This window comes from Rhinopithecus bieti, unplaced genomic scaffold, assembly GCF_001698545.2.
Source record: "Rhinopithecus bieti isolate Rb0 unplaced genomic scaffold, ASM169854v2 scaffold_2723, whole genome shotgun sequence".
Classification (NCBI taxonomy): domain Eukaryota; kingdom Metazoa; phylum Chordata; class Mammalia; order Primates; family Cercopithecidae; genus Rhinopithecus; species Rhinopithecus bieti.
In genome coordinates, this window is record NW_016804119.1 from 1,555,458 (window position 1) to 1,627,546 (window position 72,089).

Consider the following 72,089-nt stretch of genomic DNA (forward strand, 5'->3'; position numbering starts at 1 on the left):
TTTGAGGGGTGTGGGAGCAGGAGGAGACGAGGATGGTGGTGAGGATGTGTGTGTGATAGTAACAGTTTTTCCTTTTCCAACATCAAAAACCATAGGCCTTCTAGGACAGCTTCTACTTTGATTGCACTTGGCTGTGTGAAAGAGCAGCACAAAATGAAGATAGCTCCTCTCACTGTGCTATTAAAGACTCCCATCTGAGAAAGAAAATGGGTGAAGGAGGCTATAAGAGATGGCCTTTCTATCAAAAAATCAACTTCAGAAGCCTAAAAGATCTTCTTCCTTCATCCTGTTCTCATTTCGCTTGCTAATAGATGCCTCATGAGAAAAGAATTATTGTGAAGCTGAGAAAGCAGGATTTAAATTTTCTAAGAAGAGATGGACTTTACGTTACAGGCAAGGGACATTTTTTTCTCTTCTTACAATAATTCCAAAGTGCTTTTTGACCTTGGAAGAAGAAAATCAGTATTAAGATAGAATTGGTTAGGTCATCGCCTAAGGAGGCAGAAAAGGCCACCAGGAAATAAATTAAAATTAAAATAGATTCTTTTATTGGGTCACATCTCATCCTCTCATTTATGAGCAAGGCTTCCACTCAAGCAATTGATACTGCAGGGGATAATTTTGCTCCTCTTGTTTAGACTCAAGAAAAAGTTACAAACAAAAGTAGGGGGGAAGCTGCATAGGAAGCTTAAAGGACACTTTCAACAGAATTCCAAGGAGAAGAGCGCAGAAACCGTGGTTGTGTGCAGCCACTCATGAGGTGGACAACAGTTTTGAAATTATTGGTTTCTGCTCAATTAAGGAAACATACTTACATTCTAGACCAGACAGACATAGCAAGTCACGTGTTCTGACCTTGAACAAATAAATGTCATTTCTTTCCAGAATTTACCTTAAAATTCAGTAAGTAATCTGGGATTATCAGAACATCTACTTTAGAAACTGTTAAACATTTTAGGATTACTTTTTCTTCTCTAGACTGGACAAATACAGGATATTTCCCTTGACAGGATATACCCTTCATTCTTGGAAAGGTCAGCCAATTCTCTTTTCTAGTAGGTAGTTTCCTACTTTGCATAAATGCACATGCCAGTGGTAACTGAAAATGTCCCTTTACCTTTTATTCTATAGATCTGATCCTCTGATTTACATGGGTAATGCAAACAAATGGTGTTCAAGAGGTCACTCAGAAAATTAACACATTCTTCATATTTAGAGAGATAGGCAAATATTTTTAAACCTCTGGATAAGATTCTGACTTAAACCTTACAAACTGAAGAAAGAAACTTTAAAAGTATCAGCCCTAAAATTCAGCCCTAAAACTGAGACTCAAAATGCATATAGTACATTGTCAGATGTCAAGAAGCCCTTTGAATTATAGTATCAGTTTCCAAACTATTATAACGCAAATCTCACAATATAATTTCAAGTAATAAATACCTCTTCTTTTTTCTTTTTTTTGAAACTGAGTCTCGCTGTGCAGTGGTGTGATCTCAGTTCACTGCAACCTCCACCTCCTGGGTTCAAGCAATTCTCGTGCCTCAGCCTCCCTAGTAGCTGAGATTACAGGCGCCTGCCACCATGCCTGGCTAATTTTTGTATTTTTAGTAAAGACGGGGTTTCGCCATGTTGGCCAGGCTGGTCTTGAACTCCTGACCTCTGGTGATCTGTCTGCCTTGGCCTCCTCAAGTGCTAGGATTACAGGCATGAGCCACTACATCCGGTCTGTTCTTTCTTATAGCTGTTAACAATGAAAAGATCATTATTTTTGGCCAAACTAAAATGAGCAACAGGAGAGTCTGGTCATAAAATTGTATATGTATACACACACATACAGACACACTTATTTAAAATCGACAGACATTAATTGAGCATATAGTAGATACTGATCATTCTGTTAAGTCCAAGGGATATAAAGATAATTTTTTTTTTTTTTTTTTTAAACAGTATGTGGCTCTGTAGTCTAGAGTACAGTGGTACACTCTGTGCTAACTGTAGCCTTGACTTCCTTGGCTTAAGCAATCCTCCCACCTCAGTCTCTCAAGTAGCTGGAACTATAGGTGTGTGCCAGCATGCATGGCTACTTAAATTTTTTTTTTTTTTTGTAGATACCTGGTCTCCTTATGTTTTCCAGGCTGTTCTTGAACTCCTGGGCTCAGCAATCCTCCCTCCTCAGCCTCCCAAAGTGCTGGGACTACAGGCATGAGCCACCACATCCGGCCAAAAAAATTAAAGAGTATCTAGTAGGAAAAAGCTACATAAACAGCAACTACTCTACAATACATGTTTATACTGTCACCTTAATAATGTACTGTGGGGGCAGTGGAGCTTCAGCAATTAACAAGGTGGAACTGGAGAAGGCTTTGCATGGCAGCTACTACTTCTGTTGGCCTTTGATGGAACAGTAAGACTTTCTAGGTGCAGAAGACGATGAAGGACATTCCAGGACAAACAAGATACTATAGACACAAAGGCACCGAGGTATATGCCCATGCACGGAGTCTCCTGGGAACAGATCATCGAGGATGGCAAACACTGCCTGCATGGGAGAAGTCATGAAAAGAGCAGAGGAAAGGTTAAGACCAGAATGTAAAAGGCCTTAAATGCCATACTTAGAATTTAGACTCCTCAGGTGACAGAAAACTTTACAGGAGGTTGAATAAGAAGATTCCACCTTGTTCCTAAGGAGGGAGAATCAGAAGATTCTAGAGAAGGCCACAGTGGAATTCTAGAGAAGGCCACAGTTTTTCATTTTCCTTACTTTTCTTTTTTATTGTGCAGGGAGCAGGAATTACTGAATGTAAGGCTGGTGTTTTCTAATATACCTCATCTCAGAGATTAGAATTAAGCCAAGACAGATTTTTATCACAATCTTAGCACACAATGAGTCTTGGTACCACTAGACAAGACTGGGCTCTCTTCCCTAAAAGATTCACCATGGTCCCTCTTACTGTTGGTGTTCTTTTGTATTCACACTGCAAAGCAAAAGGAGTGCCAAGCCACACCTTGAGTTCTCTGCTTTGCAGATTTACTGCCTGACAAGCCTTAAAGTTAGAAAAGTATTTCAAGCTGAATCTTTCACTAACAACTTCATATGGTTTGTTGTTTCCTGTGTTGCTTGTTGAGAATGTCTGGCCACTGAGAAATGAAATCGGAGGTGGATATTTCTGACAGCGAGCCTCCCTGCCACGTGCTTTGTCATTCTTTATGTTAAATACATCACCACATCTAAGCCCTTGCAAGCCAAGAAGTTAAGGTTATGGTGTGGACGACAAAAAACTGATTTTTCTCCTAATTGCCTACATTTATTAGAAGTTTTTGAATTTATACAGGCATGGGTAGCAGAGAGTATAGTTCTTTTTTTTGTTTCTTTTTGTTTTTGAGACAGGGTCTCAGTCTGTCACCCAGGGTGGAGTGCAGTGGTGTGACCACAGCTCGTAGCAGCTTTAAACTGGGCTCAAGCAATCTTTCCACCTCAGCCTCCTGAGTAGCTGGGACTATAGGCATGCACCCCCATACCCAGGTAATTTTCTTTTTCTTTTTTGGCACAGATGGGGTTTTGCCATGTGCCCAGGCTGGTTTTGAACTCTGTGGCTCAAGTACTCTACCTGCCTCAGCCTCCCAAAGTGCTGGGTTTACAGGCGTGAGCCACTGCACCCAGTCCAAAGAGTATGATTCTATTTTTCTCTTAATTTAATTCCTCTTCATGACAGTCTCTTGTGGCAGGAAAGTGGTTAGTTTACAGATAGAAGAAATCTAGGACCAAAGAGATAAAATAATTGGAAATCATTGTTTTTGATAGAGTCAGGGGCAGAGTTCGCGACAGCATTCCTTGGCTGTTGCTCTCAGGGGGAAGCCTGACAGCCTTGTTTCTGCTGCAGACTTAACTCCTCACTCCACATAGATCAGTTCGATTCCTGAGCCAGAATGACAAGCTGAACTACCAATAATGCCTTGCACAATGTTTCAAGCGACATAATCAGCCAGAGAGGGACTTGTGTCAGTTAGACTTTGTCTCCTTAAAAATCAAGAGCAAGAGTGGTAAGAGAGAAGTTTTTAACAAGGAGGAAAACCCTAGACAGTTGTCTCTAAGATTCTTCACCACAGCTTCAAGGACAACCAGGAAAAGAGCTGCTATTTGAGGCAACTTCATTATAAAATCATTTTTAATAAGCAATCTTAACAAAGAGAGGGAATACTCTTGTGGAGAAACCCTCCAGGGACCCAGAGGCTGCCCAGTTAAGTTATTAGGAAGTTTCACACAAGGGACCAAACAGCTATTTCATTGGCCTCGGGGGACAGAGTTTAGTTTTCACCTGTTCTCTAGAGGCACTGGTGTTATCCCGTCTACTAACAGCAGAGACTGGTAACAATCAATTATCCCGACGCCCCAACTTGGTGAGGGAAAGTGAATTTTCAGTTTTGTCGACACAAAAAGACATGGTGTAAGAGAAAGACAGATAAATTCACTCAATATGGTTCATTATACTGGAGACTAAGAACACGCAGCCAATGACAATGCCTCATCTGGACCTTGGTATTCTTTAAATAAAACGACAGAAACGTATTCTAAGGAAATTAAGAGATATCCACAATGAGAAAAGGATGCTTAGTTGTCTTCTTACCATAATTGTCCAGCTACATGAGGGAAATAATTCTTTGTGCTGATGAAAAAGTAATAATCACTGCAGTTGACTTTGCTTACCTAAGGAGTGAGCAAGGTTTGGAATTTGGGGTTTAAATTTTTATAAAGCTATTTGTAGCTGAGTTTAAAAGGGTTGGAAAGACAGAGGCTCCCAGGGTAGCAGAGTAGCCTGCAGCCAATTAGCAGCTCCAATGAAAGAAAGCAAGGAGAACCATTAGCCACAAAATTCAAAGTGCTTATGTATTTTTCAAGTTTCACTGCGCATTCCCTGCCTCTGATTTTAATGAAATGACAAGAACGGGTCTTACAATTAGACCTTAACACCGTGGAGTTAGAGAAAAAGTGAACATCCTTTTTCTTTAATAATCAGAAGAGACTTCTTCTTTCGGACCAGATCTCTCCTCATCAATAAGCAATTTTTTTTTTTTTTTAAATGTAGTTGGTCACAGAAGCACCCACAGAAGTAGTTCTATCTAAGGATAAAAATGTCACCTGGGTTCAGAGAAGGGACTGAAGCAGGGAACATCTGATTCACATAACCCTAACTAAATGACTATGGCAGAAAAACATTGTTTATAGGTCACTGCTTTTTTTCACACACATTCTGTGGTTCCACATTGGTTATGAGAGAAAGCCAAAACGTGCTCTCTGTTCTTAATGGTCTCCCTTTTCCTTGCTAATACTCTACTCCAGTCAGACAGATCTCCACAATCATCCCTGATCACACCTAATTCTTGCTACCCTTCCAGAGCAAGCTCAGCTCACCACACATGTTCCCAACTCATACAGCATTTAAACACATATTCGATTAGATTGATGCAAAAGTAATTGCGCTTTTTGCCATTGAAATGGTAAAATTTCACAGCCCTGCATTTTCCTGCAATTCTTTCGTTACTGAAAGTTCCTCAGATGTGTGTGTCCTTTCTCCTAGATATAGAATAAACTATTAGACAGGGAGGAATACAAGTTAGATTACCTATACTGCAATGTGCCTTACACAATGTTAGGCATAGAGCAGGGGTTAAAAAATATTAAGCTAAGAAGATCTGCCTGGCTCCCTGCCCTATCCTTCTGTAGGTATGGACTGCAGTCTGCTTTCTAGTCTCTGTTCCTCAGACCCCAATATTGCAGGTGTCTGCACTGCCCACCATATAATCTCCTTCCCCTTTCCTCTAAGAAGAAAATGTTAACTAAAAGATTTATGGATTAAGGCCTTTCCACTGAATCCAAACCTTAATCTAGTATATCCTACCAATTTTATTTTATTTTATTTTTTTTTGCTCCTCAATATGCCTTCTTTGTTTTTATTTTTTTCAGATGGAGTCCCACTACATTGCCCAGGCTGGAGTACAGTGATGTGATCTCAGCTCACTGCAACTTTGGCATCCCAGGTTCAAGCGATTCTGCTGCCTCAGCCTTCCTAGTAGGTGGATTACAGGTGCACATTAACACACCCAGCTTATTTTTGTATTTTTAGTTAAGATGGGGTTTCACCATGTTGGCCAGGCTAGTCTCAAACTCTTGACCTTCAGTGATCTGCCTGTCTCAGCTTCCCAAAATGCTGGGATAACAGGCGTGAGCCACCATGCCTGGCCACTCCTCAATATGACTTCTAATCAGTATCCTTGGCTATTAACTATTTAAGACATTAGGAGTTGGAGTTGATGCCTAGGTGATATACAAAATCAAGTAGGGAAAGAGCTCTCACTCCTACATAGGAAAACATGTTTTCCCAGAAGTGGAAGTGGATTGGGTGGAGAACAATCCATTGCGAGGGATTTTGGCAATCAAAGGAAAACATTTAATTGCATAGCTTGGAAATAAAAATCTTTATCATTATAATGTATAGATGTGGACGTCAATTATAATCCAAAGGGCCATGTGACTACAAATACACTAACTGCCTGGCCACAGAATTGATAAAGAAATCAGTGTAAAACATTTAGTGTAATTGATGAAAGTTAATGTAGAGTGATCACTTTCTTCTCGTCTTAAACACATTGGCATCTCTGTTTCTTCTACATTGTTATTCCTTTGCATACAGATCACAATAAAGAGAGAAGCTGACATAAGTGTAAATCCAGTCCTAAGTTCAGATATGCTTAAACATCCTCAAAATCTAGATGTTAATTTTCTTACATATCCCTTTGATATAGATACATATCTGTTTCCTGAACATTCTGTTAGCTTCCAGGGTTTTTTTGGGTTTGGATAGGTTTCAAAGAAATCACTGTGTCCTGAATCATAGTACTGCTTTGTGGAAACGAAAGTTATAAATGAATTACTAAGTTGGTCTAACAAAAAAGTATAAATTTATTATAAATGTCATTAATGTCCGTTAAAAGCTTTGTTTCAGAGGAACACGGGTTTGTGCTGTAAGAAATATATATTATTACTAGTGTGGGGGTGGGGTACATAGCTATCCTAGAAGCAGAAGTAACCACTTTGAACAATTGTTTTATTATGGAATCAGTTGTGTTGTATGACATTAAGTAGACAGCAGTTCTTTGATGAACTAAGTTAAATTGTTAAAAAGATGAGTAATGGTCATTTAAAGTAAGAAGGTTGGTCAGGCACAGTGGCTCATGCCTGTAATCCCAGCACTTCCGGAGGCTGAGGCAGGAAGATCTCTTGAGCTGAAGAGTTCAGAGACCAGCCTGGGTAACATGGCAATACTCTCTCTCTCTCTCTCTCTCTTTCTTTTTTTTTTGACAGACTCTCACTCCATCGCCCAGGCTGGAGTGCAGTGGCATGATCTTGGCTCACTGCACCCTCTGCCTTCCGGGTTCAAGTGATTCTCATGCCTCAGCCTCCCAAGTAGCTGAGATTACAGGCGTGTGCCACCACACTTGACTAATTTTTGTATTTTTAGTAGAGATGGGGTTTCACCATGTTGGTCAGGCTGGTCTCAAATTCCTGACCTCAGGTGATCTGCCTGCCTCGGCCTCCCAAAGTGCTGGGATTACAGGGGTGAGTGACCATGCCAAGCCAGCAAGACCCTGTCTCTACAAAAAACTACAAATAAAAAACAAATTAGCTGAGCAAGGTGGTGCATGCCTGTGGTCCCAGCTACTTGGGGAGCTGAGGCAGGAGGATCACCTGAGACCGAGAGGTTGAAGCTGCAGTGAGCCATGCGCACGCCACTACACTCCAGCTTGGGCAACAGAGCGAGTCCCTTTCTAAAAAAAATAATAAAGTAAGAAGGCGGTATAGTTTCCAGTAGACTACTTTGTTTAAACACTTTTTTTTCACATAGTGGGAATAACATTCCCCTTTCTTATAATCAGTTTGTTCTTCAAGCTTAGAAGCCTATGGAGGTAGCATAGTTGTAAGGTCAAAGGAAATCTGGGTCAATTGTAAGAAAGACTGTGTTGCACATGGCTTTCTTCCTATACTTTAGAGTGGAAGAACCACTCTGAAAAATGAAGTTCTTCATTTTATTTTATTTTATTTTATATTTGGAGACGGAGTCTCGCTCTGTCACCCAGGCTGGAGTGCTGTGGCCGGATCTCAGCTCACTGCAAGCTCTGCCTCCCAGGTTCACGCCATTCTGCCTCAGCCTCCCGAGTAGCTGGGACTACAGGCGCCCGCCACCTCGCCCGGCTAGTTTTTTATAGTTTTTAGTAGAGACGGGGTTTCACCGTGTTAGCCAGGATGGTCTCGATCTCCTGACCTCGTGATCCGCCCGTCTCAGCCTCCCAAAGTGCTGGGATTACAGGCTTGAGCCACCGTGCCTGGCGTTCTTCATTTTAAAAGCATTTAAACTGGGGATTGCCTTTACATCCTGGCTCCACCACATACTAGCTAGTTGTAGGATCCTGGGCCTTGGTTTTCATGTGTAAAGTGGGGATAGTAGCAACACCTACCTCACAGAGTTGCAGTAAAGATAAATGAACACTTAGAAAGTGCTTAGAGAAGTGCCTAGCACTGAGTGCCCCACAAGTATTAATGTGAATACTGGAGATAACAGTGTGGCTCTTACATGTGCACAAGGAGGCAATCTACTCTGTTTTGACTCCAGGCTCTGCCCAGCTGGGTGAGTTAACAAGGTTTTTCACTTCTCTAAGCTAAGTTACTTGTCTCTCATGTACATTTTCTTATTTAAAATGAGGGTGCAAGCAGTACAAAGCTCATGAAGTTGATGAGCAGATTAAAAGAGACAATGCACATAAAGCATTAAACACAATGCTTGGAATATTCAAATTGCTTGGTAGGTGGGGTTCCTGCTATTCCTACTGCTGCTACTACAAGTAATGGTACTACTGCTATTAATCCCACCATTATTATTGTCAATATTAAACTACGCATAATGCAAACTTATGTCATAGACATCTAGCGCTTCTTTAAAGTTCAATCCAATCATGTGTAACTAAGCATTTATCAAGTATGTAATAAGCCTATCAAGTCCACACCAATCCCTGATAGGCTAGGCATTTTTGTTTTCCCCCTGGTAGTGACTATGGGTTTTAAACAGCCAATCACCATCTCAACACACCCTTTGGAACCTATGTTATGAAGTGGAACACAAATACTTTTTGTCCAAATTCAATTCACAAACCTCAAATCTACTAACCGGGCAAACTCGAATCAACTGGATGTTGGGATGGAAACGCTCAGCTAAGTATTCAGTTTTTCTATGGAGTTCACAGGTCCTCACCATGAACTATGGGCTTTAAGACTATGCAAATCTTCTACTTTGGAGGAACTGACTGGCAGGGCCAAGTGCAGTCCATTTATTTTTAATATGATGAGACAGAGAAATCCTGTTAAGCTTAGGAGGGCTTGGCTCTAGCTGAACAGGCTGACTCTAAACAAGGCAAATGCTTCCAGACAGTACAGAAGGATTTTTACTTTCTCAGACTGACTGATCTTGAAGAAACTAGATGTTATTCTGTGAGAATGGGTGGAAACGAGCAGTGGGGATAGGTTTTAGCACCCAGGGTTAAATCTTTGCCTTTCGCTTTATTGCTATTTTATGCATGGATCACAATATGAGAATCCTGGATGTTTTCTCTAATTTTCTTTTCCTCTCCCATACTTCCAGCTTAGTCTGTTTTCCAGTTATGAGCTGCCTTGTGGAACTGGTGCACCTGGCATTTGTGTTTTCAGATTGTTTTATGTGATTAGGTTCTTCTGTCCCACCCTATCCCCCATCCTGTCTCCCTCCAGTCTTTACTTACAACTGGTCTGTAAACGCCTGGAAGGTAAAAAGCCTGTCGGCGCAGAGTAGGTCCTCAATGAATAGCTGTCCCTTAATTAGCCCTTTAAGAGGCCAGCACCTGTATTTTAGTCATGACCCACTGCCGGCAAGGCTTCTGTCTGAGATAGCTGGTAGGCTTGGTAAGCTAAGCAATGAATCTTCCAGTTACTTTGTGAGTACTACGTTATCCCTTTTCCTGACTGTTTGCCAATGGGCAGACAGGATCTGGATGAAGGCCTACTAAAAGAACTTCAGCGTGGCTTCTTCTCACATCTGTCCTAATGGAACACCCTGCCAGCAATTGAAATTATAACTGCCGTGAGTCACACTGTGAGTCACATGGGTTGCCACGGAAACCTACTAACTCTATCACCAAAGCACCTTCCATTAGCTTTGCCAAGAACGGTCCCTGAGTTTTCCTGGACTGTGAAAACAATGTGGGTGAGCCCCAAGTTTGGGGTTGCTAAGAGTCTACAATAAAAAAGGATGGCCTCAAGGAAAGGAAAAAAAATGAAAAAATAAGGTTATTCTAGTTTTTGGATCTCCTGAGTAAATGGCAACCATTGTGACAACTTGTTGGGTTCATTTTGTGATATTAACAAATGCCTATGGAGAGGAGGTTGGGGCCTCAAAACTAATTTTCTCTAAGTCAAATTCAAAGCCAAGTCTCTGGGGTGAAAAGTGAATACATTAACCTATCCCATTTTAAATGATTGCAATAAACACTTTTTAAAATGGATGCAAAAGATTAGTTTTCAAAGAAATATTTTGATTTGTGCTAAAATATTTTACTATTGAGAACTAAATCTTTTTATACGTAACACAGTGCTTTAATTTTACATTCTAGGTATTAGCCTCAGTGCTTTAATTTTACATTCTAGGTATTAGCCTCAGTGCTTTAATTTTACATTCTAGGTATTTGCTGCAATCAAACATTTGAAAATGTACTAGATTATCTTTTAATGGCTATTCATGTCCAATGAAAATATTTTAGAAGGTTCAGAAGCATATCTTGTTTGGGTTTTTATTGGGGAAAATTAACAACTCAAGTTGGGAGTAAACTGACACATTTTTCCTGACTGCTTTCACTGAGTAACCTGTACTTTTCGGAAGCTTGTATCTGTCCCTCAGTGTGGGAGAAAGCAGGCAGGGCAGGCTAGGACAGGAGGTACAAGGACTATAAACAAGGATGAGAACAGAAGGAAGTAGCAATGGTCTGATGTCGCTGGAAACGGTTCAGGGGCCTACCAGATATCTTTTGGGTCTGTGTTGTGGTGTCTGTCTGATATATGTCCTCTAAGGTTAGGACTCCACGATGCTACACTTCTCAGTAGCTGGAAAGAGCTAGGATGATTTGTTGCATCTTTTCACCTCCATATTTATCCTCTTGTAACATTGTAGTGAATGCAGAACTATCCAAGAAGAATTAGATTAAGAATTCAGGAGTGAATGACTCCTTGTCCTTGGCAAATAATAAAAACCAAGACAGCAGCTGATTCCAAGAAAATGATACTTATCTGCATGGTGGCTATTTCAGCAGGAAAGAGACCAGAACAAACTTGTGAAACACCAAAGCAAAGCAATCTTGAAGGGGTCCAACCAAATACATGTGCTATATAATCACCATGAAAATTAAATTGAAATTCCACACCACAGTGTGAAATTGATCTAATATTAAAAACTCTCTTTTATGTTCGCACACCAAAAACCAACAGCAACATTTCCTATCAACAGCTGAAGAACATCACAAATATAAGAATTCCCGGAACAATCTGGCCATGAGAAGCACTAGAAGTCCCACAGCTTTGTCTTCTTCCACTGGCCCACTAAAGAGAAAACAAACACTTAAGGTACCCTTTTCAGGAACTTAGGAGAAACTGAGTTCTCCAAAGACTATGTCCATGGACTCCTCTGAAGCTTAACAATCAAATTTCCTTTCATGGGAATTTCTGGCTCAAGTCACCCAAAACATTTTTTTTTTTTTTTTTAAAGAAACAATACCTGTGCTTTCCAGATAACAAGGTGGACTAAAATATTATCTGGTGTCACAACTATTCAGGTTCATTTTGCAGTTTGTGCACCTCTGTCTCGTGTACCTGTGAGCTGACACTCTGGTCTGATAATATATTCTGCAGCTGTACATATTAATTTGTAAGTTGAACAATCTCTCCGTGAGGGCAGTTAGGAAACCAAGATTGAAACTGCTAATGTCGGGTGACTTCAGCTGTCGATGGTTATGTAGTCAAGTCTTGACTAAGGTTTCCAGAACCCTGGCTAAAAATGGAAGTTTTGAGACAGTACAAAAATGAATTCATACACTTCACTGATAGTGAAACTTCTTGAAGAACAGATGTCAAGATGATTTAAGAGGAGCTGGAATTAACATCTTAAAAAAAAAATGTATAGGCAAGTTAGGACAGTTCAGTTTTCAAGAAAAATTCAACAAATGCTAAAGAAGAAGTCATTTGGGTGACTGTTATTAGAGAGAAAACTGATTGATTGTCTTTCTCCTCACAAGCTGTGGGCCCTGTGGAGATGCTAAGATCAGAAATATGATGGGCTATCTGCTGAGCTGGATGACAAAAACAATCTCCATGTTTAAGTGGCACAGAGGACTCCCACTAACATGTAACTTGGACGATTCAATTTCTCCTTGGCATGTGTAAAGTTTTGTGTCAACTGTGTATTCAGGTGCTATTCCTTCCAATTTCTCTTTGGGCCATTTTTATTCTGGGCCCTCTCCCCCAAATAATGAAAGTAAACATCAACCAAAACAGTATGATTTCTGATCCAAATCTTTCTGTCAATTACATAAAAGAAGCTTTAAGTCTATCTACGTTGACTTTAAGCTTAATGCGTAAGAATTTTCTTGCTGATTTTCATAGTTAGAAAGGCACTCAAAGTCCACCCTCTGTGGCTATATCTTGATTTTGTATTAAAGCCAGTATAGCTGATGAAATTCTTTAAGCCTTTGTGGAAAGACCCACCTGGTTCAAGTGTCTGTTATTAGAACACCAATTTTTCCTCCCTAGCCACCACTCTCATGCTGTCACCTAAGTCCTTCCATGAATTTAAACTCAACCACAGGTTATTGTTTCTGCAATAGGCCAAGAAAATTATTCTCAGGGATGACAGTTCCTCAAATGTCTCTCTTTATATGGACTGTCTGTATACTAGGTAACCTCTAGGTCTCTGTCTATGTTATCTTATTAGTTGAGATGTACTCTTTATGTCCAGTGGAGCTGAAGTAGTGGTTTTGTCCACTTATCTAAGAGCCAAGTCATAATGCAAATAGTCAGTAGCTTTCTGTACATTGCCAGGTGGCCAGGAGTCCATACCCCAAACCACCATAAACAGTAGGCACAATCATCAGCCCCTGTTGGGGAGAGGCCCAGGACTGAGCTAGCAGAAAGACTGAATTACTTACCACCTCTAGAGTGGGTCCCTCCGGGCCAGGGACGAGCTCATGGGCAAGGCTGTGCAAGGAAGCGCTCTGTACCATGCCTGCCCTGCGGATATACAGAGGACTTCAGTCTCCTGCACTGTCAATCTCTCAGTCATCATGAGCTCAATTATGCACCGACAACAGCAAGAACAAGAACAACAACAACGACAAAACAACCCCCAAAAAGCTAAGGGTCACAGACTACCCTGATGGAGGGACAGCCAACTGGAACTGTGCATTGAGAGATGGAGGTGCCATCCGGATCATGTGTCTAGTACGGGCCTGACCTTTTCATTATTCCTCAAGCAAACATTCCATTGAAGGCCATGAGAGAGCCACGTGGAGAGACTGCAGAACAGGGCCCTCAGAGTCAGGCAACTTCTCATCCAATTTGACGTTTTTTGGTTTTTTCTTTTTTTTTTTTTTTCATTTTTGTTTTCTACAAATACAGATAGACAGACAGACAAACCCAAGAGCAGATTTCAAGAATCAACTGAGGCACAAGATAAACTACTTTGAAGTAATACAGATGTTTTTCCCCAAATGTTTCACATGAAATAAAAAAATTTAAAGTGTAATTAGGAAAAATTGGGGGATACATCCTTGTTGTCCCTGTATTGTGCCATAAATATCTCCACTGCTTGCCTTAGAAGAATGCCCAAACATATCTCATAGGTAGCACGTATCCGTGGTCTAAAATAGTCATCAAATTCTAATGACACCATTAATTCAAGCCTAAATAATATGCTGGTCAAGTACAGTGAAAGTTGACTGCCTGCATCAATGATGTCTTGTTTCATCCTGAGGTTCAAGGCACAGTCAAACATCATTGCTCAGATTGCAAATCACAACACCTTACATTGACGTGAGTTTGTAACTTATGGTGTAGTTCAAATGAAGGCAACTGATGAAAGCAGTTGAACCTGAGAAGTGGGATGAATACAGAGCATAAATCCAGCACACGTTTCCACATCAAACTACCGATGCCATTTATCAGGGCCCTCGCAGGCCATGCCCGTGGTCGAGCAACAGCGCCTCTATTCCCAGTCAGCATCTCTGCTCCACAGACATGAGTACGAAACGGCCTAATTTGTGAACTAGTGGTGAGGAAAAGCAGACCAAAGTTTAAAAGAAATCAAGGTGATGTTTCCTAGAAACATACCAGCTCTTCTAAGAAGGATCTAGAATAAGGGTGATCAGTAAGTAATTGATCCTCCTGGCTAGATTTCATGATTTTTCTAAAGCTTCATGGCTTGAAACACTGGCATTCATCAGAATATGTCTCTAGCCTCTCTCTTCAACACACACTCAGTACAAACAGGTGGAGATGTGCCACTTCCGACCACCACAGATTGAAAAAAAGTGACCTCTGTTGACCAGGGATCACAGCTGAAACATTAGTTTATACTTGAAGGGTCACAGCAGCCAGACATATGTGAATTCCAACTCTTCTGAAAACTTTGGACAGAAAAAAAAATGCATTACTTACATGTATGTGTCTTCTTCGTTACTGAGATACCTGGAAGAGAAGAAACAATAACACTGGTTACAAAGTGCCCTTGTGTGCTGCTTTGAATGTCCATCATTCCCAGAGTGCTCAGGAAGGCATTTAGTTCAGATGGTGATGTAGAGGCAAGACCAGTTTTAACACTGCATGGGAGTGTCACTACACCAATCCCAAAGCCATGCAACCATGAATGATGAGGCAGCGGCCATCACTTCTTGGTTTAAGAGGTTCTGTGGTAAAAGCGGGGAGCATGGACAGTAACTAAACAGTGTTAAACAGGGCGTGAGGAGACTCTTATTTTTTATTTTAAGTAGGGGAGACGATCATGTTTACAGGCAGAGTGGGAAAGATTTAAGGCACAAGAGAACAATGCCAGCCTACTCAGACGAGGGTAAGATGAGCAACAGAGCAATTAATTTGCTATGGCCATTGGTTCTGTGTTTACTCTTTAATGAAAACGACCCTTCCTGCTCCCATGGAGCACAACTTTTAATGGTGAGGGGGAAATACATCCACCAAATGTACCTATGTGTCTGTACTCATTAAGGTCAGAAAGGGAATCACTGCTACTTCTCTATAAATGGCCCCCAAATGTTTCATACAGTTGAAACACAACTGAATGAAATGTATGAACACAAACTACGAAACCACGAGCGATTCATGAGTCAGCACCCTTGATATTTCAGGATGATTTATAGGTAGCAGGTGACAAATAGAACTAAGCAACATTTGGCACAGAAGTCCCGATAAAGATAGCATGAATGTATGCTTTGATGCAAACAACACTATCTCCATTTCAGAATTACTACATTTTGAATCCTTTATGCTGCATTCTTCTTGGGAGACGTTCTTGAGACTAAGTAGGCTCAAAGTCATAAAACTGTTGACATTCAGCCTGTGACTAAGAATCGTGGTAAACCTTGAAATTTTTTTTTCTTTCAAGTTATTAAGGGAACTATTTAACCCTCCTTTGGAAAGTAAAGATTGTCGAAAAATTTGGCAGCCACATCAGACCTATTACTTAGCTAGGGAACATGTCGTACGGGGAAGAAATCTGTTATGAAAATCCACGGCAGACATTTTTTAAAAAGTTGGTTCCAAAGTTGTGAGCCAAGACCAAAATCACACACTTGCTCCCCCCAACACTTTCCAAAGGACTTATTTAGGGAAGCTGAAATTACATAGCCCAACTCAGATTCTTCTCCCCAACCCCGCAACTTTTATTGAGGAAAACTATTGTTTTGTTTGTTTTTGTTTTTGTTTTTTTTAAAATCATGTTTGAGTTGGCTTCACGAAGTGAAGTTAGAACCTTCTAAAGAAATCCTTGAAGACTGTCTCACATGAAAACTACAAAAGCGTTCTAGAAGTTTTTGAAATAACCTTTATCGTGGGATGGGAACTTCCCCCAGCAGCAGCAGGGAGTAAAGTTTAAAATCTGAATACAATTTGCAACTCCAGCTCATGACACCAGCACCAATAAACTGATACATTAGTGCACTTTCAGCATTATGAGAGCTATATGTGTATTTTCCTTAGGAAATAGTGCTTTCTGTAAAATCACTTTGAAGAGAAAGTGCTTAGGCTGTCTCTCCTGATTATTCAAAACCTCCACACAATTGGATTTAACACAGCCCCAAACAGACCTATCTATATTCGCTGAGTGTGGAACTATTTTCTCTTTACATCCAAAGGCCTGATGAAAATACCACTGCTTTGACTTTTCTACTTAAATTTATTATACAGCGTGATGCAGTGTTCTCATCAAATATTTTCATGACGATTACATTGATAATAGATTTTGAACATCTTCCCAAGAAAGCTACTTGATCTCGGAGGTCGCAGCAGCTGGCATGGAGCTAAAACTTTTCATTATCTGTCTCCAGGAGGAAGCATGACTCTGGCAACAACACAATCTCTCAGTCCCTCAGTTTCGTTTAACTGTCAATTAATAATCAATATAAATAATTGGGAGCTACACTTATATTGGAGCTGCCAGATTGAGTAGATAAAATACAGGCTACCCAGTACAATTTGAATTCTGATGCTAACTTGTTGTTTATCTTACATTCAAATTTAACTGTGCGTTCTGTATTTTATCTGGCAGCCTTAACCTACACAAGAAGAATGTAAATTGTATTTATTATAGCCAATGAAGATATACCAATCAATTAATAAACACATTTTTATGGAGAAAAGCTTAGAAGACACACTCCTGACACAAGAGCAATATTTTTAAAAAATGCATTACAACTCCTTAATTATGGAGATATGACTGTGCATGATATTTAATTTTTTTAACTTAGGCATTCTGAAGACAGAAGTCTATTTCCCTAGAGAAAGTGAACAAACAAAAACAATACAAAGACACACAAGGCAAATTTAATGAAAAAAATCAGAAAATGTATTGGAATTCTCTTTGTTCCTCTGAAACCTAACTTCTTCATGGAAGCTCTAGTACTTCATAGTAAATGATTACATAGAAGTACCAAAAAAAGCAGAAAACATCCTTTTCATTTCACAGATGGGGAAACTGAGGCTCAGGAAAGTTTAATTGGCATAATAAAACATTTCTCTGTGGAAAGTTATATTAAACTGGAAGTACACTCATGGCAAATCTCTACAATCTGTAGATGTATCCTCAAAAGAGTAAATACTCAAATTTTACTCCTTGGAACATACCACTCAGCAGTCAGCTCTGTAAATAATTTAAACCTATGGGAGCGCCCTCAGCCGTATTTAAACCAGGAAGACTCATCCTGAGTTTGGGTGAAAGATGCACTCAGATGCTGATGCAAACACATAGAAACCACAGTCTCTACTACTAGAAGAGCATACTGAATTGAATCTAGAATGTTCTGGAATATTCTAGAACATAATATTCTGCCAGGAATCCAGCTGTCTGAATTACCCATACTTGCCTGCCTTAGGCCTTCATTCGCAGCAGGCATGTGTGCCTGGGTTTGCTACCAGCAGCCATTTTCTCACCCTTAAATAGGGATGGGTCTCCCCTTTTCTTTTTCTCATTTTCCTAGAGGTTACAAGATTCCTGTTTTTCTCACCAGGAAGAGTTCATCCTCAGTGAGCTCACAGCAGTCATACATTGCCAATGCTTATCCTCAAGTGGAAGGAGAAAGGCCTTCAGAAAAAAAATCGTATGCAAACCTAATGCTACCACCAGCAGTAGCTCTGAATCAAGATTTTTGGGAGAATTAGGCTTACTAAAGATAAACTACAATAAGTCTCAGGGAGGCAAATAATTCTAATTCTACTGAGGAATCAAAGAATAAAGGCAGCTCTTAAGGTAACTAGATGTGGAGTCAAACTGACCTGAGCTTGCATTTATAGCCCACTTTCCTGCTTCTAGGCTGATAGAACTTGAGCAAGTTACTTAACTTTAATAGTCCTGAATTTCTTGGTTTTAAAAATTTGATATAATCATGATGACACTTAAAAGACTGTTGTGAAAATTAAAGGAAATAAGGAGGTATGAAGAGCTTTACAAACTGGGCAGTGTGATACAAATGACTTTGGTAAGGGGTAAGTAACTCACATAGTATTAGTTTAACCAAACTGAATTACAGTGTGCTACTGAAAGCTATGCCGTTGCTACTCATGATGTGCCTCAGTTTCATACTGACTCATGGCCGAGCACTCTGGTTCTCAGGTCAAGTACTCTGACTAGAAAATATCCTCATATTTGATGGAAGACAGCATGAGACAGAGAACCAAATTCCTTAAAGTAAGTGTACTCTATTCTAGATCCCAAGCTCTGTTCTCTTTACTCTCTAAAGTCAAGGGAAAGAGCCTGATATGGTGGTGGGTACCCGTAATCCCAGCTACTCGAGTGACTGAGGCAGGAGGATAGCCCAGGAATTCAAGTCCAGCCTGGGAAACATAGTGACACCCCGTCTTAAATGGAAAAAAATAGACAAAAGGAAGCTACCTACTCACTAGCAAGTGGCTGCATGATCCAAATGGGCCGCTGATCAGCACAGGCAAGGACTTTGGTCCCCACTACTGAAGGGCATCGAACCAAGTCCAGCTGTTGTGCAGGTTTTGATTCACTTCCAAATGACTGGGAAGAACACCAAGATCCTTCCCCAGAGATTCACAAACAGACCACGAGCAGGGTAATGCTCTCTACAGAGATAGGGACTTGATAGAGTTGTGGTGAATGATGGGGTGCAACCAAGTTTCTAAACCTAAAATACACATACACCCTGAGCCCAAAGTGAACACAGTGGATGACTTGGGCAAATCATTTAACTTCTTGGCTCTTAGTTTTCTCATATGCAGAATGAGGTAGTCAGTGACTTTTTTTTTCTTCAGGGCAGGTTCTCAGTGTGTTGCCTAAACTGGAGTGCAGTGGCATCATCATAGCTCACTGCAACCTTGACCTCCCAGGCTCAAGCCATCCTCTCATCTCAGCCTCCCTAGTAGCTGGAACTACAGGCATGTGGCACCATGCCCAGAGAATGTTTACTATTTTTTAGAGATGGAGGTCTTGCCATGTTGTCCAGGCTGATCTTGAACACCTGGCCTCAAGCAATCCTCCCGCATCAGCCTCTCAAAGTGCTGGATTAAAGGCGTGAGCCACTCTGCCCAGCCAACGTGATTTCTTAATTTGCCTTCCAGTTCATCAACCAATGGCTCCTTGCCCTGCTTCTAAGCTATCAAACCAAACCACATCTTTCCAAGCAACAGGCTGTTAGATCTATTTCTCACTGTAAGAAATCCAGTGTAGCTCATAATAAAAGGGGTTCACTGTAAGAAATCCAGTGTAGCTCATAATAAAAGGTAACCCCCTGAAACTTTTTTTCTTCTTGCCTTTAACAATCAAAGAAGAAAAAAGGCAGTGCCCACAAAAGGTTATATAAGTAAAAGATGCACTTTTCTTGGGCGATCTTTAAAATTATCTGGGCTAGAGAAAATGGCACCTTTTGATAAAGCTGTAAGACTCCTTCTCTTTTACCCAGATACACACACACACACACACACACACACACACACACACACACACGGCAGGTGTATTTCCAGACTTGCAGGTACTGCTTGAGCATAATTTCTAACTTAACAATATGACAGAAGTTTTAAATTGCCAATTAAACCCCTAAAACTAAGAGGGCTAAAAGGCTCCATAAATATTCGGTCCAAAGAAAAGTCGGGCTTCTAATACAGCAACAATGCTTGACTATCTTTAACTGGCCATGCTTCGAAGTAAAGCAAAGGAAATGTCATGAAAATATCACAGATTTAGCACTGCCATGGTTATCAGTAGGGAAGTTTCATTTAGTCATCCCAGAACAGAGCACTTCAGGAATGTAAGCTGGTATTTCCCATCAGTGCCAAATCTTGGACCAATTAACTTTCTTGACGGACCTCTAATTGTCTCTTGGTTTGTAGGCAATTCTCTGGGTAGCCAGTTAATTTTACTTTTTTTCTTTTTTTTTAAGTGAGAGTTGGCATTTTTCCTCTTCCCAAATTTGGCAATTACCAAACTAGCATTTCCAGAGGCCTTGCATCCTGGACAAGGCTGTAGACTTAACAAAGATGCCACTCTGCCACTTCACCAGTATTCAGCCTGTGTGCCTTCTTTTGTCCTCTTTTGCAACGAGAAAACAACTTTTGAGATAGAGAGATTATAAACATGAAAAAATTCTGTGTTAGTATTAAAGAACAGGCTGGTTGTGCCGGCTTACATCTGTAATCCCAGCACTTTGGGAGGCCAAGGTGGGTGGATCATGAGGTCAGGCGTTTGAGACCAGCCTGGCCAACATAGTGAAATCCATAGTCGCTACTAAAAATACAAAAAATTAGCCAGGTGTGGTGATGGGTGCCTGTAATCCCAGCTACTTGGGAGGCTGAGGCAGGAGAATCGCTTGAACCTGGGAGGCAGAGGTTGCAGTGAGCTGAGATCATGCCACTGCACTCCAGCCTGGGTGACAGTGCGAGGCTCTGTCTCAAACCAACAAACAAACCACTCAAAACCATGCCATGTAGATTTCCTTTTATTTTAAAAATATGTCAATATTTTTACATTGCAAGTGACTGTGGCAGGGAGGAAGAGATGTATTGAGTGATAATGAACAAAGTCTTGAATTGGCCCAACTCATGTCTCTACACCAGTCTTGCACATTGACTCCTCCTTTAATTCCTAGAAAAGGAGGACTCCAAACCTTTGAAGGCTTTCACAAGATTTATTCTCCCTCCCTGCAAGATGTCTGAGTTAAAGAAGACACCTATTATTTAAGCTATGAGAGCTTGGGCAAATAGCTTAACTTCTCTGAGCCTTTCTTTTCTTATTCCATAAAATGGGAATAAAATTCTTAAGACTAGGTTTATAGTAAAATGTAAGATAATTCACGTGGGGCACAGGACATAGTACTTCTTTCCCACTAAAGTATGTTTCTTATTGCATACACCTTGCAAATACACTTTATGTTAGATAAACAGAGAGACAACCCTTGATTTGACACAGGCAATACCCATTAAGGCACTGTTATTAACCGGGATAATCCCGGAAGGCAGCATTGGAGAGCTCAGGAAAGAATTTTCCGAATAAAACCCAAACACTTAACCCACTCCCTGCCACATTCTCAACAAGCACGCTGCAAAGGCTGTGCTCTCCTGGATCCACTGCGCTCTCCTGGATCCACTGTGCTCTCCTTCTTTTTTTTTTGAGATGGAGTCTTGCTCTGTCACCCAGGCAGGAGCACAGTGGCGCGATCTCGGCTCACTGCAAGTTCTACCTCCTGGGTTCACGCCACTCTCCTGCCTCAGCCTCCCAAGTAGCTGGGACTACAGGCACTCGCCACCATGCCCGGCTAATTTTTTTGCATTTTTTAGTACAGATGGGGTTTCACCATGTTAGCCAGCATAGTCTCGATCTCTTGACCTCGTGATCCGCCCGCCTCAGCCTCCCAAAGTGCTGGGATTACAGGCGTGAGCCACCACGCCGGGCCGTCTCCTTCTTTTTGACTTCCTCATTGTAAGGAGCTAGCAATTAAAACGGCAAATTTATATGCAGTGTATGAACACTAGCTAAGAAACGAGGCCTAGAATTTAGACTTCTGTTTTTGAATAGCTAATAATTGTTTTCTAAAGAAAAAATATCACTTTATGCTGGCCCTATGTCCCCCTCCTCCTCAATCCTGAGTTGTCCCAGGAGACTGCTCCATTCTACACATAGTCAAAAAGAAAATCTATGCACGAGGCGGATCCGGAACACAGCCCAAGTAGGGCCTCGCCAAACAAAATGATGTTACAAAACAATGTCCTTGTCTAGGACAAAAGAACTATTAATGATAATCAGTACATATTACTGAAAGTGCTCCAAGTAATCTTTGGACTTTGTTTCAAAAATTCTTAATGGACACTAATGCTTAGAGTTCACTCAAAAGAGAAATAAATTATGTGCCAGGGTTGCAGGGACCAAGGACAACACGTGGAAGGCATCAAAGCATTAGCAATGTTACGACAATCAAAGATTTTGTAATTGCATAAAAAGCCTTTAAAAATCATTTAGATATACTAATTATGAACATTAATAATACTGTAATGGGAGGTTTCTTTTATGTTCGATTTGAGCCTAGGTTGAGCTGTTTTGGCAATAATATTTCAGCTCTTTCACCAAACCAAGGTGCTTTTGACGCCATGAAAAAAATTCCATTTTAGTTTGAAAAATGGTTATGGGAATGGATAAGAGGAATTTTCCAGTTTTTTGAATTCGAAAAAAAAAAAATCTGTGATTGCTCTCCATCTCTAGGTCATATTTTCTGACATTAGTGCCCAGAAATATCTTTTAATTTTGGACAGGCAGACCAGAAGTATGCCCTCTTTCAAGTCCTGCCTTTATCTTTAACAAAACAGTTCCAAGGACAAAGCCTCATTCCGGGTTCCCCAGCAAAGGGAACATAAAGAGACCATCAGTCTATCTGAGAAAGAAATCTTCAGACAAAACTTATTTGGGAAACATCCGTCTTCTCAGAGATTACTATTCAATGCACTATGAAAAGTCCGTAAGTAAGGAGGGTAATTTCTCTTGTTATTCACTGGCCTCAGTGTATGATTAGTACTCATGTATAGTAAGAATCATAAGAAGCCTTATTTTTCCACATTGATTTCCTTTTATTGAGTGTCTGTATGGAAAATGATGCTATCCATGAGATATTACCTGGTTGATTTAAATTTGATCTTGGAGCTCTGAGGGCAGAGGTGTGAACTGATATCAACACTTTGAGTTTAGCCTTCTAGAATTGAGCAGTTTTATCTTATAAGTGAATAATTCAGCTCGGGTAAACATCAGCAGCTTTCACAATGCTTTTCCAGAAATGCTTTACTTTATGTGCCTCTGCAATCTGTTAAATCTGTTTATTTTTGCCACTCATATGGGCAGGTACGGACGTGAACTGTCTGTGGGTGACTTGCCTGGATGTGGCTATAGCTGCAGTCCCCAAAGTCGAAGCTACCAGAACAGGTCAGATAAGGATGGCCCAAAGATTATGGAGTTGCTGGCCCCAAAGCAAGTCAGACATTATGGGAAGTTTGCATGTATCATGCCCTTGGATAGACAACCTAAATCATATCTCATCGACCATAGATCCTGGTCAGCATACCAAGTCAAGGCAAGTAAAGACTGAAGAAATATCACCTGGTCTGCAGCTCCCCCCAAAACAAAGTCTGCTAGTGATGGCAGAAACATAGATAGACCAAGGGTATCACTACATTATGATGAAGGAAGGAACAACCCCATGCATTCACTCATGTCTTGAATCACCTAGAGAAGAGAGGGAAACTGCCAAAGTGGAGACAATGGAAATGCGGTTCTAAATTTGGAGGAAATGAGACTCACTCTCAGATCAGATGAACAGTAAAAGGACTAGGATCCAATGGAGTATTAAACAAATATTTAAAAGTAGAGAGGTGGGCCGGGCGCCATGGCTCAAGCCTGTAATCCCAGCACTTTGGGAGGCCGAGACAGGTGGATCACGAGGTCAGGAGATCGAGACCATCCTGGCTAACACGGTGAAACCCTGTCTCTACTAAAAAATACAAAAAACTAGCCAGGCGAGGTGGCGGGCGCCTGTAGTCCCAGCTACTCGGGAGGCTGAGGCAGGAGAATGGCGTAAACCCAGGAGGCAGAGCTTGCAGTGAGCTGAGATCCGGCCACTGTACTCCAGCCTGGGTGACAGAGTGAGACTCCGTCTAAAAAAAAAAAAAAAAAAAAAAAGTAGAGAGGTGGTGACCAGTTATTCCCTAATATATAGATTACCATGGGTCCATAAAGAATTTCTTAGAGTAACAATATTATTAACATTTTGAAGAAGATGTATGAGAAACGGATTAAATTATAAATTAGGAAATCATAGATCATTACTATTTGTAGCCTCTCTACTCCCTTCTGATTACAGAATTTTAGAGAGTTTGTCTGGATTGGTGATTGCTGGATAAAACCTCAAGAAAAGGAAGTAGCCATCAAGATACTTCTCTTGGGAGACCAAGGCAGGCAGATCATTTGAGGTCAGGAGTTTGAGACCAGCCTGGCCAACATGGTGAAACCCCATCTCTGCCAAAAAATACCAAAAAAATTAGCCGGGCATGGTGGCGCATGCCTGAAGTCCCAGCTGCTCATGAGACTGAGGCACAAGAATCACTTGAACCTAGGAAGTAGAGGTTGCAGTGAACAGAGATTGTGCCACTGTACTCCAGCCTGTGAGACAGAATGAGACTCCGTCTCCAAAACAACAACAACATACTTACCTTGCATTCACAGATTTTATGAAGAAAAATTTGGTATTGTTAGATTAGCTGTATAAGCTATGTTCTCATATGGGATTTGAGAGTCAGGAAATCTGGATTCTATTCCTAGCTCTGCCACTTCCCAGCTATATAATTTGGGGCAAGATAATCTCTCCAAGCCTCAGTTTCCTCATCACTAAAAGGAGAGGAAAAAGATTTCTTCTTTCATTCTAAAATTCCACCACTAGAAATATAGCTGTAGGAATTAATCATGAATATACACAAGATTCATCATAACATTATTTATATCAGCAAAACATTCAAGGGAACACCCAAATGTTAGCAGTAGAGGATGGCAAATAAAGCATGATATGTTTACCGAATGGAATACTCTACCATCATTAAAATAAAGAAAAATAAATCACAGACAATGATGTTCCAGCTGCATTACGAGAAAAAAAAAAAAACTCAAAGTCCCAGAGCATAGTATACCATTTTGTCAAAATGAAAACAAAATGTATAGAAAAAAGACAAAAAATACATACACCAAATTAATGAGAATGGTTTTCTTTGGGTGGAGGAATTATGACTGATTTTCCTTTGTCTATGTTTTCTAAAATTTCTATAATACATCTGTACAAATAAAATTTTAATAATAAGAAAGAAAAATTAATATTAAATATTCCACAAGGTTACTGTGAAGATAAAATGAAATAAAGAATGGCAATGTTGACCAAATACTGGTTTTTAATATTGCAAACATCTCTCTGTGACTGTTAGGAGACCCAGTTGCCTATAGCAAGTACTAATTGCATTATCTTTTCTAGAGAACCCTTTGTGTAGTCTGAAGTGAAAGTGCGATAGCATAGCTGGCTACTTTCAGGAGGGCCCTATGGTGATGGATAATCTGATAATACTTGCCAAAAGGGTAATCGTAACCAGTATGCTGATAAAGGTCTGAAAAATAAGCCTTGCTTAGTGCGTGTATTTTATGTAGTGCTCTAGAATGTAGTGAGAGACCTAGGGGCTGACATGGAACAACTTTTGACTCCTAGGAAAACCACCATCCTTTAGCTACCAGATAGGTGTTTGCTTACTCCAATGACTGTAGGGCATATGACTACAGTGTCAACACATACTAGCAACCAAAGGCCTGGGGAGACCACTGCAGTACAGGTGCTACCTCACAGACTGATCACAAATCCCTCAAGACAGGAGCCAGCCCTTTCATCAGGACACCTTGAGAAATCTCCAGGACTCAGTGCCCTGTAACGTAAAGAGGAGGATCCCTGGAGTCAGAAAGAACCAGGTTGCAAGCCCAGCTTCACCTACCAACTAGTCATTTCACTTGAGGCAAGCTACTTAGCTGGAGCCTCAGTTTCAGTATCTGTAGGATGGAAGTAAGGATACCTTTTTCATAAGGCTGCTGTGATTATCAAAACGTATAGGCAGTGCAAAGCTGAAAGTGGTCAGCTGTCAGTGAATTCCATTATCTAAGCAATGTTATCTGATGGCAATGCATCTTACAGGAATGCATTGGACTGTTCTATAGAGAAGGGAAGGAAAAAAGGCCCATATGTCCTTGGTTTGCAACACGAAGGTGGCCTTGAACTTCAGAATAAACTATGGGTTCTTTTTGAGATTGATATACTTTGTTATATTTTGATTGATTTCAACTAGCACAGTTCTTCTCTTATAAATTATTCTTTTCCATTTTCTTTTATTACATTTTAATTTTAAAAGGTTGTAATGGGTTGAATTGCATCCCCCAAAAAGACACATTCAAGTCCTAACTCCTGATACCTGCGAATGTGACCTTACTTGGAAATCATATCTTTATAGATATAATTAAGATGAAGTAATACTGGTCCAGGGGCCAGTCATCTGAATACTTGAACTAAGTATTTAGATTTAGTCTAAATTTAATGACTACTACCTCTATAAGAGGAAGGAGAGGGAGATCTGCATTCAGGGACACGGACAACACATACAGAACAAGGCCACATGCAGATGGAGGAGGGATCGGAGTGATGTAGCTATAAGGGCAGGAATGCCAAGGATTTCCAGCAACTACCAGAAGCTAGGAGAGAGAGGCTTCAGGAACTTCTTCCCTAGAGCCTTCAGAGGGAGCAAGGCTCTGCTGCCACCTTGATTTTGGGACTTCTAGCATCCAGGACTGTGAGAGAACACATCTGTGTTGTTTTAAGCCACCCAGGTTGTGGCACTTTGTTACCATGGTCCCATGAAATTAATACAAAGGTCCAGGAAATGTTATAAGTGTAAGGTGCCTGGCGGTAATACTCTGGGATCTTCCAAAAACAGACTGCAGCTGTTTTCTTGCTACCCCACCAAATCCATTCTCCCATTCCTCCAGGGCGGTCAAGCTTTAGATGGACATGTAGCCATCCATTTAGAGGCTGTAATTCCCAGAATCCCTTGCAGTTGGGTATGGCCACAAGACTAGATTCTTACCAGGACATGTGACCAGAAGGGGTGTATATAACTTCCATGTCACTTAAAAGGAAGCTGCTCACTCTGGATATCCTTTCTCCCTCTATTCCCATGGACTAGAACTTGGATAAGGCCATAACCCAGCTCCAGCCATGTGGGCAAGGCCACTTTTGGAGACAGGAGAGAGCACCCAGATAGGACCTGTGAACAGAGCTTCCTTGGCAGCCTCCACTGGCTCTAATACCACAGGAGAGAGAAGCCAGCTTCTACCTCATGTAAGTCACTGTGTTATTGAGTCTGTTTGCTACAATAGTTTTCAACCTTTACCCTAACAAATACACAGGGTTAGGAAATAGCTAGTTTATAGATTAAAATTCCCAAATGTTAGATCTGGAATAGACTAAAGAAATTGTGCCTCTCCCTGAAAAAGGACAGAAAACTGGGACTCAGAGGGATTAGGCAACTGGTTCCAAGTCAGCCAGCCAATTAGGAGCAGATCAAAAAGTAGCACCCTACACAGGAGTGGCTCTGTGGGCTCTGAGGCCTGGACGTGTTGAAGTCTTCCTGTTACCATACAGGACACCTCAACTGGACCCAGTAACAATTTCACTAGTCTCACTTAGAAGCTCCATGTAAGCCAGAGTGACTTTTTGAACTATAAATCTGATCACATCAGTCTCCTGCTCAAACTCCTTCCACAGTTGAGAGGGTCCTACATGATCCAGCCTGCCTGGTTCTCCAACCTAGTGTCTCCCTCTCTCTCTGTCTCACCCATCTCATTCTTCCACACTAACCATCCTAAATTTTCTCTAAAGCTCTAAGCTTGCTCCAGACTCACATCCTTTCTGTTTGTAGTTCTCTCTGCCTGTCTCACTTTCCCTCCACTTCTCCGCAGGTCTCCTTCACATCCATTTAGATCTTTGCTCAGCTCTCATCTCCTGCTAGAATGCTTCCCAGTCAGCTAGCCACAATCGCTCTCGCCATTCTCCACTTTGCTTTACTTTGTATCTTCACAATAGTTCCCTTCTCCTGACATTCTATTATATAGTTGTATGTCTTCCCAACAATTTCAATTCTTGAAGCAGGTACTTCCCATCCTTGGTTTACCACTGTATTTGTGATGCCTAGAATGGTACCTGGCACATAGATACTCACAAAACATTGTTGAATGAAGATCAGAAAAAATTGTTAAGTGAATGAAGTTGACTCCAGAAAGCCACACATCTAGTTTACCAATAATGACTCCAAAGCTCCTGGAAGTACGTAGAGAAGACAAGAGGAGTATAGAGGGTGGGACAAGTGCTAACTGAGAAAGTCGGGGAACACCTAAAGAGAGGTTTGCACAGCTGAAGAGAAACCGGAAGGCTACGTACAAAGAGTGAGAGGGGAGAGAACACACGCTAACCCCAGAACCCAAAGCAAAGGTCAGGCAATCAATAGAAAAGTTAAAATGGCACTTTTAAACACTTGTGATAAAATTGATTTGGTCATTACCAGAGCTGAACACAGGGCATGCATGCCTCATCTGTTAGAAAGATCTTTATGATCTTGTTAGCAGATCCCCAACCCAGAAGCTGTAAAGGTTATAACCCAACTTGTAAAACTAATCTCACACTGGCTCTGGGATAATAAAGAATCTACAGAAAGCTTTCCAGTTAACTATATGCTACATACAGCAAGTAGCCGGGCTTGTGTGGCTGGCTTCTCCTACATGGCAATTCAGGATGACTCTCCCATTTCTGAGACTGAGAAAGCTATTTTGGAAACAGTGATTTCAATATGCATAGTTCTTAGATACAACAGCTTAGAGTTTAACTTGAGTTTAATAATTTCTCCCCTATTCAAAGTGATTTTATAATAAAAGTCAGCATGCCATTGCCATTGAATTAAGCTGGGATGAGTTGGAATAGTAGTTTGGCAAAACTCTTTTTGCCAGATTTAAAAAAATATATATTTTATTTTTAAAGATAGCTTTGTTTTATATTTGCATAATCTCAGTTGTAAATACTTAGTTTATTATTATTACTTATTTGGGTCTTTCTTCCTAAATAAAACAGTGCAGCATCATTTCTTGTCTAATACTCTTTTGGACCACATGGCAGGTCTATGAGGTACTACAGAAAGGAAAAATGAGTTCATGCAACATAGCAGGTCCAGAAAACAGAACACAGTAACAATCACAAAATATTTCTAAGCAGCCTTGTAAAGGAAACAAGGGAGAATGTGAGAGCACTGGGCATTTACTTTTGAGCAGGATGCATGCTAAAATATGTAGAGATGAAATGATATGATGTCTGGGGTTTGCTTTAAAATGCTTTAGCAAAGGGAAAAAGGGATAGATGAAGCAAGTGTGACAATGTTGGTTAGGCTGAATCTGGGTGTTGGGTACAGGGCAGTTCATTCCACTGTTGCCCCTCTTTGCATTCATGTTTGAAATTTTCATACTAAACAATTCAAGCCAGTAAGGGCTGACTGGAAAACGTTAAAAAGAGGTTCAATCTCTCTTAAACTGTCTGAGTGATCCCAACCAAAAGAAAGGTCAGACCAGACGGATATACAGCTGAATTCTATCAGAATTTGTAGCTCTGGTAGAATTCAGCTGTAAATTCACACAGCTACAAAGAGGAGCTGGTACTGTTTCTTCTGAAACTATTCTAAACAATTGAAAAAGAGGGACTCCTCCCTAACACATTCTATGAGGGCAGCATCATCCTGATACCAAAACCTGGCAAAAATACAAGAAAAAAAGAAAACTTCAGGCCAATATCCCTGATGAACATTGATGGAAAAATCCTCAATAAAACACCAGCAAACTGAATCCAGCAGCACATCAAAAAACATATCCACCATGATCAAACTGGCTTCATCCCTGGGATGCAAGGCCAGCTCAACATATGCAAATCAATAAATGTAATTCATCACATAAACAGAACTAAAGATAAAAACCACATGATTATCTCAGGAGATGCAGAAAAGGCCTTCAATAAATGTCAACATCCCTTCATGTTAAAAACTCTCAATTAACTAGGTATTGATGGAACATACCTCAAAATAATAAGAGCCATTTATGACAAACCCACAGCCAATATCATACTGAATGGACAAAAGCTGGAAGCATTCCCCTTGAAAACTGGCACAAGACAAGGATGCCCTCTCTCACCACTCCTATTCAACACAGTATTGGAAATTCTGGCCAGGGCAGTCAGGCAAGAGAAAGAAAGAAACACTCTTTCAAATAGGAAGAGAGGAAGTCAAAGTGTTTGCAGATGACATGATCCTGTATCTAGAAAACCCTATTGTGTTAGCCCCAAAGCTTCTTAAGCTGATAAGCAACCTCAGCAAAGTCTCAGTATACAAAATCAATATGCAAAAATCACAAGCATTACTGTTCACCAACAGTAGATAAGCAGAGAGCCAAATCATGAATGAACTCCCATGCAGAAGTGCTACAAAGAGAATAAAATACCTAGGAATACAGCTAAGAAGGGAAGTGAAGGACCTCTTCAAGGAGAACCACAAACCACTGCTCAAGGAAATAAGAGAGGACACAAACAAATGGAAAAACATTCCATCCTCATGGATAGGAAGAATCAATATCATGAGAATGGCCACACTACCCAAAGTAATTTATAGATTCAATGCTATTCCCATTAAACTACCATTTATTTTTTTTCACAGAATTAGAAAAAACTACTTTAAAATTCATATGGAACCTAAAAAGAGCCCCTATAACCAAGAGAATCCTAAGCAAAAATAACAAAGCAGGAGGCATCACGCTACCTGACTTCAAATTATACTACAAGGCTACAGGAACTAAAACAGTTGGCAGCACGTTTTCAATCTACTTTCTGATTTCCTCATCTCCTTCTGCGATGTAAGTAGTGAAGATATTGTTGGATCCATTTTTCAGTGAGGAAATTGGGTGTCAGAAAGATGGAGGGGCATGTTTAAGGTCAAATGGTCCCTGTAAGGCAGAGCTGGGTCAGGGCTCAGTCAAAGGTTTTTGTTCCAGTGGCCATTAAACTTGTTTCCTCCTCCTCATCGATATTGGCCCAGTGATTGAAGTGCTCCTCCCATGCCCACATCAAAAGCCAAGGGTAGCTGGCACAAAAGATGGAAGATGAGCATCTGAATTCTGGCTCAAAGAGCTCCCTGTGGTCTCCATGCCTTGCAGCATTAACTCTTTCACCAATAGGCTCTCCTAACTTTACATCCTGGTGGTCCCTTCTCATTTGGTGCAGTTTGGATTTGACAAATGAGTTTCGACGGTGTATTGTTGTGCACATAACTGCCCCTCAGTTCTAGCCACCTCGTATTTGCGAGTAAGAGATATATCCAGGACGGGAGAGGCCTCGCCCAAACCTCGAGGACACTCCTCACTGCCAGGGTGAGAGACTGGACCCTTATGATATTGTATTATCCAAATGCACGTGGATCAACCCTGCCACACACAGCTAAGCGTTCCCTTCTCTTCGCTTTCCCCCACATAATGTGAAAATAGCACTCTCAAGGCCTTTATAAATGGGGAAATCAACCCATTTGCAGTAAGGTGGCTTTAGTTACCTCTAATTTCAGAGCTGTCACTAACTGGTCCCAGAATCTCTTTAAATTCAGGTCTACAGGGCCAAAAGGAGCTTGAAATTATTTGAATACCTCATTAATGGACAATGTATGAACAATTTGCTCTTTCAGCGCAAAATGGGATTTATTTGTCTATGAAATCTCAGGCTTGCCACCTAGCCCTGGTTGACTGCATAATCGTTTGTTCTTGCCCTGCCCCATGCTAGTCAGGCACTATGTTAGGTGATGGCGAAACAACAGCAGACAAGATAGTAATGATCCCTGCACTCATGGTGCTTAGGAGGAAAGGCCTACGTATTCTGGTACCAGCCAAAGCCTCTGCAAGTGACCCAAAATCCACTCTGCCCATACATGTTGCATCAGCCCCACCCACGTTCCTAAAAGCCATCTCTTCTCCCTAGGGAAGCCCCAGCGCTGGTCTTCATATCCACAAGCTTTCAGGAGCAAAAAGTGTTTTAGGGACACTGAAAAGAAAGCAGGCTATACTAACTTAGCCCAACCCTTAGCATGTTCTCTTTTCATCTTTGGTCACTTGAGACCCTGTTGACTTTTTTTGAGAGTGCCAATATCCATCCAAGTATGTACATGACAGGGACCTCTTCTTGCTTATACATTTCCTCCTACAAACATCTTGATTTTTTTTTCACTTGCATTTCACCAGATCCTGTTACAGGATCTAAATATTCCAAATAATTCTTACAACTGCCACACGATGAAGAGAACGGATCCCGTTACTCTTTATTTACATACATAAAACCCGTGCCTCAGTTTCCAAGGTAACAGAACAAAGAAAACAAGTCATCATCCTGATGCTAATACCGATGAGGGTCAGACGGCTTTGATCTCAGACGCAAGGCACTTTTCAGCCAGCGCAACATTCTCATTTTTCATGATTCCTGCCCCGCACCCCCACGCCCCCACAGCTATACTTCCTGTGGCTTACTGAAGGGCGCTTTAAATATGGCTCGAGAAAGTACACGGAGGAAGCAAGTAAACTTTCAGGATTTTAGTTCCAGCAAATGAAGGCAAAAGTGACTAATCAGAGTGAACAGGACTCAGTCAGGAGCATCAGTCACAGGATGAATCGGCCTCAGCCAGAAAGTCTGGCACAAAGCACTGCTCCCGCGACCACCAAGCCACAGATAAACCACCAGGCTGCAAAGAACTACATCACTTACAAGCTGATAGAAGTCTTATTATTATTATATATTATGCTGAAACTCTGAGCCTTACTGTAAGTCATCATTTTACATAGTTTTCACAATGACAGTAAAGTCCTGCCACAAGTGGCACTGTCAACTTTTCTATGAGCACTTTCTTTTCCTCACGGTGACATTCAAAGTTCAGAGTCTCCTTCATCTAAAGGAGTTGTCCTATCAGCTTGCTAATGGGAACAATTCATTTAACCTGCACTCCAAGTACAGCCACGGAGCCGAGTAAAATATGTATAGGATCCAGGGGGAATCGGTCCTCCCAGCTGGTCCTTCCTGCCATTTGATTCATTGACAAGAGTCCCACTTTCTTTCCACTCAGGCTGATTTACAGAAAAAAAAAAAAAAAAGACATTCCAGAAAAATTAAGTTAACTATTAGCCAAATCCCCTCTAGCTGCTGGCTTGGATTATATAACAACTCCGTAATTCCAGAAGCTAAAGAACAGAAGGCCAGCATTTTCTCCGATTTCCTATAGTTTTAATGACTTTCCACTCTCTGTTCCTTTTCTCCCAGCCCACCGCACCACCACATCACCACATACGCCTTTGACAGTCTACATGGCTCGTATTCCTCATTTATTTTAATTATGTTGGGTGCTTCTGCTTATACTGCAATGTATCCTGGCTTCATAAAATACTCACTTTATATGACCCTTGCTTGCTGCCTTTGACCCACTCACCGTGAAACACTTGCGGAGCCAAAATTCTAGGAAAAGCACCTGCAATTATTAATGCATTAAACCAGTGTTCTGAAATGACTAAATGCATTATTTCTGCTGTAGAAGAAAATGCTGAGGTGAAGCCAGAGCAAAGGTAAAAGACCTGGTTTTCCTAAAATGGATATAGCCTTAGAGGCATTTATATTCTCGGAGGACCCAGTCCTGATTCTTCTGATCATTTTTCAAATAATGAGTGTGAGATGGCCTGCTCATTAAACTGATGTAATAGGTAAATATCACCTGCGTTTAGGGTGGGCAACGGGAAGAGGGCAACTATTTTCTGGGATTCTAAAGGATTTGTAAGGGGAGCAAAAATGTGGGCCTGGTTTCTGAACGAGGTCTATGTTCTGCTCTCACTTTTCACTGGCTGCCACAATAAACAGGGCGAGAGATTGTTAAGCTTTCATGAACTAAAAGCAACGCCAATTGCTGTGGATTGCTTTTTATAGGATTTCGAGTAATTTCACATTACAAATATTACCTCTGCTTATGACCCCTTAAAAGATAACCAAATGCCAAGCCCATTGGAATAAACATCTAGAGGAAAGAGCGACATATAGCCCAACAAACTGTTTTTTCAAAAGCCATAAGCCTAGGTTAGATGCTTTGTCTACCACACTGCTGCTCAAGTGAAGCCTCCCTTCTTCCAAGTACAGCCAAACCCCTAAATATAACCTTTTTAAGGATCCTTTACAAAGTGGATGTTAAAAGTGAACAGAACCTCATTGAACCATCTATTCTTCTTCCTTTAACCTGCAGAGTCATCTACATTTGCTATTTCCTTCAAGTCTCCTTTTTTTTTCCTTCCCCAAACACTGGAAACTTCAGAGCCACTCACACATTGCAGTAATTCTGCCTGCTCTACATAAAATAATGCCTGCTCTTGTGTTCACAAAATCAGGCCAGTTACTCAGTAGAATCTGTGGTCTAGGGTGACCCTGAAGAGACATAAATTTCTAATTTTTATACTTTCCTCAAATTTTGTATGTTATTTTTGTTATTTCAAAATCCAGTGCTTTATAATAAATTTATAGGGTGCCTAAGGGGATCTCCATTCATATTATATGGTATCTCATTCATGGCTCCTCCGGGAGAGAAACACAGAGTTATACTTCTCAGTCAGCCAACAACACTCCTGCTTGTGAAGTTCCTATATAATAATGAGAAACAAGGCTCCTGTGGGTATCCCACACATGTGTGTAAAATAAACGCCTACAAAGGGAAAATGATGCCATGCTACACTTAAAGCAGGATCACGTGGGTAAGCTGGAAAAAATGCTTCCGTGTCTGTAGTTATGAAGTGATTCTGTATTTTATTGTAGAAATTTTATCAAGTATCAGTTTCAAGTGGTTTTTATATATACTCCATGCTTCAGCTGAGATGTTTTCTGTGCCTCCTTCTTTCCAGGAGCATCAGCAGCTATAGTCAAGTTTCAAGAATGGGGAAATGCTGTGAGAGTGTGCAGGCAATGACCTGAAAACCATAAAAAAGCCCCACTAAAAGCTGGCTTGCTTTTCATTGTGACCCTGTGCTGACAATTCTTAGTAATGTCAGCAATAAAATAAATTACTGGGCCAACCACTCCCATGCCTGCCCCTCGTTGATATGGCACGGTGAAAGCACTCCAATATCTTTCTTAAGAAGGCTACATCATCATAAATACTGAAAATACTATATATTCACTGTAGGACATGTAGAAAAATATTTTAAATGTTTTTAGGAGAGAATTAAAATTTACATTAACTCTAGCACTTATTGATAATCATAGCCCTTTATGTCATTATTACTTTTTGGTTATTAAAAGTAATTCTACTATAAATATCCTTGTTACATAGATTTCTTTTGGCATTTGTGTTTATTTTCTTTTCTGGAAGTACAGTCTTGAAAGTTTAACTTTTAAAAGCATTGAATAGATATCATGTCCCGGAAAAGTGTTTACCAATTTATAATTCCTAGATTAGTGTACACTTGTCCCAACACAGAACTTTATCATGAAATATAAATCCTGATAATTTAATTGGCTAAAAAGGTGTCCCTTTAAAATTGACATTTCTATGTTTATCTATGATGTTGTTTTGTCTGCATTTAAAAAAAATTTTGTTTCTGTTGTCTAAGTTTCTTGACTTTTGTATTTCCTCTTTTGTTAGTTGCCTGTTCATAATCTTTGCTCATTTTTGTATTGTGGTATTAGTCCTTTACTACTCACTAATTTATAAGACTTCTGTATAGTTAATCATATGTTGTTTTTCTCCCCAGTTTTTCTTTTAAATTCTGTTTAGGTTGTTTCTTGTGTATGTAAACTAGCTCTACCACTTACTGATAATCATAGCCCTTTATGTAATTTCTACCTTTTTGGTTATTAAAAATAATTCTACTATAAATATCTTCTTTAAAATATCCAACCTAGTAATCTTTTATTTATGGTTTCTGCCTTTGCTTGCATGCCTATGAGGACTGTATTTGTTCCAAAAACATACTCACAGATACTTAAAATATTTTATAATTTTACTTTTATATTTAATTTAAAATTCAAATAAAAGTACCTAAATATACTTTTTTCTTGCTCTAGTTTAGCTTGTACATAAATTATTTCACTCCACTTCTCAAGATTTGAATCTAAACAACACACCAACTATCTTATGTCTTTCGTTGTTCTCACAAGAGGTATGTCACTGTGTCTGTTGTGTCAGGAAAAAAAAAAAAATCAGGACTATCAAAAAGGCTTAGAGCCAAATTCTAGCCCAAAAAATTTACATGTAGAATCTGAGTTGGTTCACCTCTTCTTTAGAAAATGAGGCCAACCATTGAGATTTGGGGCATCTATTTCTTAAATTTGTCTTTACTGAATAAACCTGGGCAAGTTTACTGACTTCTTTGTAAAATGGGGATTATAGTAAGAGCAGCACAGTATGGTAGCATCTATATTTAACACTTTCTGTAACAGATTACTGGTATAACAGGAAGTTTCACTTTTATCTTTGTTGTATTTAGTTTTTGCCTGCCACAACAACTACTTATGATATTTTAATATTTACCAAGAGTTTTCCAAATAGGGCTGATTCTATTAAAAAAAAAAAAAAGACCCCTTATGCTATTTATACAAGCTTGTTTAGATTAGGATTATATTCCAGAAGCTAAGAGGGCTTCATTTGCTGACTTCAGACAAAGTACACATATAGAACATGAAATGACACTGCTGAGATTGTTCCACTAGCTTTCTGTTTTTTGTCCAGAAGGAAAGCCAGGGAGGTCAGAGAGACAGAAAGTTCTTTGCAGAGAGGTCCACCCTGCCCAGATATGGGAATTGTGCTCATTAGGAGAAATAGTGGGGGAGAGGAGGTGCGTATTTTCTGGAAAAAACTGGAGCATGGGAAGAATAATGTGCACGCTGGCCATCAAATGAGATTTGAATAACAATTTACCACTCTATTCAAAAGTGTCTAAAATATAACAACCCCTCTTTATTGCTACCTTTTGCCAGGACATTTGCCATCCCAGAGGTACTACGGGACACGATTTTCAGCAGCAATGCATTCCTTAAAGAGAAGGACAGCAGGGTAGTTGACCCTTGATCCTGTCTGACCATACCCCAAATCTTTGAAATCCTTAGCTTTGCAGAAACTGGAGGAAGCAGAGCCAATGTGATGACGCTTGAGGGAAATCTTTCATGCCACTGATAGGAAACAGGAATCCAAAGGACATTTTTAACTCATTTCTCAAAGATACGGGGATGAGTATAATTTACATTCATCCTCTACTTCATGGGGGGAAAGAACAGCCCAGCAGTCAAAGCAAGAAAAAAGTCAGGAATCTTTTCACTGGTGTATTTCATCAGCAATAAACATTTCCCCAACATCATGCTGTATTCAAGGCATCAAGGAAGTTACTTAATGAAGAAAGGCACCTGGCTTCTCAGCCTTTATAGCTTTCTAAATGTTCCATGTTTTTAAAGACCTCCAAGTTTTTTTCTGTTCCTTCTTCTAGGAATGCTCTTTCCTTTTTCCTGACTGGGCTAATTCCCATTTATCCTCAAGATCCAAAGCAGGGCTTCACTTTGTCATCACACCCAGAGTATACTGATTGTCTCTCCCTAGCACATCCTTAATCCAGCCTGCTGTGGTCTGTTGTGCAGCTTGGTCACAGTCCACGCTCATGGGTGAAGGGACGGGTGGGGACGTGTTTCATTAGCCAATTGCCAAGCCATGTGCCCAGGTTTGGGTTTGCCTCTATCCCGAGGAAGGAGGCACCTTTTAAGAATCACCTAAAGTCCCAGCACTTTGGGAGGCCAAGGCAGGCAGATCACGAGGTCAGGAGATCGAGACCATCCTAGCTAACACGGTGAAACCCCATCTCTACTAAAAATACAAAAAATCAGCCGGGCGAGGTGGCAGGCGCTTGTAGTCCCAGTTACTCGGGAGCCTGAGGCAGGAGAGTGGCGTGAACCCAGAAGGCGGAGCTTGCAGTGAGCCGAGATCTCGCCACTGAACTCCAGCCTGGGTGACAGAGCGAAAAAAAAAGAAAAAAAAAAAGAATCATCCAAAGGTGGCCTACTCTTCTCTGCACTTACCATTCTCTTGTTTACTTGTCTGTTCACTACACCCACCATGTACATTTATCCCCTACTATCTTCCCTCCCAAAGAATATAGAACATCACTTCTTCCAATTAAGTATATGGACAATATCTTTTATCTCTTGATCCTAAGTCCCTGCCATTGTGTCTGGCACATAATAGCTTCTTGGAAAATATCTCTTGAATATTTGCTGAATGAATCAAATGTGCCTTCAGGAAATGTACAGCTTTATGCAAACGCCTTAGCTTCCTAGAAGTACTGTAACAAAAGCTTCACATGGGCAAGAACCACCACGGATCAAAGGGGACTGAAGAAGTTAGGAGAAGTTTACGGAGGAAGTGAGTCAGTATCTCACAGGATCTCACAGAGAAACGTCTAACTGGAGATTCAGTTTCTCTCAATTTAGCGTGCGGTGAGCAAAGGATTTGGAACTCACCGATGTACTGCTTCTGCTCTCCCCTGTAACTGTGAGAATGCATTCACTAGCTCAATCACTCACCACAATATTTATCCATCACCTACCACATGCAGAACTCTGACAACGCCCGGGCCCTCCACCCGCAGCACATGCTCTGGGGAGTGCCCTGTCCCTGACTCGGTCTGCTGTGATTTTTCCTGCTCTTGTCCTTGTGTACCCATGCTGTTTCTATACGAGAGAGAGGGATGGTGCCCCCTCCCTCCGTATTGCAAACATGCTCACCAGTGAGCTCAGATGTCGGAAGGGAAGAGGGATGAGGCAGTGTTTTGAAGAGGCTGGGAGGTTATCAGGGGCTGCTACATCAGTCTTTGACTCTTCAAAGGCCTGGAATAGTGTAAGACAACAGCAACTTCTCATAAAGGTCACACTTCCGTAATTCTGGCTGAGATCCTCCCGAGGAGCAACCTAATTGATCAACTAACATGCAGGAAATCCTCTAAAAGGTAGTTTTCACAAGCTGGTAGCGGATATAGATAAGATCTTTGAGAGAGGTAGTCTAGGATTATAGCTGAGAGCACAGGCAGATGATGGAGTTTGAGGCTGGGATCAGTGCTTCTCAGCGGTGGAACACTGAGCAAGTCACTTACCCTCTCAAAGCCTCGGCTTTCTCTTCTGTGAAACTGAAATAATGATGGTACCCTTCTCATAGGGTTGTAATTCAGCTTCAATATCTTTTTTTTTTTTTTTTTTTTTTTGAGACAGAGTCTCTCTCTGTCGCCCAGGCTGGAGTGCAGTGGTGCCATCTAGGCTCACTGCACCCTCAACCTCTGCCTCCCGGGTTGATGTGATTCTCCTGCTTCAGCCTCCCAAGTAGCTGGGATTACAGGCACATGCCACCACGCCTGTGCTAGTTTTTGTATTTTCAGTAGAGATAGGGTTTTGCCATGTTGGCCAGGCTGGTCTCAAACTCCTGACCTCAAGTGATCCACCCTGCCTCGGCCTCCCAAAGTGCTGGGATTACAGGCGTGAGCCACCGTTCCTGGCCAGCTTCAAGGATCTGATGTCTGCAAACCATCAAGCAATGACCAGTATGGAATGAACTCCTTTAAGGGTATGAGAACAACCTTAGTAAGTCACATCACTTATAAGCCAGTATTAATGTTACCTAGCTTGGAAAATTTTACAAGGATTAACTGAAACAATGCATGTGCAAGTGGTTGTCACATGGTAGGTCCTAAAAATGTTAGTTCCTTAAGATTACTGGCATGAGATTTTTCTATGATGCTACGTTTAAAACTTCATTCTTGAAGGCTGACTTTAACTCGGTTTGTGTGGGAGGAAGCCCTCTTCTTCCATGGTCACCTTGTGTGGAATGGGCCTTTTCTCTCTTGCCATTTTCATTCAAAATATCTGTGGCAGTGCTGCGGAATATTCCAATACGTCCTCTTGACCTCTATCCATAAACAGCCTTTCTCACAATGAGATGTTCCGAGTTTAGGAGCCTTGCTATTTTCAACAAAGAATTAATTGCAAAGTAATTAAGTTTAGAGCAGGGGAATAGATGAACCCTGTCTATCATAAAGGAACAGTGTGGATGGTGACATAATGGAGCAAGGAGACGATGCTTCAGATTAACACACACACACACACACACACACACACAATCTCTTTTCTAAAGCACACAAAGAAACCTCCCATCACATATATTGACAAGATAAATCTAAGCTGCTTAAAGAAGCACTTAATTTTGTTCTCATTAAGTCGCAGGGTTAAGGGCTTTACCCTCAACGCCCATGGAAGCGATGTTAGGTTTTCACCTTGGAAAGTTCTCTGAGGCCCTAAGTCCATTGACAAATATAGCACTAAGATGTGTTACAGAAAATTGCATCTGAAAGCCAGTGGCTTTGCTGGCCACATTCCCACTTGCCTCTGTGTTCCTCAATGAACATAGAATGCACAGAGAGGACCAGAGGGGCACACGTGTTCATCCCTCTGCCTTAATGCACACAAATTCACGATTAATCAGCAGTGGATCTAAGGTTGGGGGGTGTGCAGCTTAGATGGGGACAGTCACAAGCCGGTTTTACCACTAGAGCTAGGAGGCTTAATCTTCTTAATAGCGATTAGGTTGATGCCACCCTAACATTTTCTCTGGTTATTTCAGGGACTGAGAAGGTGCCAGCTCACATCACACATCCTTTCTGATGACATGAATGGAGAAGTCTATGGCGTAATTTAAGGTGCATTCTTACACATCCTTGTGTTCTGATTAGAGCAATATATTGCCGGATACCTCATCTTTACACCTGAAAACACAGTACCTAGGATTTAAGAAATATTTGAGCACTGGAAAGGAAGAAAGAAAAAAAGAAAAAAAAAAAGGAAAGAAGGGAAGGAAAAGGTCTAGAAGGACACATACCAAAATTTTAACTGTGATTGTATCTAGTATTTTTCTTCCTTTCTACTTTTATGTCTTTTCCATAATTGCTACAGTGAGTATTGTTTTACTTTTATGATGGGCACAATAAAATGAACTTGATTTTGATCGTTTACTAAAACTGCTTTCAAAAAACATCAATTCTAACACAATGTGCTTTAAAAGTCCTCATTACCCTCAAGGAATTTTACCTCTGACTCTAGGCAACACAGTCATGACAAAAATACGCCACTCCAAGCTTAAATAGACAAAGCCTAAAGTTAAGGTTTTTCCCGAAGTGTTTACATCTCAGCCCTTCTCTGGTGCTTTTTCATGGTTTGGTTTGGAGGTGAGTTGTGGGACGCGCCACACCAGCATGCGGTTGCAAGGAGAGAAGGGTGTTGCTGCCCTCCCAGCATCACACCCATCCTAAGAGCAAACACAACCCACAAACCTGGGTGTCATACTGCCTGGGTGGCTCCCCGAAGGTGCTGGAGGCACACTCCTAGAGGGTGGGGCCGAGGAAGCTGAAATGCAAAAAAATAAAAACAATGGCCAGGGCTCTGTTGGGCAAGGTTTTCTGTCGTCTTCCTTTTCCTTGCCCCTACTGTTCATAGTATTTGACTGGGTTTTGCTTAAATCTTTCAGAGAGAAGTGTTAACCTTCTCCCAGAATGAAATAAAATATACAAGGAAATAAAATAAAAGCTTGAAAAAGATGACCAGGAACGCCATAGAAAGAACGTAGAGATAGAACTAAAGTTTAGGGTACTTCAAATGCATCATCTAGGTCGGACGGGCACTGATTCACAGAATACTATATTAGAGACCCTCACAGCAAGCCTTGTTGGTTATTGATTCAGTTCCAGACCATGGTTACCTTTCCGTATTGTACAATATTGGCTTGAAGTCCTCCACATTTGCACCCCTGACTCATATTGCTCTGGATGGTGAATGAGCTTGCACACGACATCACATTGCTCCCCACTCTGACCTACATTACATTTTACTGTGAATGAGTTTAATGGATTAAGATCTGATTGGCATGAGCTTCCACGTGTGACTGCCGAGGGTTGGCAATGCTTTTCGTGAGCCCACAGAAGCACTGCAGACGTTTGCTCTGAGTTTTCTTCTAGAAAATTTTGCTTTGTGTTTTGTTTTGCTTTCCTCCTAGTAAGAGTCTCATTCTCATTATGACATTTTGGCCAAAAAAAAAAAAAAAAAAAAAAAAAAAAACAAAGAAAGAAAAAGTAAGCAGTTCCCTACCTACACAGTGAAAAAACCTAGGTGGTTTTTATTGTTATCCAAAACACAGGGCATGCTGAACTGGTTTCATTTGAAGGCTGGGCTTGCATTAAATGCCAAATAAGGAATTTTTACACGATGTGGAAAATGAGGCAAATATAAAATGAATATTGGGTTGAGTTTTCCCTGAAATTTCTGTGGACTGGAGTTTGGATTTAAAATTTTCCACTCATAACTTACATTATCAATTTGTAGACTATCACCACAAATATGTGTGTAATGATGACCCTATGATTTCTGAACAGTTACTTAACTACAATGGGATTTAATCAAAGGATTCAACAATTGTAGGGGCAAAGGGCCGTAAAATGAACAAACTTAGAACTGTAGAGCTGTCTTCACTATGTAATTATGATAAAGGAGACAAGGGCATTTTCTAAAAGCAGAGAGGTGATTGTAGTGTCAATTTTCTTTGGTAACTAAGACCTTAAAAACAAGCTTCTGAAGTTATGGTTAGAATTAGAAATCCACCCCATTCCCTTCATCAACCAACCAACTGACTTTTTTATTAAAACATTTTAAATATATATATATATATACTGTTCTACAGACTGTAAGAATTAGGAAAACTGAGAGATAATTTCTCTAAAGGGAAGTATAATCTATTTGCTTAATGATCCTACAAAGAGCTAATAAGTATCATCTCTCTTAGAAATAATAATACTTTGCTTTTATATAGAATCTTTCTCCAAGGAGTACAAAGTATATTACAGATAATATCTAATTAATCCTCTTAGGGTCCCCAGGTGGAAGGGAAGTGGCAGGTATTATGAAGGTTCATCGGCACCATCAACATGTCTCAGGTGAGGAAATGGAGCTATAGAAAGCATGGTAAAAAGGGTACACGCGTAGTTATTTAGGCTAGATCTGCGTGACCTCAAAGCACCAAATCCACTCATTGACAAGAAGAATCAATCGAGTTTGAGCAAAAGAACAGGATCGTTTGACTGAATGCTTTGCCTTTTCCACCAGTTGGGCTCATGTAGCATGAGTTTTAGTAGATTTGCCAGTGAAAGAACCCACATTACCCGACTTCCAGCCTAGTGGTTTCTTCAGAAGGATAGCATGGGTAGTACGGATTGCTTCAATTTCCCATTTGCTGCTTGACACAGCACCCTCAAATAGCACATTAGCCATGTGGCTGTGCTTTTGTTTCTCATTGTCCTTTTAAGTTTGGTTACCTGGAGTCTGTCCATTGTTCTCTGCAAAGTGGGTTTGTATGGGGTATTTTCGGGGTGGGGCATGAAGGAAGGTAGTATGGTAAGAAAGGGGCAGGGGAGTGAATAATCTATTTTGGTAGCTTTTACCTGTTGAAGCAATAGGAGATACACTACAAGTCTACATCTTTTGTATCAAGATAAATCACAACCTGAGAGTCTTGAGAGAGGGAAGTATTTGCCCTGCTGCAAGTGCTGCCCCATTTCATTTTTAAACATTCCATGGGCAGAATTGAGCTTCCCATTGTCACAAATCCTCTCTGGAGACAGAAGCCTATACCAGCATCTTGATCAATACCTCATAAAGAGGAGGAGAGTGCTTCTGCAAAGAGTGAGCAAATCTTAAAATAAAAGCCGAAGTAGCACTTCCTAAGCTTGAAACTCTTCTACTGACAAGCTCGCTGGGGAACTGGGGCTCAGCTAAAGTCACCTCCCAAAAAGGAAAAAGCCTCCAAGAGAAAATTCAGTCAGATTAATAAACTAGTTGCCTCTGATGCGAACTACATTTTTGACACGTTGAGATAACAAATAGCTTCTGATTCTTACTCACCTAGCTCAGGAGAAGTTGATAGTGGTTTTACAAGAGAAGGACACTAATAATGTCACTTATTTTGCAAATGGAGGCATACAACATGCTCTGAGGGAAGACACCACTTGCGCTGGAACTTAACAAGTCCATTCGATGGCCCTCAGTTGGCCACTGGAATCTGTCTGTAGCTATTGGTTTGCCACTAGAAAGGTGAGCCTCTACTGAAGCTTCTCAGAATGGAAGAGCTTCCATTCTGGCTGTTGCGTAGAGAAGAAATCTCGTCCAGCCCCTGAATTCACTCTAGCCTGCTCTCTGACTCTAGCTTGCCCCTCATACAAGTACAAATATCTCACTTTAAGCATCCATGGTCATCTATTTCTTGAAGCCACTCAACTAGTCCTTAAGGCCACCCACTCACATAAATCCTCTTTTAATAACCTCGTTGACCTCTTCCTCTCGCACAGCTCTTCTCTGTTTCCGTGAAGTTCCCATTTGTGTCCAGTTCTTGGCTGGTACACTAGCCATCCTCCAGCCTGGACTATCACCCCACCCTCTAAGTTTAGCCTCTCCCCTTCTTTCATACTGGGGCACACACTAAGTTCTTCCAGATCTGCTTCTCATCCTGTTCCTCTCAGCCACTCTGTAGGATTTGTATAGAACACATCCTATACATACTTGAGTTCATGTCTACTACCCATTTCCAGGCCTTTTTCGTGGATGTATGCTCAGCCTCTCCTTCCAAACAAACTGCCACCTCCTTCAACTGAGGCTTAGAGTTGAGGTTTCTCAGGATAGAGAGCTTATCTGTTAGGTCCTTTGAACCTCTCCCTAGCATTCTGGCAATAGAGGAGCCCTCTGCATTATTCGTGTTGATAGCACAACTAGGACTTTCTTAGGTACCTATCTTCTTTTTTAAATCAAAATGTAGCCTGACCAACATGGTGAAACCCTGTCTCTACTAAAAATACAAAAATTAGCTGGGCATGGTGGTGTGTACCTGTAGTCCCACCTACTTGGGAGGCTGAGACAGGAGAATCGCTTGAATCCAGGAGGCAGAGGGTGCAGTGAGCCAAGATCATACCACCGCACTCTAGCCTGGGCGACAGAGTGAGACTCCAACTCAAAAAAAAAAAAAAAAAAAAAAAAAAGGAAAAAAAAGTCACTAACTTCACATCCAGGTGGCATTCAACTGTGGCTTGCATTAGAAGTTGAGTTCTTTGTCATTTTATGCCTGTGTGTGTCCCAGGATGGGTGGGAGAAACCCTTGCAAATAGCTTCTATTGAATAAAGGGCTATGGAGGAATTTTCCATAATACTTACACAAAAATTATTGCACTTAACTCCCCAGGCTCTTCATAGAAATCCTAACATCTTCCCCTCCCTCCCAAGCCTTTTTAGTTCCACACTTTCCCCCCGACCCTGTTCCCAGGGTATAGCGGCAATAGAGTAGCTAAGTCTGTTTGGTATTCAGTTAGAACTATTTATATTTCAGAGCTCAGGCTTGTTTATGCAGTAGAATGCTGAAAAGGAAGTGAATCAGATCTACTCCCTAACAGGGCATCCAGGGGTCAAGGTGAAAACAAGTACTGATGATAAGGTAAAATCCATGTTCTACAGTCAGCTTTACTATGAACCTCAAATACCACAGCCATGCAGGGCCAAGGCCTTGATGTAGTGCCTGCATAGCTAGCGAAGAATACGTGTGCAGGTAGTCATTCTTCTCCTAGGGAAGCTCCTGAGCCCGTGGGCATGGGGAAAATGCCAGAGGCCTTCAGGAAACCATTGATTTTCCATCCCTTCCCCCAGGCCTACACATCCCACAACTTGTATCAGAAAGATCAATGGTGGGATTCTACGATGTAACATACCCTAGCTTGATTAACTTTATGTAAACATATCTTTGAACTAACTACATTTAAGTTTTTCAGCAGCAGTAATTAACAGCCACTACCATTCACTGAGTTTCTACTACGTGCCTGCTATTATTATACAGCTCTCATTTAATTCTGCAACAACACTGAGAAACCGTTAGCATTACTCTCATTTTACTGATTAAGAAACTCAAAGATGCAAAACCTGATATCTGTTAAATAACAGACTGAGGATTAACACTCGGGCTCCTTTGAATCGAAAGCCCATTGTTTACCTTTAGATCAGGGGTCCTTAAACCCTAGTACTGGTCCTGTTAGGAACTCACCGCACAGCAGGAGATGAGCTGAGGGTGAACCAGCATTACCACCTGAGCTCTAGATTCTGTCAGATCAGCAGTAGCATGAGATTCTCATAGAAGCATGAACCCTGTTGCGAAGTGCACACGTGAGGGATCCAGGTTGTGCGCTCCCCTTATGAGAATCTAATGCCTCGTGATCTGTCACTGTCTCCCATCGCCCCCATATGGGACCATCTAGTTGCAGGAAAACAAGTTCAGGGCTCCCACTGATTCTACATTATGGTGAGTTGTATAATTATTTCATTACACATTACAATGTAATAACAATAGAAATAAAGTACACAATAAACGTAATGTGCTTGAATTGTCCTGAAACCATCCCCCAACACTCCTGCCCCAGTCTGTGGAAAGATTGTCTTCCATGAAACTGGTCTCTGGTGCCAAAAAGGTTGGGGACTGCTGCTTTAGACCACCCTGCCTCTGTATGCCACATGTGAATCTGTGGCTGCATTTAGAAGGTGGGGGCTGAAAGTTCTGGTGAAGAGGGAAGAAGTAACTTAAATATCATGTGTCTGGTCTGTTAGGAGTTTTTACCTTGGTTTCACTGTCTCAGAAACACTCAGTGTTGGAGGCCCGATAGGAGAGAGACTGGATTCTCATCCTAGTTATGCCACTCTGGACAAAGCCCTATCTTGCTTTGCACTTAGACTTGGGAAGACAGATTTCTCCTTATGTTAAAAATTAGTTGGCCAGGCGCGGTGGCTCATGCTTGTAATTCCACACTTTGGGAGGCTGAGGTGGGCGGATCAGCTGAGGTCGGGAGTTCGAGACCAGCCTGACCAACATGGAGAAACCCTGTCTCTACTAAAAATACAAAAGTAGCTGGGCCTGGTGGTGCATGCCTGTAATCTCAGCTACTCGGGAGGCTGAGGCAGGAGAGTCACTTGAACCTGGGAGGTGGAGGTTGTGATGAGCTGAGATCGCGCCATTGCACTCCAGCCTAAGCAACAAGAGGAAAACTCTGTTTCAGGAAAAAAAAAAAAAAAAAAGAAAAAAAGAATTAGTTATATTAAAAAATAGAACAGACAATGCTGCCACTGTACATCTTCAATCAGAGTGCAGAAAAGTAAACCATCTAAGATGTGGTGCAGGATATGTTCAAGTCTCAACCCAGGCAAGAGCTCTGTGATGAGGAGTTGAATAGAAATGGCTGGGTGGCCTTCACCTGGCATGCATTTACTCACATGCATGTTTACTCTCATGGTTGAAACCCAATTTCCTTCCTGAGCAGTGGGATGATGTTGGTGGGCTTTCTGGACAGCTCCTGTGGTGCCTCTGAAAAGCAGGGCTCTGCTTACCACACTGGTCCCAGAGCACAGAAGAGAGAGGGAGGGCCCTGCATGATGAATCCCAGGCAAACCTCCAATCCTCTATGCTCCAGGGCACACAAACAGTCAGGACCTGTAGGCCTTTCAGCAGAAGGGGCCTCGGAGATGATCCCTTCAACTCCAGCAGTTAGAGGCAGGCAGCCAAGGAAATGAGAAAGGAAGCTCCATGCTTAACACTGCTGGGAAGTGGTGTGCTGAGACTACAGTTCTGGGCTTTTAAAACTCCACATCATCAGAGCTTCTCCAGCCTTGCTCTGCCCTTGCAGCCCAATTTGGGCACATTTATCCCGAAAGAGGTTTTGCCTCTGTTTGGCCTCATAAGGACGGGTCACTCCTGTCCCTGCTTTGAGTAGCTCCCAACACAGGCTCCGCACCCTCAAGACTATGTGTATTTCTCACTTTCCCTGGAACCAGTCACTCATGGACACTCCTCACTCCTACTTCTAAACTGCATACTTCTGCAGGCCCAGGTCTACATATCTTCCTTTCTTAGCTGCCAACTTCTTTTTGTCCAAATAGCTGCCAGCATAGAACAAGTAATCGATACATATTTATTAAATAAATGAATGTATAATGAATAAATGTCAAAAAGTTGCCTACAGTACTCAAGAAGATGGACAGTTTCTGGCAGCAGTTAATTAGAAGACAACTTCAATAAGGGGTAATATAAGGTGTCTCTTCTTCCCCATTTTTGTGTCCTTCCTTCCTTGCACTCACACCGTGAACCAGAAGGGTTTACCTTTGGAGAGCTATTCTATGGTTGAAGAGGAGGCTATGCTGAGGGTCTCCTTCCTCTGTCTTGTGAGAAACACCCCTAATGGTGGCTAATAAATTCTATTGCATCTATCCTTCAGTTTTCTGACCTTCTGTCTCTTTTGGTTCTACCTTCAGCTCAAGGGTTTAAAGGAGATGATATTTCTTTTAGGTAAGATGATTTAACCTTTGGTTGGACCTCCAGGTTTCTCAAACCCTGTCAGTAACCCACCTTTGCACCCAAGACTTACTAGGAAGATCCAACATTTAAAACACCACCACTAAAACAAATTATATGATAATAAAACAGCAAAGTTCCCTTAGCCTTCCCACAGTCCCCTCAAGATGTTATAAATTATAATAGAAGTGGTTTCAATTCTTTTTTCTGCAACAGTACAAGAAAACTATTTTGAGATACGTAGTCTAATAATACATTGATTTTTTTTTTAAAGAAATGAAATATGAAATGTCAATGACAGTATATTTTTCTTCTATGAATATTAGAAACCTTAGTAAGTGTGGCTGATACTTTCAGTTGGGACTCATATCCTACATAGGATATGTTGAAAATATCATTGCATTAATTTGGGGATGATGAAGACTTATTCCATAGGTGGTATACCAGTTGTTCCCTAAATATTCTATTTGGATTATAAGTGATTGTCTAACATTTTTTTAAAACTGAAGTATATTCCAACATTTAAACATCTAGATGTTTTCTTTAAAAAGGTGTGTTTTGTTGAATATAGAAAATAGGCAATACAAGACCTTTTTCCTGCAGTATACAATTAAATTTCATCTAAATGACTGGCTGCCATCTTTAGCCAGGACACAAACTCTCTGGCCAACACAATCCACAGCACTCTATTGTCTACTGGAACTGAGGTCGTGTGTCAGCTGCCATTTATCATTGGGTTTGCATGATGGTTTGGATTTATTTTGGCTTATCCTTTTAATATGCACACAGACAGCTTATGATATCCACTTAACTTCTGTAGTCATTTGCAATAGGACCCCGGTGTATTGCAAGGCATTATATGACGGACTGGACCCAATTCAAGCTCTGGTACTTATTCCTGAGGCCCGAAGGCAAGCCTTTCTTGCACACTGCACAAGACTCAACACAGTTCTACTGCTTCCAGGAAGCCTTTTGTGACCGCTGGTGCTCGGCTTTTCTTTATTTCCCTGATGCGGGGTTCCCCAGCAGCCAGAACTAATGACACCACTCGGTGAGAATTCACATTGTCCTTCAGTTGCTTGACTTAGAACAGATTTGTCTTTCTATGGGAGAAAAAGCCTGAAGATGAAAACACCATCTCTTGGACTAGAAAGCCTGACCTCTCTCTGCTCATGACTATTGGACATATATCCCATTCAATAGAGCGAATACTTTGAACCTGGGTTAAGCAGGGGAAGAAAAACCTAACAATTTAGGTTACATTAATCAGCAAGGCAAACAGACTTTTCATTTCCTTTACTTTTTTTCAGACTGTGGCCAGGGCTTCCCTGGCAATACAAGATCATACCAAATTGTTGTAAATTATGTAGATGATAGTTATTAATATAATCATCTTCCATAAGAAAACAAATGTCATAAAGCCAGCAATCCATGCCAGAGGAGCCCAGGAATGTTCCCCCTTATTAGGGTGTCCGGCTAACCCGGGCGCTTGCAAGTCATTCCTCCCTTCACAGCCTGAGGCTGAAGAGGTCACTTGGTTTGAGGAAATGGCTCCTCAGCTCCTCCTACCCCCACTTTACCCACTAAGAAAACCAATGGCGCCTTTTATCAGTTTGGCAAAAAGACAAAGGGAATGTTTAATTCTGTACTTAAAATTCTTGGTTCCTACTGTCAGCATTCCCAGTTCTCAGAGAACACTGAATGGATATTTGAAGAGTTTTGTGAAACTGAGACTGAACAGTGGCAACGAGGAGGAAAAGATCCAAAATTAAAAGAACATTTAAAATACACACCCCGTACATTCCACTCTCCTCACTTTTCTCTCCTCCTCAACCAAGTCATATTCAGCCCTTAGGAAGATTCCCAGAGGAGGGAGGTGATGTAATGTCCTCAGACTGTCTGTGTTCCAATCCCAATTCACCCTACCTAGCCGTGAGGACTTGGGTAAGGAAGTGAATGTCTCCATGCTACAGTCCCCATAACAGTAAAGTGAGGTTAACAACAGTGCCAAGTTCTGGAACCTGTCATCTGTGAAGGGCTCAATATGTATAAACTGCTATTATCATTTCAATTTTCTAAGGAAAGCACCTGATTACAACAAGATTTGCAATACAGAGTAACAGCTGCCAACTGGCAGACCGCTGACCCTAGCCTTTCAAGCTAAGACTTTGCAGAGTGAAAAAGTAAAGCTCTCCAGTCATTTCAAATGAGTGAAGTGTTCTCACTTGGCAAAACTAGGGCCTCCAGAAATCCAAAAGACATTGAATTAGCACCTTCTTCATTATCTCTCTCTCTCTCTTTTTTTTTTTTTTTTTTTTTGAGACAGAGTCTCAGTCTGTCACCCAGGCTGGAGTGCAATGGTGTGGTCTTAGCTCACTGCAACCTCCGCCTCTTGGATTCAAGCAATTCTCCTGTCTCAGCCTCCCAAGTAGCTGGGATTACAGGTGCATGCCACCATGCCCAGCAAATTTCTTTTTTGTATTTTTAGTAGAGATGGGGTTTCACCATGTTGACCAGCCTGGTCTCGAACTCCTGACCTCAGATGATCCACCTGCCTCGGCCTCCCAAACTGCTGCGATTATAGGCGTGAGCCACTGCGTCCTGCCAATTCTCTTTATTTATTTATTTTTTGAGATGGAGTCTTGCTCTGTCCCCCAGGCTGGATTGCAATAGTACAATCTTGGCTCACTGCAACCTCAGCCTTCCGGGCTTAAGTGATTCTTCTGCCTCAGCCTCCTGAGTAGCTGCGATTATGGGCACCTGCCAACATGCGCAGCTAATTTTTGTATTTTTAGTAGAGATGGGGTTTCACCATATTGGCCAGGCTGATCTCGAACTCCTGACCTCAGGTGATCTGCCCACCTCGGCCTCCCAAAATGCTGGGATTACAGTTGTGAGCCACTAGTCAATGATCTCTTTTAGAGAAGGATTTTTCTTCCTACATAGAAAATTTGTGTTTAAGGGGGATCTTGGGATGTCAAAATGGGCTCTGCCTTTTCAGTCGGAAAATCTGCTGATGTGATGTGTGACCATCTAATGAGAACATTGCTGCACTTGAAATGTGGTCTATAAATTATTTTATAGACTGAATAATGTAATCATCCTCAGACTAGAAGGCCAGGAGAGGCTGTATGAGGCCCTTTTTTCATAGAAGAGCCATCAAACCCCTGAGAATTGAGAGACTACGACCAAAATCAAGCGAGGGGCTGGAATTCAAGTCTTTTGGCTTCCCATCAAATGAATTTTTCATCTCACCAAGCTAACTCTGATAGCTAGGTTGGATGACTATGCTGTTGGAAAGTGTTGAGCTTTGCAAGGCTTTCTGATTCTAGCTCTTTCTGTGAGAGAGGATGAGCTTTAATAACAACACAAACACCCTATTTATTCTCGAGCAGCCTGTGATGCAGGGCCTTGGCCATACCTCCGAATGTGTCATCATTTCCATGGGAAGACATACAAGGAGCAGGAATCCAACATACAAGGACACAGAGAGGAGCAAAGAGGTATGAAAGTGGGTAAGAATTTCAGTGGCGGAAGTTCAAAAACACTGAATAATGAGAAACTTCTTTGAACACAATGAAGTGGCACAGTCAGCTGTAAAACATCTTCTTCCTTTGTTAGCTTTCTTCCAAAGTGTCCCAGCAACAGGCTGGTGGTCAACTCTCATGGTGTTTCTCCAAAGACCTTCATGTGGTGTCTCATGGCAGACTGCGAAGAGATTCCTTGGAGATTGTCTAAGGAGAACAGAAGAAGCCTGGGCCAGCAAAGCTATGAAAACCACAACTTCATTCATTCCTGAAGGTTTGCATTCACAGAAATTGCACAAATTGTTCTGTACATTGAAAAACAACATCAAAATTTTATTTTTAGAAAGGGAATATAATGAAAACACAATTGGGGTTCCTTTAGCTTTCCAAACAGTGCCCAACAGTAGTTTCCAAGAAAATCATGAGCTAGCTTTTTTCTAATTGTGTACACAGTTGTGCTTGTGTAAATGTACACAACTGTATGCATGTGCACAAACACATTCACCATTTAGTGGTCAAAAAGCACTCTAAAACTGGGAAAGATCCATTTCCCAGTTTAAGTCGGCAGTCTTAAAATTCACAGTTGGGAGACATTCCGCTGCAATGAATTATGTAAAAAAATTATGATTCTTCTTCTCAACCTAATGTAGGAGAATTGCCTTCACCCAGAAATGATCTTATGCTACACTAGAACTACTCAGTCAGCATCTTTAATTATCATTTCCCAGCAGCCTCTAGGCCAGTGCTTCTGAAAGTTTAATGTGCATACAAATTGCCTGGAGATCTTATTAAATATGCTAATTCTGATTCAGTAGGTCTAGGGTGGGCCCTGAGAGTCTACACTTCTTACAGTTGCTGAGTGATGCCACAACTTCCAGCCCACGGAGTAAACTTTGAGTAGCAAGATTCTAGACCAAGCCCACTTAACACTGTTCTCTCACTACGGCAAGAAGTGGGCTACAGCCAATTTTATGGCTAGGATGGTAGGCTTCTATGAGGTGCCACATTCCCTGTGAATCTTCCCCTCATTCAGAGATACCTCCCTCTGTATCATCTTTCTTCCTCCTCTTCTGAGTGCACTTGCAGTTGCAAACCTAAAGGAGACAGCCTGTTGCACTGGCCCAGGGAGAAAAGTATGTGAACTTGGATTTGAATTTCATCAATACCACTTTTACAAGCCAGGTAATTTTCTCTGAGCCACGTTCATAATATGGAGCTAAGATACTGTGGTGTGATGATAGATAATGGTTTTCATCCACAGTCCCTGGCTCATAACCGCCATATCCTTTGTTACAGTCTTTTGTTATAATGTTGATTGTGTGAGGCCTCAGGGACAGGTCTCTGATCTTCTCCTGCCCTATCGTCACCTGCCCCAAAGCAGGACTCTACTCTTTCCCCACCTTTCTGATTGTCAGTCTTAAGACCCTCCTTAGAGAAAGTCCCACCCTATACTCTGAAGGGAGAGAATGTTGATATCATGACGCTTCCATAAAAACCCAAGAGGGCTGGGTTCAGAGCTGAATATGCGGAGGTTCCTGGAGAATGGTGCCCCAGGGAGGGCATGGAAGCTCCGTTTCCCCTCCCCATACTTAACCCTAAACATCTCCTCATCTGTATCCTTTGCAATATCCTCTATAATAAACTGGAAAACATGTTTTCCTGAGTTCTGTGGACCACTTCAGCAAATTAACTGAACCCAAAGAGAGGGTGGTGGGATCCTGAACTTGAAGCTGGTTGGCCAGACGTTCTGGAGGCCTAGACTTGCAACTGGTGTCTGAAAGCATGGGGGGCAGTCGTGGGGACTGAGCCTTCAACCTGTGGGATCTGACAACATCTCCAGGTAGACAGTGTCAGAATTGAATTGAAGGGTACCCAGATGGTGTCTGCCGCTTGGTGTGTGGGAAACACTCCCACACATTTGGTCACAGAGGTCTTCTGTGTTGATTATTGTTGTGGTGGTATGTATGCAGAGGGAAAACTCAGTTTGTGAGAATTTTTCCCAAAGTAGAAACCCATCCCTGAGTTTGTTATCATAGATAAATGAGAGAATGCACAGCACCCAGAACAGTGCCTTGAACGCAACAGTTCAACAAGCAGCAGCACCCTCTCCTCTTTCTTTTCAAGTTTCATGCCCCAAGTCATGTGTGGTCCCAGCACGACAGACTTGAGGGCATAGCTTGTATAACCTATAGCGTATAATAAAAGTCTTATGGCACTGGCAGTTAGAAGGCAAGGTACAATCTTCCTTTCTTGGCAGTAAGTTATAAAACCTTTCTTATGTTTTTTTTTGTCTTCTGTCATCACCCCTAAATTGGTATTATTTGGCATTGTCAATTAATTAACTAACACATTTTACTGAGTCCCTATTATGTGCCAGACAGTGAATCAAAAATATAGATGAAATCTCCAAATGCAACCAGCTTCCAGATTAGCTGGAGTTTTGGTAGAAAAACTTTGGATAATTGATTCAAAGTTCGCATTTTCTTCTTTCTTTTCTTTTTTTTTTTTTTTTTGAGACGGCGTCTCGCTCTGTCACCCAGGCTGGAATGCAACGATGTGATCTCTGCTCACTGCAACCTCCACCTCCAGGCTTCAAGTGATTCTCCTGCCTCAGCCTCCTGAGTAGCTGGAATTACAGGCATGCACCACCACACCGGCTAATTTTTGTATTTTTAGTAGAGACGGGGTTTCACCATGTTGGCCAGGCTGATCTCGAACTCCTGACCTCAAGTGATCCACCCACCTTGGCCTCGTGCTGGGATTATAGGCACGTTGCATTTTCATTCTAAGATTTGGTGTTCTACAGATAGGACCTTCGTAACAGCAAAGTTATATCAATATGATAGAGTTGGCATAATAAAATTAGTTTGACATATAGGCAAAAGAAATGATGGTCTGGACGTCACTTGGCAGAGTTTTTATTCTTCTAAGTTCCTCAGTTACTGGTAGAAGGATCGTGCTAGAATGCTCAAGTTTCTCATTTCATCCCTGATGCTGCGTTCAGAAGCAAACACCACACCTGCCAACCTTCTAAAGGCGGTTTTCTTGTTGGGGAATTCAAAGTGAAGGTGACAGCAGAGAAGTAAAGACATTCACCTAAAAAGTGGTCACTCCTCACTTTTAAAAACAAGTCCGGTAAATGAAAAAACGTTAGATTTACAAATTGAATAGAAAAAACACTCTATAAGAAGGTTTTCTGGCTAAATGAACGAAAGGTATCTGTCTGTGGTTTAATCACATTCAATTGAATAACGGTTGTTAGCTAAATTTGACTTTCCTGTCAAAATTGTCACCATGTTGCAAACTGACTTTAAAAGAATAACTAGAGCCAGAGTGGAGTAGTGAGAACTTAATACACAAAGCTCGGGTAGCAAGGAATTCATCTAACCATCCATGTCTTGACCTCCTTCTAACCCAAAGTACAAAACTTGGCAGGAAGCAGATGAGGAAGTCATTAATATGTGGAAAAGGATCTCTCAAAGGCACACCAAGACCCTGTGCCTTTCACTGATGGAAATAAAAAGGAATTGTACAAATATTTACCACAAGAAAATCATTCTAAAAGCTGAAGGATTTCCACAATCGACACAGAATACCATATGACTACCGAGGCAAAGTTTCTGGTTAGTATAGGCTTCTGTTCCGTCCTGAAAGTGAGGTGTAGAGGTCAGAGTTCAAGGACTGACCTTGAGTTTTTTTAAAAAGATAATTAGCTTTGTGTGTGGTGTGTGTGTGTGTGTGTGTGGCATCTCTAGTTAAAGGTGCAAAAAGACCTGATGAAAACTGTTTGGTTATGATTCAATGTTTTTCTTCCTTATTTTGGTCTTTACTTGATCAAATCAACTGTAAATTTGAAAATGGACTCAATATTATATAACATTAAAGAATTATTAATTTTCTTTTGGTTTGATCATGGCATTATAGTTATGTAAACATGTTTTTAAATGAAGTATTTAGTGTTGAGATGACATGATATCTGACGTTTTCATTAAAATAGTTCGGCAAAATAAATAAAAGTGTGTGTGTGTGTGTTAGCAGGAGGGGTAGGTATAACGACGACGGTAAAATGTTGATGGTCATTGAAGCTGAATGAGGGGTTCACTGGAGCACTGCACTTTCTCTCAACTCGAGTATTTTGGAAATTTTCACAATAAAAGATTAAAATCCAACCCACAAAAAATAGGGTTTCTTAAAAGCACTAAAATAGTTTACACAACAATACTGACTCTTGCCATGAAATGCAGAGAATAGGTGCAAAAACCCAAGAGCAATAATTAATGGCCAATCTTATGTGCATTCCATTAAGCACAAGCAGCTGTCATAAACATCTTAATTTAAAGAGTTGGGGTTTGGGGAATCATGGCACTGCAAAAAGCTTCGTCCTGCTGCTGCTCCGCAGAACTGGTACATATCAGACCCTTAAATTTTAAACACAGCTTTCATGTTTTGAGAGCTGAAAACCTTTGAAAAGTCAGCTTGTTAGGAAATTCACCTTGCAGACTCCTACTTTAAGGGTTGGTGGAGGTGCTTGGGTACTGGCAAAATTGATTTGGGGGTGGGGGTGGAGGTTCACAGGTAAAATAAAGGTGTCGTATGCTTCAGAAGAAGCTAGCTCACCCTAAATATATGGGGCGTAGCTACATTGCAGTGGTGCCTTTCAGCAATGCAAAATATACCACCTCGCTAGAGAGGTATCTCAAGTCTACAAAGCCCCGCCTCCCAGCCTTTATTGTTCCTTTTCCAGTCTTTGTCATAAATAGAAAGAGGCAGCATTTTGAAGACGGAAGAAGCACTAAGCAGGAAGCAGGAGCCTAAAATTGAGTTTCTCGTATTGCTGTGTGTTACCGTAAACACTAGGCCATGACCTGCCCTAGGTGCTGCTTCTGTGACATCGGATCATCATCTCACACCCATGCAGGTCTCTTGAATCCCATGGGGCCTAATACACCTGAGTACCTGGGCTGTGATATGGGAGCCAGTCTGATGCCCCCATCACCCCACAAGCTGTAGTCCTCTCCCTGACGGCAAGACGGCATGCAAGAGTCCTATTTGGGTTGTAAAGTTTAATGCGAGCAGAAAGAGGCAGACGATAGCTAACACAATCTAAGTTAACCATTGAAAAACCCAAACTCTCCAATAAAAATACTGGAATGGACCCAGTCACCTTTTATCAAGGGTACATTTAACCATCCTCATTGGTGGCTGCTTCCATTCATGGTCACACCCTTCCCTCTTCCCTCAGGAACTCTGTATTTGTGTGTAAATAAGGACATGTCATGGTATACTGTGTGCAGGCTGCAACTGACAAGAAACAAGGTTGCTGGCAGCACAGGACAAGGCCTCCGGTTAATTTCTCGAATCGATCCTGACAGTGATTATCTGGTCCAGGAAAGAACAGGTCTTTGCTCATAGCACCAGATTTGAATTTTTTAAAACAACACTCTATTGCCCGTAAGAATGACTAATAACGGTCGGCTGTAATTTCCCAGAGTTTGTGGGTATGACTTCTTCAGCTTTCCTTGCATTTGAATTTGCCATATTTCATCTGGGGGCTTGCTAGCGCTTTCAAGCACAATGTAACCAAAACCCCCAGCCAGCTCTCGGTTCAGCTGGGAGAACTTTGTGATACTCTCGAACTTACTACTTCCTGCCCCCACACCTGAGAGTCTCCCCGCTCACTGTTTTCCCTGCATCATGCACCATCAATCAAACAAACAGAGAAACACAGAAACCTCAGTTCTCAACTGCAATCAATACAACCTCCTTTCCTGGGGTAGCGCTGCCTTCATTTTAAAGGTCATGGAGTGAGTCAGGGGCAGAAGAGAGAAACAGAGGCCATGGGTTCTTTGACTCCACATCTCACAGACAGATCAGTGGATCCAGAAAAATGACATCATTAAGCTGCACCAATTGCCAGGGGGGGAGGGCAGTCCAAATGAACACCAAATCAGAGTGATCAGAAAACTGTTTTGTTATTTTACACATGGTCTCATGAGCTAGACAAATAAATTTGCCTAGTATATGTTCTAAGTCACAAATAGATAGAGGAAATTGAAACCACAGTAGCCAAGCACCTCCCTGAGGAGAGCAAGGCTGGGCTTCCATTACAATAATATTCTTATTTACGTTTTCTCATGCGTATTATTTAAGCGAATATTTATTTCCTCAGACCAGATTTGTTGAGTACTGCTACGTGGAATTCACAATATGAAGTGCTGTGGGGCAGGCAGACCCGGGTACCCTCGAAAACTTGGTAAATAGCTATTTCTTAACTGCTAGTAAACAAGTTGCTCTTCTAGTAAGAAAAAATAATGGCTGGAAAACTTACTTACACCTTCAATACACAAGGCTATTTTGCACAAACCAGATACAGGAAATATTTATATATAGAGCATTTCTAAAACAGATAAAATCAGGGCTCAGTCTTCTTTATGAAAACAAAAAGCAAAACACTTTGCAATTTGAGCAAAGATGATTTCTGCAGAGGGTCGTCTCTAGTAAGACGTGCCTGCTCCTCAGACCAAGTCTCTCTCTTTCAGGGCCATTCCTCACTGGATGGTGATTCATTTTACTGAAGGACTCACCCTAGACAGAATGCAACCAACCCTTCAGAAACACATCAGTTGTTTAAACAAACTATGCCTGTATTCATTTGCTTAGCAAATCATTTTGTCACAGATTTAGCCCAGCCAGAGTCTAAATGATCACAACTACTGAAACTATACCAATACCTTTTCTACTGAAAACCTATCAAAGAAATAACATCAGTTCACATTACCATTATCGATTCCTACCCTTTTCTCCCTTAACTCCATTATCTTCCTTTTCAGTTTGTTATTTATTTTCTTATGTTCTGAATTTCAAGAAGACTTCCATGTGTTGTCAACATATGGTACATCATTCACATAAGTACACAAAATTCTCTACATGTAATTAAAGAACTGAGCTTGTATTCCAGTGAGTGAAACTGAAGAGGAAAAATCCCAAAGATAACCCCACAAACTAAGGTGCAGCTAAAATAGCTGTCCCCTACCCCCATCGCTCACCACACTATTTCTTAGAACTTTTATCTTTACATATGTACAAATAAACAGAGTGTTTCCGTTATGCCTTATTTGTGTAGAGGACTTACATGCAGCTCTCTGACCTTCCTCTGGCTCTGATTAGCCCCTGAGGGATGTGGATCACCCACATGCAACAGGCTGCTGACACCAGCAGAAAGCTGTCTTTCAGAAGAATCAAGAGTTCCACCTAAGGACATCATGTCCACTTGCTCTTCCCTGGTTCAGCTGACTTTCCTGGACTTGCTTTCTTGTTGCCCTGATCTGTGCTCCATGCCAGATCTCACAAACAAGGCTGGACTCTGCTCATTTCTGGCCAGTCTCATCCTGAAGTCATCCAAGAAGAATGCTAGAAAGGAGGACCACAATCTTGGCCAATGGAGACCCTGTCATTCTAGTGAACATTTGCAACACAAGATGTGAAGACCCTCCTTCCAATTTCTCATCCTTCCCTCTCCATGTCTCACAAACACCAAGTCTATTTCCCAGAGAAGTGCTCAGGGTGCAGTGAGTCGGGCAGCTAAAGCAGTCCTGCGGGTGAGCATGTTGCCACTAACCCTTGAGTTTAACTTCTTACCAGATCTCTGCAAAGATAGAAAAAAACTAGCTTGCAAGAAACCCCAGCTCTCTGGATGTTCTGTCCTTAGGCTGCTGAGATTTTCAAGGGCATGCAGATAGTTGAACTTCACTTATTTTCAGTAATTATAATAATACCTAAGAATTTTATGTATTATTTAAATAATACATAGGGACTCCTTACCCAAGAAAGATATTGTCAAGACTAGATTTTATAAAAAGGCTAACCATTATACATAAATAAATGGCTTAACAAAGTTTTATTTTAGCAGTAGCAGCAACCCTTAGTTTCGATGTGCATATAGGTTGAAAAAGGTTTGCTGAAAGAGAAAAATAAAGACTTATCTCAAAACTGGTTGAGACCGACAAACGTGATCCTATCGAAACCATTCCCCACCATTCACATGAAATGGCCATGTTCTTTGAAAACTTGTGGGAAATTACATTTTTTTTAAAAAAAATTATTCCCCTCAGGGCACATCAGATGCAGGGAAAAGCAAAGAGAAGGTAAGTTAAACTAGTTGAGTACTTTCTCAGTGAAATGATTTGAAAGATCAAATTCCCCCAAGTAAAATAAACGGTAGATTCTCTGCAATTCTTCCTGGAGATTTTCACACCAAAACAAATATGGAATAAACTCATGAGAGTTTATCAGGGTCAGAGTTATGACTCTAGCCAGGAGTACACACAACTCCATTCATCCATCCTGCCATCCACACATCATTTATTCATCTATTCGAATAACAAATCAAGAAGTATTTATTGAGTGCTTACTATGTGCAAGATCTTGCTCTCGGGGTTTGGAGGCTACAAGAAGGACCAAGGCAAGCTCTCAGTCCACAAGGAGGGTGAGAGAAAGGGAAACCTTTGGAGTATATGCAGTTGTGTAGACATTTCTTCAGCACACCAGAGACTAGACGGATCGATGTGGCATGTTCAACTCTGTAGCCCTTGACCTTGTCGTAGAGAAACTAAGTGCTTGAGGTAAAGATGTTAATTCCCTTAAGGCTTAGCAAATGTACCCAATCTGATAGCGTGCAATCTGTATACTGACTTTACCTCTGGCTTCATGTTATGATTCCTACCTTTGTTTTCTTTCCACCCTGACTTATTCATCAATTTTTATCTCGGATACTCTGTGTGGTATTATAAGCCACCTCAAATTCTCTTGGGAAATAAAGGGGTCTAAATTCTTAAAGGATAGATACAATCACCCTACTAGATCACTAACAATGATAACAAAGATGGTAATTCTTATTATCACAGGTAACTTTCATTGAGGGCTCCTACGTGTTAAGTACTGTTCCAAGAACTTTACATGTATTTTCTTGTTTATTCTTTAAAATAATCTTTTGAGATTGTTACAATTATTATCCCTATCATAGTAAAGGAAAATGAAGCACAGAGAGCTTATGTAATATGTTAGTATGTGGTGGAATCAACATTTGAACCCATACACTTTGAGTGTGGAGCGGTTCCTTGTGTTTTACCCAGGTATTCGGGCTCTCCAGGTCTCCTGATGGGACAGACGCCCATTGCTTCCTGGTCAGACTCAGTAGCTTTCCCTATTGTTTGACTTTAGGACTCTGATGCCGTGTCCTACCTAGTCTTAGGGACCTTCTTGAATATTGGCCCCATCTTCTCTAATGCTGTGGCCGGTTTAATAGGAGCTCCCATATCTGAGTACTGTGTCTCTGGAGGGTGAGCTTCTTAAGAAAAGAGTATGTCTTGCTCACTTTCTAATTGTGAGTACCTGGAGGCATACATGAGCCATAGCAGGTGTTTAAGAAAGGTTGGTGTGTGCTGACTGAACGAATGAGGGTCCCACCACTTTCTGGTGAACACTGCGCCTGAGATCCTCTGGCCACCTTCCCAGAGAGGCACTCTCAGGTCCTGGCTCCCTCCTCCAGACTCCTCACACTGGGCCCTTCATGATAGCTCTGTAGCTTCCTCTGCCTGTGCTTGGCGAGTTCCACCTGGCTAGGTGATACTTCTAAAATTAAACAACTATCAATCTGTGAATGGTAAAGCTTATGCATTCAGATTTTATCAAAGCAGAAAGCAAGCACATTTTACAAGGAAAAAGGTCTTTCTGATTAGCGATTATAAAATTGACTTAATTTCAATCTAATTTACCATATTCAGAAGTGCCACATTCAGAATTGGAATGGGCACTTTTAATTATCTTATGAGCTCAGGCAGCTCAATGTCTTCTTTTCCCCGATTTCAGCTTAGCGCAATGCCAGCATCCCTCTCTTTCCCACTCTCACATGGGTCTTTCTCCGTATTTTCTGTGCTCTTATTACCTGGACTATGTATTTGCTGATTAATCATGTGTAACTTAGTGATATGCATCATGGTGCTCAATTGTTATTTAATTCCTGTTTTGTTAGTTCATGGTACCCATGTTTCTATCTCCCATGAAATTTTTTTTTTAATTTTTAATTTTTGTGAGTACTTAGTAGGTGTATATATTTATGGGCTAGATGAGATGTTTTGATGTAGGCATGCAATATGTAATAATCACATCATGGAAAATGGGGTGTCCACCTCCTCAAGCGTTTATCCTTTGTGTTACAAACAATCCAATTATAATCTTAGTTCTTCTAAGATATACAATTAAATTATTTTGACTACAGTCACCCTGTTATGCTGTGAAATACTATGTCTTATTCTTTCTAACTATTTTTTTTGTACCCACTCCCATGAAAATTTCTTGACAAGAGATCACTGTGACTTGTGCCTCTTGGGATCTAGTCACTTGAGAACTGGTTCCATGGTGCTTTAGGAAAGGCTGTGAAATTTCATCAAAGACTATGTCCCTCAAATAAACCTAATTAAATCTCCTCCACTGGGTCATTCATACAAGTGAAGTGGAGGGGAGGCCATATAGAGCAGTCTCCAGGCAGAATTCTGGTCAGAATTGTAGAAATTCTGGTCACAAGGGAAAGGCAAGAAAGGCGAGGGGTGAATGGTAGTGGTGGTGGTTTGGGGGGCACACATTTTTTGAATCGCCACATCGACGAGGCACTAGGCGAAATGATTTACACACTTGATTTCACTTCATCATCTGCATAACCCTCAGATGTTGACGTAATGCTGCCTCCCCTTCTACCCATAATGAAGGCCATATAGCTATTACGTGATGGGGTTGGGGTGTGACTCCAGGTTTACCTGACTCCAAAATGATACTGTTTCCCCTATATTGCTTTCAGAGTCGCCTTCACTCTTCACTGCATGCACTGTCCAGAATCCCCCTTTACCTTCAGAATGAAGGAAATGAAGGTTAATGAGAGGTCATGCTGGCAAGTCTAATAAATGAATGGGGTCAGGACCAATGGGGAAGGAAAGTGGAAATGTCTACGTTCTTTGTTGTCTTGGGATTGCAAAAACAAAGGAGGCAAAGGGTTCTAAGCAGGTCATTAAAGGCCAGTGCTGAGCACCTACTGTGTGCAATCCAGTTTGCCACGGCACAGGGCCCAAACAGAATCGGGACAAGGTCATATTACCCAGGCTCCAGCTTATGTGAAAGCCAGCTGGGCCAACAGGACTCATTTCCCTTTCGTTGCTGCTGAAAAGTCAGCATCCAATCATCTCTTGAAAGACTATGCCAAGGTAGTTCCTTAGCCTTGCTTTGCGTGGGCCCCGCCTACAGCCTCGTCTGCACGTGTCTCCGGTGGGGCTGCAGACGCGCCACTGTGTCTAGGGGCCGGCGGGTGTGCGGGAGAGGAAACCAGACTTCAGGCAAGCAGGGGGTTAATAGCTCATAAAATAAAACCCTCTAACACAAAAATGTTATTTTAATTGTATTACATTGAGGAGCCCTGAGGGTCGTGGGGTAGATAATCAAAAAGGACAAGGAGGAAATTAAAAAAGGGAAGAAGGCAATCAAAAAGGCCATTTAGGAGAGGCCCTTAATCCTCAATAGAAAGAACACTAATTATACTACAGAATCTCCTTATAATTAACCCTGATATAAAGTGTTTTTTGAGCAGTAATAACTTTCACATTCGCAATCATTTTGATCGCAAACTCCTGTGAACGCCTCACAAACAGCAGCTCTCACAGGTTGGCTGGTTTTTGTCCCCAGCAAGCCGGGGGATTACACTGCTGTTCATAACCAAAAAGACAAATATTTCTGCCCTCAGCTAAGACCACTGCTTCATTGAACTCAGCCCATTGCTTTCATTTTGTTTTGTTTATTGGCAAGAATAGCTCGAAAGTCAACCATCCTTGTGCCTCCTTCCCCTTCTTTGCAATTGCTTCCCTATGCTCGTTTTTAACCTTTAATATGACTTGGAATATCCCACGGTTGCAAAACCCACCCACTGAATTCCCAACATACCTTCCTTAGTGAACAGACCCCTGCTTAGATTTACCTACACTCCTAGGGCACACATTGCTGTAATAGTTCTTAACGTTGCCAGACAAAAGCAAGGATTCAGACGGACTCTGCTCAAATCCCGGCCAAAATAAGAGCCTTACATTCCTCTCGCTGACAGCTGATCCCTTACGAACCAAAGCTCCAAGTTGTCAACTAGAAAATTTTAGACACAGAACAGAACAAGGGAAGAATGCAGACGGTTATAGATTTCAGGGGTTCCAGGGTATCCGGAGGCAAAGCAACTGGGACCAGTGCACAAAGGGAGAAGGGCCTGGAACCGGTTGTTTGGAACTTAAAAAAAAAATGGCGTGAAAGTGAAAAGAATCTGTCCCTGTCCTTACATGAACCGGCCATCGCTCTTATCCCACCTAGTAAGAGAAGGAGCAGGATCTCAGAGCCCATGAGATCCCTGGGGAGATAGTTTCAATGGGGCACCTGCCTGCCAAGTGAAACTGTAGGAGAGGTTCACGGGCACTCCTGACGTTCACAGCACTCTGAAGGTATTCATCTCCTCTGAATGCACTCCTGGACCTGGCTTCACCTCCTCCTGGCAAATACACAGCAGACGTATTTGAAAGGTCTGCCTGCTCACAATGGGCTCCATCCCCACTTTAACTCGGAGACTGGGACACCAAGGTTTGTGAAACATTGAGCCTAGCATTTTTCCTCTGTATCAAAAGAACGAATGCCAAAGGAATTCTTCCATTTTTCCTTGCATGTTATTGGAACTAAAAACCTTACTTCTACTTCCCATCCGGGTGACTATCCTTCGTGTAGAATTTAACAAGATAAGAAGATGCTTCCTTTTGTTGCTTTTTATTTATTTATCTTTTTAGAATCAGGTCTCATTGTGTCACCCAGGCTAAAATACTTTTTTTGCTTTGTAAACAGAATCTATAACCAAGAGACAAATATTCTCTTACCATTCAACATTATTAAGTATCTGCAGTATACCCACCCTCCCAACTCACCCTTGGACCTGGGCAATACAGGATACGAATTATATTGACCCTGCTTTTGTAGGGACTAGGTTGCTCCTCTTCAGTTACCTATTGAGTTGAATAGCAAGTTACAGCTCATTAACACAGAAAAACATAGGACATTAGCTCATTTCCACTTAAAAAATATCCCTACTAAATAAATCATCATTCATGTCATCCAAAATACCTACAGAGACACACAATTCACTTATAAAGTTGAATGAGTGGATTAAAAATGAAGAAAAGGTTATAAGTCTCCCATTCAAAAAATTTTATAAGTAAAATGCATTTACCAGTAAAATACACTAAAAGGATCTGCAGGAACATCCCTGCTCCATTCATTAATGCAACAAGTATATGCCAAGTGCTATTCATTTCTCAACACCTAAGAGTTAGCCAGGCACAGATCCTGCCCTAAAAAAACTTAAAGTGTAGTAGCGGAGGTAACTCACATGTGCACATCATTCAACTGCAAGTCACAGTGCGAACAGTACTAGGTGCAGATTTTTTAAAACTTTATACAATAGTAAAATTATAATATAAATGTAAGGTATTATTAATGGCATCTGGTAGAGGTCTCCCCTTGAGTTATCCCATCTGAACACAGAGCAAATACTTTGTTATATCCATAGGCGGGATATTTACAACTCCCTTTGTTGGGGTTTTATTCTAGGTGTAATTGCCATTAGCAGGACGGGAGCTGGAAGCCAACAGGAAAGGCTGAAGCCGATGCTGATCTTTACCTCCCAGTTTTTGGTTTCCCTCCCTTTGAGAGGAAGGGTCCTAACATTGGGCTCCCTCTCATACACCCCCCCACCCCACCCCACCCCATATTCTGAGTTCCTCCCACCTCTATTCTGTTCCATCAAAACGTCATTGCCAAAGAGCGTCATGGATGCCACGAAAGAGGACAACACATTAACTGGAAATGCTCAATCTCACTTTCCTTATTCCAACCTCCAGTGATACATATTTTAACAGAGTGTTCTGGAGATGAGTCTTTAGCCAAAAGAAACTACATCTTAGGAGAGGTGAAGACAACAGAGTCAGGAGTCCTGGATTCTAGTCCCAGATTAGTCACTCAATATAGTATCCTTGGACAAATCCACTTATGTTCCTGAGCCTCCATTTTCTCCATTGTTAGAATTCACCAATAGCAGACTCCCAATGTTCTGAGTATGTAAAATGCAATATAAAGCTCTCATGAATTATGCAAATACATTTAAATACAATCATGAGAGGGAATTTTAGTGAGGTGCAAGGGAATCTTTTTGACAGGAACCTTGTCTGTATTACCTTGAGTCGGGAAGGTTTGTCCTGAGGCAAGACTTGTGCCAACAAATGGCATTGACTCCAACCCAACTGGATTGTAATCATTTATACAGTTGTTAGTTGATTTGTTCTTCTGTGTATTAAATCTAAAATATGAAGTCTAATCCAACTTATACTTTATGTAGTCAGATTTAGGGATGGTATTTTCTATGTAACATCTTACCTCTCTGCTTTAAGGCTAGTTGTGGACAATAGATTTAGTTTTTTAAAAAAATTGCTAGATTCCTTCTTTTCTGGTTCCATTTCTGGAAATAGCAACACTAGCAGCACTAAATCAAAGTGGTCCTTGTCACGACTTGTCCCTTGTCCCTTTTTACATTTATCTCCTGTTACGCTAGCACAAATAAAACCAAGAACAAGAGTAAACAGGGAATGTTGGTGAAGCAATTTTTAAAAGTAGACCGTGGTATCACTTTTAAATAGCCCACAGTTCCAAATGAGGCTGCAAGCATCTTGTCTTCCTTCAGTTGACTGCAGGAGAAGATCTGTACTAGATGATGCTGGAAGGTTTTCCTCTATACAGGAAGATGGCTTTCCTCCCACATGGTTTCAGGTGTGCACACATGACCCTCAGACGTGACTGTTAGCAGCTGGAAACTTTGAGGTTACCAAGGACCGTAGGAAATGCCATTCTTCTCATTCTGAAGAACTGTATTTGGCCAAATGGTCTTAACCTTTTATAGTCTGATTTCTTTTGTGGTTGTCATATCTTCCAATTAATTTAAACCCACCATTCTTCCTTTAAAATATAGAAATAATACATGCTGGCTGGAAAAATCTTAAAAAATACAGTAGTATGTAGAATACATATCAAAGGAGCTTTTCACTTCCCCTGCATTCCTTAATCCCTCTCTTCTCTTTTGAGGTCAAACTTTTAAATGTAACCTTTTCTAGGCTACTTTCTGTGCTTTAAATATATGCTTAAATACAGATGCATGTATGTGTGTGCTCACTTATATTTTTCTTTGCATGTTTTTCTGCGATCATTTCATTTTACTTAATACTATATCATGGATTCATTTCCAAGTCAATATATCTATATTTGGTTACTTTCTAACACTGTTTAGTATTACAAGGAATAAATAGAAAGATATATTACGATATGAAAACTTTATATCTCAACAAAATCTCAGTGAGCTATTCATATAGGAAAAGAATGTTTCTTTTGACAGATAGGACGGTATTTTCATTGCTTCTTTTAAAAAATACTTTTATTTTAAGTCCGGGGTACAACTGGTTTGTTACATAGGTAAACGTGTGTCGGGGGGTTGTCGTACAAAATCTTTCATCACTCAGGTATTAAGCCTGATACCCTTAGTTATTCTTCCTAATCTTCTCCTTCCTCCCACCTTCATTGCTTCTTAATAATAATCTGTCATATATTGAGGCTAACCCAGTAAGCAGGAAAGCAGCCCAGCATTTTTAACTCAAGAAGCTTGTGAACTCTGGTGAGCCATATGGAGTAAAACTCTCAGTCATGATGAATAAGGTCATTTAAGCAGGTGTGTAGAAAAGAATGATGCCCCAAACCCCCAAACAATACCCTTGAATTTCCCCAACAAAAATTCATTCCTTTGGTCTAAACACGGCCAATACTAAGCATTCTGTTTAAACATGCAAATGTGTTTGCGATAAGCAACAATTTAGTTTGTGGGATGCTTTCCTTTCCAGAAAACATGATTCAATCTGAGAACACTGAGTGTTTCTGGTGAAAGAAGATTCTAACACAGGGGAGAGGGAGACACAAAATAGAGATGATGTACTGAGAGAAGAAAACAGAAAAAAGTCAAAACAGCAAGGATTCCAAATTAGCTGAAGAATTAGTCCCCTGCCTAGAGATGGCCGCAACTGCTAAGAGGAAAAGTTAACTTCAGGTGAATAACATTAGATCTTTTAGGAAGGTAACTGGTTTCTTTGGTGAACTAGAACAGAGGACGCAAGTAGAGCAAGCACACCAACACCCCCACTCCTTGTATACAGCAGACATCACTAATCTATTGTGGGATTTTCGGTACTCCAGGCAGCCACTACCAATTGACTGCTGTTAGTGCCCAAAATGAAACACAATTTGTCATTCAGTCATGGCAGTCATCATCTCCATTATTAGCAACCATGAGTTTGAATTTCACAAGTAGACATGAATTGCATAAGCTTAAAGTTGCTGTCAGGGTTCTTTTTCAGCCAAGTATCTGCAGAGGAGGACACGTCCTAGGGAAAATAGGAGGTCTCTATTAGCTAATGAATTAGGATCCTGCCATACCAGACTAGAAGATCCAAGTAGGCAAAGGGAGAGCATTGGGTATCCAATCTCTTAGAGGCTGAGTTGAATGGTCATCTAAATCAACTGTGCTATGGAATAGCATGCATCTCTAGCAGACGCTGGGTATACAGAGTTTTCAAGAATTTAAAAAAGACGTTGCCTTAAAATGTCTTACTTGGATAGGGCCATTTCTGCATATACACCCCCAAATTAGATTATTTTTAAAAGGTTCTATTATCTAAAAATACTATGTAACATTTTAAAATATAGTAACCATCAAGGAAAACAGAGACTGAATCTAACAGGAAGAGGATGTGAGTGTCAAATTGTTGGATTATATAAGATGGAAAGGTAGGTGCGGGTGAGCCAGCACCTTCCAGATTCCTGAGAGGCAGCAAAGTCAGGATGCCTGTGCAGAAGTCAGGCCAAAGCTTTTCTCTCTGTGGGAAATCTTCAGCAAACAGTCAGTGCCCTGGGCTCAGGACACACCACATCTAGCACCACATTTCAGGAGGCTTACTTGGAGTTTCAGTGTAGAAGTTGCCCTCAAAAAATTTAAGCAAATTGATCTAGAAAGCCTGAACCTGATATGGCCAGCTTAGTTCAACTGTGTCAGAGGGAGGTTGAGCAAGCCTTTCCAGCTTGTCTGAGACGTGATAATCATTCTCATTCTCTCTCTCTCTTAATCACTCGTACATATCCGCCCACAGACATACACACGTGTACACACACCCTCCTCTACATAATCAACACACGAACACCTACGCAACCCTACATACCCTGACACATGAACACTTAAACATACTTACAATCACCTCACACCCACATACACTCACATACCTACAGTGACACACACACACGCACACTCACACGCTCCTATAAAGACTATCTTGTTATCACCCTTCAGAGATGCAGATTCAAATATTGCCCCATCTCCCATCATAGTATTTTCTTTCGAAACAAAAACTACTTTTTTTGACAGAAATCTCCATCTTTGAAAGGGACACTCTCATAAACATCAGGCCTTGGGGACTATGTGGAAAATAAGCACACACCTGCTCTGCGGCCGGCCCCTTTATTGCCAAGATGGCATTAGCCTGCTCCTCTGGAGGAATTCTGGCTCAGAACTTTTATAAGTTGGAGACTCAATTATGCTTCTTATGAGTTCCCTAAATTTGGAAATGGAGCTAAATAAGGAAATGGCATTAGTCAATGTCCTTCTCAACCTCCTCCCCCACTCATATTTCAATCTTTCCCCCCCTGCTTTCTTGGGGTGATTTCTCTGAATTAGTAAAAACTACTGACTGTAGAGGCCAAAAATGAGGCATAATATTGAGATGGGAATAAGGAAAGTGGAGGATAAGGACAGTGGAGGATGCAGATGCCAATCTTACATATGGGTATGACCAGTCTGTGTGGGTAAATCCCCAGGGCACACAGTTCTTGCGTGGGCCAAGCCAACACATGACATGCCAGACTCCACTGAAGAGTGAGCAGTATTACTGTGAGATACCAAGGAAATAACACAATTTGACATGAGATCTTTAGTTTTAATTAAAATGCAAATATTAATGTTGTCAATATTGGGGGATTAGAGAGGGTATTCCCCATGAATGAGTACCATTAATGAGGAAGAAAAAAGACCATGATCTGAAAGTTAAACTGTATGATCTCCAATAAAAGGGGATGGCAGAGATATGCAAGTCACTTTATGGAGCTCCTGGAAGGCAAAATTTGACTGGAACCTACCTGAATTCACAAATCCATCAGAAAGAGGTATGATAATCAAGCATGGCCATGGAAGCAGAGAGAAAGGAGAGTTTTGGAAACAAACATGGGCAATGGCCTGCTAGGATTTTTCAGGTCTAAGGACCCAATCAGTTGGTCCCCGTGGCTGGGAAGTTGAGTTGCCCAACTTATGTGTATCCAGCTATCTGTACACAGGTGAGCAGTTGGAATAGGGGCAGAGAGAGAGACAGAGAGAGAGAGAGAGGACTGAGATGGGAATGAGGAAGGGAATAAGAAATGAAAGAGGGCAACAGAGTGGGAGGAGAGAGACAGAGAGTGAGATGGCAATGAGAGAGGTGACTCTTAATCCTTCATCAGCCTCTTGAGCTTCTCAGAAGATGAACATCTCTCTGTGCTCAGCAGGAATTTTAGTGTTTAATTACAGCTGCTGTTCATTCAACGTGACCGCTAAATCAGTGTTCTCCAACTGAGGTCTTTGAGCCAACAGCATCAGCATCACCTGGAAATTTATTAAAATACAAACTTGACTCTCACCCTAGTCCTACTGAATCAGAAACTCTGGAGGTGGGGCCCAGCAATTTGTGTTTTAACCAGTTCTCTCAGTGATTCTGATACACGATGAAGTTTGGGAACCACTACCCTAAACCAACAAGCCAACTACCACATCTGGAGCTCCACTGAAAAAAATAGCTGGAGAAATCTCTCTTTTTAAATAAACACTGTAATATTCTGATTTTAACACAGGAACTGATTATTTTATACATCACTTGTGGGAGCCTGAGAGATTTGAATCTGCTCTGTCATCTCTGAACGTTGCAAAGACAAGTTTTTGAGTCTGCGGAGCTGAAAGTTTGTCTTTGCAAATGGGAGACAGTCACCAACATAATGGCCCACCATTAGATTTCTTGGAACCCCTGACCTCTCCATGTCCTGGGTGGGTACTTCTTCATTTTCACACACTTACAGAAAAGTAGGTTTTCCTAATTTGAGAGAGATCCACACTTTGATAACATGCTGCAGAAAGATACAGTATATTCTTCCAAAAGACTATTCAGCATGGTGTATAATGTGATGGCAATCATGTAGAGACTTTGAGGTGACAGATGGGGCTAGAAATCTCTGTGATACTTTTGGCAATGGCTAACTAAACTGTTTTCCTGCATTTCTAATACATCAATCTGGTATTTGTTTCTAGCCTGCTTTTATTGTTTCATTTTATCCGCTATTTGTGCTCAGACTTGACTTGCAGATAACTGTGGGCAGCACAGTTGGGTATAAAAGAGTTATTTAATGGTGTTATTTAAGGTGTGCACCTTAGCCACGCAGTTTACAAAAGCAAATCTCTGTGAAGTACAAAGCATCAGAGAGCAAAACAACAGTCACTGACATCTCTTCAGAGGAGAGAAAGAAGCTGAGTCACTGAGCCTGCAATTCAAGAGAAGGCAAATATATCACAGAACAAAGAATAAACCTCCACCCTGGGTCACAGGACATCTGCCTCAGAGATGTTCACCAACACAGAAAGATTTGTTGCTTGTGATAAAAGACATCTGTGACAAGACATACTGAACAAAGCATTATTTGACCCCTAACTAAACATAGCTGCTTTATAAAAGGTTGTTTTTTTATATAATATTGCCAAACACTATTTCTATAGCTCTTCTAAGAAGAGGGAGAACAGCAAGTGTTATTAAATCCATGGTAGACATCATTCTAATCTGTGCCTGGGAAAGCATATGACACCTCCATCATAACTGCCTAATTTGCTACTTAGG

General features: G+C 41.2%; 1 long non-coding RNA gene across 1 annotated transcript; it reads left to right on the forward strand.

Annotated features, from left to right (window-relative positions):
- The first annotated feature begins 6,041 nt into the window (after positions 1-6,041).
- LOC108523800 (uncharacterized) lies at positions 6,042-40,975 on the forward strand. The gene is made up of 4 exons (XR_001883895.1): positions 6,042-6,083; positions 22,667-22,815; positions 27,107-27,261; positions 40,655-40,975. It is a non-coding gene; the product is annotated as an uncharacterized LOC108523800 (long non-coding RNA).
- The last annotated feature ends 31,114 nt before the right edge of the window (positions 40,976-72,089 follow it).